Genomic DNA, 72,089 nt, shown 5'->3' with positions numbered 1-72,089 from the left:
AGAGCAAAGCATGCAATAGTCCACAAGATCGCAAAGAACCCAAGGTAACCTCTGAGCAACAAAGCCTTTCTCACATTAGCTAATGTTAACCCCTTTAGAACCCTGCCATTTTTCACCTTAAGGACCAGGCCATTATTTGCAAATCTGACATGTGTCACTTTATGTGGTGATAACTTTAAAACGCTTTTACATATCCAGGCCATTCTGAAATTTTCTCGTCACATACTGTACTTCACGACAGTGGTAAAATTGAGTAAAAAAAATATATTTTTATTTATAAAAAAATGCTAAATTTACCCAAAATTTGGAAAAATTAGCAGATTTCCAAATTTTTATTTCTCTACTTTTATAATAGATAGTAATACACCCAAAAATAGTTATTACTTTACATTCCCCATATGTCTACTTCATGTCTGGATCATTTTGTGAATGCCATTTTATTTTTTGGGGACGTTAGAAGGCTTAGAAGTTTAGAAGCAAATCTTGAACTTTTTCTGAAAATTTACAAAAAACACTTTTTCAGGACTAGTTCAGGTCTGAAGTCACTTTGTGAGGCTTAGAGAATAGAAACCACCCAAAAATTACCCCATTTTACAAACTACACCCCTCAAGGTATTTAAACCTGAAGTTTACAAACTTTGTTAGGCTACTTTCACACTTGCGTTCGGAGCGGATCCGTCTGGTGTCTGCACAGACGGATCCGCTTCTATAATGCAAACGATGGTATCCGTTCAGAACGGATCCGTCTGTATTATATTTCAGAAAAAAATCTAAGTGTGAAAGTTAGTCAGACGGATTCGTCCAGACTTTGCATTGAAAGTCAATGGGGGACGGATTCACTTACATTGTAAGTCTGGACGGATCCGTTTGGCTCCGCACGGCCAGGCGGACACCCTGTCTGTTTATCTCTTCAATCAGCACTGTGGCTGAACAGTGTCATATACAGCTCTGCTACATCTGATTCTATCTTTCACATGCATTGATTCTAAACCGCCACATACACATCTCTGCTAAATCCGTCTATTTCCTTCACCATTAGTACTGTGGCTGAACAGTTCTTATTCAGCTCTGCTACATCTGATTCTATCTTTCACCCGCATTGATTCTAAACCGCCACATACACATCTCTGCTAAATCCGTCTATTTCTGTCACAGCCAGACAGCTGAGAAGCGCTCACAGGAGCTTCTCAGATCCTCCTCCTTGAATTTCTTTGTTTTGGTTTAGTTTCTCATCTCGTTAGTCTATCTCAGCTGTCATGCAGTTAGACTGATCGCTTCCCTTTAAGTTCCATCCATCCGCAGTCGAATGGCCAGACAGAGCGCGTCAATCAGAATCTGGAGACATATCTGCGCTGTTTTGTGGCGGAGAATCAGGAGGATTGGTGTTCTTTTTTGTCCCTTGCTGAGTTTGCTTTAAATAACCGTCGTCAGGAGTCCTCTGATAAGTCACCATTTTTTGGTGCATATGGGTTCCATCCGCAGTTTGGGACTTTCTCGGGAGAGGGCTCTTCTGGTTTGCCTGATGAGGACAGATTCTCCTCGTCTTTGTTATCTATTTGGCAAAAGATTCAGGATAATCTAAAGAGCATGAGTGAGAGATATAAGCGTGTGGCGGATGAGAGACGTGTGCCTGGTCCGGACCTGAATGTTGGTGATCTGGTGTGGTTGTCTACCAAGAATATCAAATTGAAGGTTCCCTCCTGGAAGTTGGGTCCTAGGTTTATTGGGCCTTACAAGATCCTGTCTGTCATCAATCCTGTTGCCTACCGTCTTGATCTTCCTCAGACTTGGAAGATCCATAATGTTTTTCATAAGTCCTTATTGAAACCTTACGTTCAACCTATTGTACCCTCGCCTTTGCCTCCTCCTCCGATTATGGTTGATGGAAATCTTGAATTTCAGGTCTCTAGGATTGTGGATTCTCGTCTTGTCCGCGGTTCCCTCCAGTACCTCGTTCATTGGGAGGGTTATGGTCCTGAGGAGAGGATGTGGGTCCCAGTGACGGACATTAAGGCCTCTCGTCTCATCAGGGCTTTTCATAGGTCCCATCCTGAGAAGGTGGGCCCTGAGTGTCCGGAGTCCACTCCTAGAGGGAGGGGTACTGTCACAGCCAGACAGCTGAGAAGCGCTCACAGGAGCTTCTCAGATCCTGCTCCTTGAATTTCTTTGTTTTGGTTTAGTTTCTCATCTCGTTAGTCTATCTCAGCTGTCATGCAGTTAGACTGATCGCTACCCTTTAAGTTCCTCCCCATAATGCAGTAGTGTGCGGCTGATACAACTTCCTGGAGTGTGTGTGCGCATGCTGTTCCCAGTTCCCTGTTCCCAGTCGTCAGTCGTCATTCGTCTGCAAGATAAGTGCTGTTTATGTATTTATGATTTTGTCTTTTCTGGATCCAGGTGACCCTGACTCCCTCCGTGTCAGTGTAGGGAGCCAGTGGTCGTGTCCCTTCACTATTGTAGGGTCTTCAGGTAATAGATAGCCGAGGAACGTGGATATGCGGCCATCCACCTTTGGGGTGTTCGCATAGGCTGAGCAGTGAGGGAGAGCGGCAGGTCTATTGCAGGGGTCTCCCTTTGTTTCTTAGTTGTGGATCCAGAGAGACATTGTTTATATGGTATTGTCTTGTTTCCTGTACACCATCCGTGACAATTTCCTTCACCATTAGTACTGTGGCTGAACAGTCCTTATTCAGCTCTGCTACATCTGATTCTATCTTTCACCCGCATTGATTCTAAACCACCACATACACATCTCTGCTAAATCCGTCTATTTCCTTCACCATTAGTACTGTGGCTGAACAGCGCTTATTCAGCTCTGCTACATCTGATTCTATCTTTCACATGCATTGATTCTAAACCGCCACATACACATCTCTGCTAAATCCGTCTATTCATTCATACTGTCCTAAATGCAGTGTAGGCCGCAAATGTACTTTCTAGCGCAAAACATGAGCATTTGTCACTAGAGTTGAGCGAACACCTGGATGTTCAGGTTCGAGAAGTTCGGCCGAACTTTCCGGAAATGTTTGGGTTCGGGATCCAAACTCGACACGAACTTCGCCCCGAACCCCATTGAAGTCAATGGGGACCCAAACTTTTCGGCACTAAAAAGGCTGTAAAACAGCCCAGGAAAGGGCAATAGGGCTGCAAAAGGCAGCAAAATGTAGGTAAATCCCCTGCAAACAAATGTGGATAGGGAAATGAATAAAAATAAAAATAAAATAAATAAAAATTAACCAATATCAATTGGAGAGAGGTCCCATAGCAGAGAATCAGGCTTCATGTCATAGCAGAGAATCAGGCTTCATGTCACCCACCACTGGAACAGGCCATTGTCAGATATTTTTAGGCCCCGGCACCCAGACAGAGGAGAGAGGTCCCATAGCAGAGAATCAGGCTTCATGTCATAGCAGAGAATCAGGCTTCATGTGACCCAACACTGGAACAGGCCACTGTCAGATATGTTTAGGCCCAGGCACCCAGACAGAGGAGAGAGGTCCCATAGCAGAGAATCAGGCTTCATGTTATAGCAGAGAATCATGCTTCATGTCACCCAACACTGGAACAGGCCACTGTCAGATATTTTTAGGCCCCGGCACCCAGACAGAGGAGAGAGGTCCCATAGCAGAGAATCAGGCTTCATGTCATAGCAGAGAATCAGGCTTCATGTCACCCACCACTGGAACAGGCCATTGTCAGATATTTTTAGGCCCTGGCACCCAGACAGAGGAGAGAGGTCCCATAGCAGAGAATCAGGCTTCATGTCATAGCAGAGAATCATGCTTCATGTCACCCAACACTGGAACAGGCTACTGTCAGATATTTTTAGGCCCCGGCACCCAGACAGAGGAGAGAGGTCCCATTGCAGAGAATCAGGCTTCATGTCACCCACCACTGTAACAGGCCACTGTCAGATATTTAGGCCCCGGCACCCAGACAGAGGAGAGAGGTCCCATTGCAGAGAATCAGGCTTCCTGTCACCCACCACTGGAACAGGCCACTGTCAGATATTTAGGCCCCGGCACCCAGACGGAGGAGAGGTTCATTCAACTTTGGGTTGCCCTGCAATATAATGGTAAAATTAAAAAAAGAGGATTGAATGAAGTGCCCTGGAGTACAAGAATATATTGTTAAGGGGATGTAGTTATAAATGTCTAATCTGCACAAGGGATGGACAGGTCCTGTGGGATCCATGCCTGGTTCATTTTTATGAACGTCAGCTTGTCCACATTGGCTGTGGACAGGTGGCTGCGTTTGTCTGTAATGACGCCCCCTGCCGTGCTGAATACACGTTCAGACAAAACGCTGGCCGCCGGGCAGGCCAGCACCTCCAAGGCATAAAAGGCTAGCTTTGGCCACATGGATAATTTGGAGACCCAGAAGTTGAATGGGGCCGAACCATCAGTCAGTACGTGGAGGGGTGTGCACACGTACTGTTCCACCATGTTAGTGAAATGCTGCCTCCTGCTAACACGTTCCGTATCAGGTGGTGGTGCAGTTAGCTGTGGCGTGGTGACAAAACTTTTCCACATCTCTGCCATGCTAACCCTGCCCTCAGAGGAGCTGGCCGTGACACAGCTGCGTTGGCGACCTCTTGCTCCTCCTCTGCCTTCGCCTTGGGCTTCCACTTGTTCCCCTGTGACATTTGGGAATGCTCTCAGTAGAGCGTCTACCAACGTGCGCTTGTACTCGCGCATCTTCCTATCACGCTCCAGTGCAGGAAGTAAGGTGGGTACATTGTCTTTGTACCGGGGATCAAGCAGGGTGGCAACCCAGTATTCCGCACACGTTAAAATGTGGGCAACTCTGCTGTCGTTGCGCAGGCACTGCAGCATGTAGTCGCTCATGTGTGCCAGGCTGCCCAGAGGTAAGGACAAGCTGTCCTCTGTGGGAGGCGTATCGTCATTGTCCTGCATTCCCCCCCAGCCACGCACCAGTGATGGGCCCGAGCTGCGTTGGGTGCCACCCCGCTGTGAACATGCTTCATCCTCATCCTCATCCTCCTCCTCCTCATCCTCGTCCTCCTCGTCCTCCAGTAGTGGGCCCTGTCTGGCCACATTTTTACCTGGCCTCTGCTGTTGCAAAAAACCTCCCTCTGAGTCACTTCTAAGAGACTGGCCTGAAAGTGCTAAAAATGACCCCTCTTCCTCCTCCTCCTCCTCCTCCTGGGCCACCTCCTCTTCCATCATCGCCCTAACTATTTTCTCAAGGAGACATAGAAGTGGTATTGTAACGCTGACAACAGCGTCATCGCCACTGGCCATGTTGGTGGAGTACTCGAAACAGCGCAACAGGGCACACAGGTCTCGCATGGAGGCCCAGTCATTGGTGGTGAAGTGGTGCTGTTCCGCAGTGCGACTGACCCGTGCGTGCTGCAGCTGAAACTCCACTATGGCCTGCTGCTGCTCGCACAGTCTGTCCAGCATGTGCAAGGTGGAGTTCCACCTGGTGGGCACGTCGCATATGAGGCGGTGGGCAGGCAAGGGATGTGCGTCAAACCGGCTATTCCCAGAGCTGCGACGAGATTTCGCCCATTATCGCACACCACCAGGCCGGGCTTGAGGCTCACCGGCAGCAACCACTCGTCGGTCTGTTGTTCAATACCCCGCCACAACTCCTGTGCAGTGTGGGACCTGTCCCCCAAACAAATGAGTTTCAGAATGGCCTGCTGACGTTTACCCCGGGCTGTGCTGAAGTTGGTGGTGAAGGTGTGTGGCTGACTGGATGAGCAGGTGGAAGAAGAGGAGGAGGCTACAGGAGGCAAAGAATGTTGCCCTGCGATCCTTGGCGGCGGAAGGACGAGAGCCAAACAGCTCTCCGCCTGGGGCCCAGCCGCCACTACATTTACCCAGTGTGCAGTTAGGGAGATATAGCGTCCCTGGCCGTGCTTACTGGTCCACGTATCTGTGGTTAGGTGGACCTTGCCACAGATGGCGTTGCGCAGTGCACACTTGATTTTATCGGATACTTGGTTGTGCAGGGAAGGCACGGTTCTCTTGGAGAAGTAGTGGCGGCTGGGAACAACATACTGTGGGACAGCAAGCGACATGAGCTGTTTGAAGCTGTCTGTGTCCACCAGCCTGAATGACAGCATTTCATAGGCCAGTAGTTTAGAAATGCTGGCATTCAGGGCCAGGGATCGAGGGTGGCTAGGTGGGAATTTACGCTTTCTCTCAAATGTTTGTGAGATGGAGAGCTGAACGCTGCCATGTGACATGGTTGAGATGCTTGTTGACGGAGGTGGTGGTGTTGGTGGTACATCCTCTGTTTGCTGGGCGGCAGGTGCCAACGTTCCTCCAGAGGCGGAGGAAGAGGCCGAGGCAGCAGCAGAAGAGGTAGCAGGGGGAGCCTGAGTGACTTCCTTGTTTTTAAGGTGTTTACTCCACTGCAGTTCATGCTTTGCATGCAGGTGCCTGGTCATGCAGGTTGTGCTAAGGTTCAGAACGTTAATGCCTCGCTTCAGGCTCTGATGGCACAGCGTGCAAACCACTCGGGTCTTGTCGTCAGCACATTGTTTGAAGAACTGCCACGCCAGGGAACTCCTTGAAGCTATCTTTGGTGTGCTCAGTCCCAGATGGCGATGGCCAGTAGCAGGCGGACTCTCTAGGCGGCGGGTGTTCTGCTTTTGCCCACTGCTCCCTCTTTTGCTACGCTGTTGGCTCGGTCTCACCACTGCCTCTTCATCCGAACTGTGAAAGACAGTGGCACGACCTTCATTCCATGTGGGGTCTAGGACCTCATCGTCCCCTGCATCGTCTTCCACCCAGTCTTGATCCCTGACCTCCTGTTCAGTCTGCACACTGCAGAAAGACGCAGCAGTTGGCACCTCTGTTTCATCATCAGAGACGTGCTGAGGTGGTATTCCCATGTCCTCATCATCAGGAAACATAAGTGGTTGTGCGTCAGTGCATTCTATGTCTTCCACCGCTGGGGAAGGGCTAGGTGGATGCCCTTGGGAAACCATGCCAGCAGAGTCTTCAAACAGCATAAGAGACTGCTGCATAAGTTGAGGCTCAGACAGTTTCCCTGATATGCATGGGGGTGATGTGACAGACTGATGGGCTTGGTTTTCAGGTGCCACCTGTGCGCTTTCTGCAGAAGACTGGGTGGGAGATAATGTGAACGTGCTGGATCCACTGTCGGCCACCCAATTGACTAATGCCTGTACCTGCTCAGGCCTTACCATCCTTAGAACGGCATTGGGTCCCACCAAATATCGCTGTAAATTCTGGCGTCTACTGGGACCTGAGGTAGTTGGTACACTAGGACGTGTAGCTGTGGCAGAACGGCCACGTCCTCTCCCAGTACCAGAGGGTCTGCTAACACCACCACGACCATGTCCGCATCCGCGTCCCTTACTAGATGTTTTCCTCATTGTTACCGTTCACCACAATAAGAAAAAAATTATTTGGCCCAATGTATTGAATTCAAATTCAGGCCTTTTTTTAAAGGCACCTAACACTATCTGGCTATCTACTTAGGTACCGTATTACACTAATACAGGCACAGCAGTAAACACAGATTTAGCTGAATATAAATTGTAGGCCTAGTATTTAGGCGGTGGATGACAGGTATACGTTTACGGACAGAATTAGACTTGGAGATGCATGGTAGCGTTTGAAGTTATTGAGAATGACCCTATCCGCACCTTCAATCTAATATACCCTTTTATGGATAGATTTAAACTTGGCCTGATACAGCAGAAACCACTGATTTAGGGAATTGCTAAGTTGGGAATTGTATTTCAACCGAGAACAAAAACTGTGCTTTGGCGGACACTAAATAAATTGACCAGCCACAGCAGTAACCACATATTTAGCTGAATATAAATTGTAGGCCTAGTATTTAGGCGCTGTATAACAGGTATACGTTTACGGACAGAATTTGACTTGGAGATGCACGGTAGCGTTTGAAGTTATTGAGAATGACCCTATCAGAACCTTCAATGTAATATACCCTTTTTTTTTGATAGATTTAAACTTGGCCTGCTACAGCAGAAACCACTGATTTAGGGAATTGCTAATTTGGGAATTGTATTTCAACCCAGAAAAAAATATATCCTTTGCCAGACAGCAGACAGTATTAAAATTGGCTAGCCACAGCTGAAACACCAGATTTAGGGTACTGCTATTTTGGCAATTGTATTTCACCCCTCAATAAAATAGCAAGCACAGCCAAGCCCCTGATGTAGGATATAGCAAAAAAAAACAGCACACTATTGATGGTTAAATGTACTTGGTGGCAGCTTGTGCTGGAGCACCACAAGACACAAAATGGCCGCCGATCACCCCAGAAAAAAGTGACAGAAAAACGCTCTGGGCAGCCTTAAAACAGTGAGCAATTAAATAGCAGAGGTTGAATGATACACAGCTGTACATCGATCACTTCAGTAATTGTTTTTGAAGACTAAATCACTGCCTAATCTCGCCCTAACAGCAGCAGCTGCATCCTCTCCCTACACTAATCAGAGCAGAGTGACGGGCGGCGCTACGTGACTCCAGCTTAAATAGAGGCTGGGTCACATGCTGCACTGGCCAATCACAGCCATGCCAATAGTAGGCATGGCTGTGATGGCCTCTTGGGGCAAGTAGTATGACACTTGTTGATTGGCTGCTTTGCAGCCTTTCAAAAAGCGCCAAGAAAGCGCCGAACACCGAACCTGAACCCAGACTTTTACGAAAATGTTCGGGTTCGGGTCCGTGTCACGAACACCCCAAAATTCGGTACGAACCCGAACTATACAGTTCGGGTTCGCTCATCCCTATTTGTCACCCAACAATGTAACAGACGAAGTAGTGAAATGTATTTCCCTGTCCACAATGTAGAGCAGGGGTATATCACAGCCAAATATTGGTGAATTTCACCCGACAATGTAACAGACGAAATAGTGAAATGTATTTCCCTGTCCACTATGTAGAGCAGGGGTATATCACAGCCATAAATTGGTGAATGTCACCCAACAATGTATCAGGCAAATTAGTAAAATTACTTAAAATAACATAAAATATGTAAAAATAAAAAATAATAATTTTGATCTACGGGGTGGAGGTCCATATGGAGTAGGAGGTTGAGAAGTCAATGGACGTAGCGGTGTAGGTGGAAGCGGTGGTGGAGGAGAAGGTAGCCAACAATGGTTTTTGGTTTTAATTAAATTTTTATTTTTTTAAATTAGGGTACACCCCAAAACATTGGGAAATATTAAAAATACAACAATGAGAAAGTGAGCTGGTGTATAACAATGACTGGGTAAGGCCGGTATACATGTCTATTCTGCGCAAGGTACGGACAATGCCTGGTTCATTTTAATAAACGTGAGCTTGTCCACATTGGCTGTGGACAGGTGGCTGTGCTTGTCTGTGATAATGCCCCCTGCGTGCTAAACACACATTCAGACAAAACACTGGCGTTTTTGGGTGAAGTAACCCACCCTCGGAGCCACTTGTGAATGACTGGCCTGAAACCCTTGTAAATGATCCCTCTTCCTCCTCCTCCTGTACTACATCCTCTTCCATCATCGCCCGAAATGTTTTTTCAAGGAGGCATAGAAGTGGGATAGTAATGCTGAGAATGGCGTCATCGGCACTGGTCATGTTGGTGGAGTACTTGAAACAGCGCAACAAGGCACACAGGTCTCGCATGGAGGCCCAGTTATTGGTGGTGAAGTGGTGCTGTTCCACAGAGTTACTCACCCGTGTGTGCTGCAGCTGAAACTCCACTATCGCCTGCTGCTGCTCGCACATTCTGGCCAGCATTTGCAAGGTGGAGTTCCACCTTGTGGGCATGTCGCATATGAGGCGGTGAGCGGGAAGGCCGAAGTTTCGCTGCAGCGCTGACAGGCGAGCAGCAGCAGGGTGAGAACACCGATAGCACGCACAGACGGCCCGCACTTTCTGCAGCAGCTCTGACATATTGGGGTAATTTTTAAGGAATTTCTGCACCACCAAATTCAGCACATGCGCCAGGCAAGAGGTGCTACGAGATTTCACCCATTATCGCACACCACCAGGCCAGGCTTGAGGCTCACTGGCACCAACCACTCATCAGTCTGTTGTTCCATGTCCCTCCACAGCTCCTGCGCGGTGGGGGGGTTTGTCCCCCAAACAGATAAGTTTTAAAACTGCCTGCTGTCGTTTACCCCTGGCTGTGCTGAAGTTGGTGGTGAAGGTGTTACGCTGACCGAGTGAGGAGGCAGTAGAGGATGAGGAAGCAGAGTAGGAGGAGGAAGCAACAGGTGGCAAAGAGAAGCGCCCTGCAATCCTTGGTGGTGGAAGGACATGTTCCAAACTGCTATCCGCCTCAGGCCCACTGCATTTACCCAGTGTGCTGTTAGGAAGATATAACGTCCCTGACCGTGCTTACTAGTCCACGTATCGGTAGTTATGTGGACCTTGCCACCTTTGCCCCTCTAATTTAAATGTCCTACTATGTCCTCTTGTAGCAGTTTTTCTTCTTTTAAATATTCTCTCCTCTTTTACCTTGTTGATTCCCTTTATGTATTTTAAAGTTTTTATCATCCCCTCTGTCTCGTCTTTCTTTCAAGGTCCTTTAATCTTAGATGGTAAGTTTTATCCTGCAATCCATGTACTAGTTTAGTAGCTCTTCTCTGAACTGTCTCCAAAGTATCAATATCCTTCTGGAGATATGGTCTTCAGTACTGCGCACAATACTCCAAATAAGGTCTCACTAGTGCTCTGTAGAGCGGCATGAGCACCTCCCTCTTTCTACTAGTAATGCCTCTCCCTATACACCCAAGCATTCTGCTAGCATTTCCTGCTGTTCTATGACATTGTCTGCCTACCTTTACGCTGCGTTCAGACCTGAGCGTACGGGATGAAGCGCTCTGTATGCGCGATTTTATGCGCGTTTACAGACGTGGCTCCGGAACAAGCGAACGCCCATTGTCACGCTTTCCCGTCAGTCTATGTACGGGAACGCGCGACAAGACGCACCTAAGAAGCTCCTGTACTTCTTGGGGCGTCGGGCGTTTTACAGCGCGATCGTTCGCGTTGTGAAACGCTCAGGTGAGAACCATTCCCATAGGGAAACATTGGTTCTTGCCTGTTGAGCGTTTTACAGCGTGTAGGAACGCGCTGTAAAATGCTCAGGTCTGAAACCAGCCTCAAGTCTTCTGAAATAATGACAGCTAAATCCCTTTCCTCAGATACTGAGGTTAGGACTGTATCACTGATTTTATATTCTGCTCTTGGGTTTTTATGCCCCAGGTGCATTATCATGCACTTATCAACATAAAATTTTAGTTGCCAGATTTTTGACCATTCCTCTAGTTTTCCTAAATCCCAGTCTGCACACTGCAGAAAGCCACAGCAGTTGGACCCTTGGCCCCTGTGTTTTTTCATCATCCGAGACGTGCTGCGGTGGTCCTCCCATGCACTCATCCTAAAACATAAGTGATCTTCCACTTCTGGGGCAGGGCTATGTGGATGGCCCACGGAAACTTTGCTAACAGAGTCATCAAAAAGCAGAAGAGTCTGCTGCATGACTTGGGGCTCAGACTGCTTGGCTGATTTGCAAGGGGTGAGGTGAAGGACTGATGGACATGGGCTGCAGGTGCTGACTCTGATCTTTCAGCAGGAGATTTGGTGGGAGACAATGTGAAGGAACTGGAGGCACTGTCAGCCACCCAATCTACTATCGCCGTACTTGTTCTGTCCTCACCACTCGTAGAGCCGCATTCGGCCCTACCAAATAACGCTGAAGGTTCTGTCGCCTACTCGCACCTGAGGAAGGTGTTTCACTTGTGCGTGTAGCTGGCACAGATTGACCACGTCCTCTCCTTGCTACAGGAGCTCCACCAGCAGCACCACGACCGGGGCCACGTCCCTTATTTGACGCTCTCCTCATTCTTTGCGTTCACCAACCAAACTAACAGATGGTTTATGTCAGGCGACAATGTAACCGCCAATAGTCACCAAATAAGTTCACTGACAGTAAGGCAGTGACGGTGTCATAAAGAGGAAAAATTTCTTGAGGTCACACAACAGTGGGACAGGAGAATTTTATGCAATTACTTCACTGTCACAATTTTTTTTAATTTGTCAACCAACAATGTAACAGCAGTATTGACTGGTTGTATTGGACTGTCACAAATGCAGCAAAGGCCCTAAATGTAGTGTCTTGCACAAAATGGGTGTTTTTTTTTTTAAACAGAATATAACAGCAGTATTTAACTCTTGTATTGGACTGTTACAAATGCATTAAAGGCCCCAAATGTAGTGTCTTGCACAAAATGGGTGTTTTTTTTAAAACCAGAATATAACTGCAGTATTTAAAGCTTGTATTGGACTGTCACAAATGTAGTGTCTTGCACAAAATGGGTGATTTTTTTAAACCAGAATATAACATCAGTATTTAATGCTTGTATTGGACTGTCACAAATGCAGCAAATCCCCCAAATGTAGTGTTTTGCACAAAACGGGTGTTTTCTTAAAACCAGAATATAACAGCAGTATTTAACACTTGTATTGGACTGTCACAAATGCAGCAATGGCCCCAAATGAAATGTCTTGCACAAAACTGGTGTTTTTTAAAAACCAGAATATAACTGCAGTATTTAACGCTTGTATTGACTGTCACAAATGCAGCAGAGGCCCCAATTGTAGTGTGTTGCACAAAATAGGTGTTTTTTTTAAAACCAGAATATAACTGCAGTATTTAAAACTTGTATTGGACTGTCACAAATGCAGTAAAGTCTCCAAATGTAGTATCTTGCACAAAGCGAGTGTTTTTCTAAAACCAGAATATAACTGCAGTATTTAAAGCTGATATTGGACTGTCACAAATGCAGCAAAGGCCTCAAATGTAGTGTTGTCACGGCGGGCGTGCACTCAGTATAACAGATAACGAACCAACCAGGCTCTGGGCGAGAGACAGGGGAAGGGTCACCTCCTAGCTAATCCCTGACCTCTTTCTCTGCACTGCTCAGCCCATCTACAGACCTTGAAGGTAGATCTGAGATGTCCCCGTGCCTGGGCTGACAAAACCCTGAATTCCCTGAGATGGTGATGTGGGAAATAGGAGCAGCCTGCTCGCACAGAACCTGGATGGGATAGATGACACAAAACAACCAACTAGAAACAACACTTATCTTCCTGAGCTGGAGCAGACAGCCAACCTTCCTTCCTAGCTTCCAAGATCACAATGATGAGTATAATCCGCTCAGGGCACTGGGCAGAGGAGCTATTTAAACTAATGACTCCACCCAGTGCACCTGATGAGGGGCGGATCCAGCACGACTCCAAAACAAAACACTAAACTCCTGCTGCAATCCTGGCCGACCTCCGCACATCGTCAGAGTGGGGCATGACAAGTGTCTTGCACAAAATGGGTGCTTTCTTAAAACCAGAATATAACTGCAGTATTTATCGCTTGTATTGGACTGTCACAAATGCAGCAAAGGCCCCAAATGTAATGTATTGCACAACATGGGTGTTTTTTTAAAACCAGAATATAATTGCAGTATTTAAAGCTTGTATTGGATTGTTACAAATGCAGCAAAGGCCGCAAATCTAGTATCTTGCACAAAATTTGTGTTTTTTTAATACCAGAATATAACAGCCGTATTTAACACTTGTATTGGACTGTCACAAATGCAGCAAAGGCCGCAATGGTACTTTATGGGAAAAAAAATATGATTTTTTTTCAACCACAATTAAACAGATAGATTTAATTGATTTTCTTTCACTATCACAAATGCAGTGCAGGACACAAATGTACTTTTTAGCAAAAAAATATTATTTGTCCCCACAGAATCTAACAGATAGATTAACTTGGATTGTACGTTACAGAAAAAAAGGGAATATGTCACCCCCTGGGTCCCTGAACTCACAGACGGATTCCCTATATTATTTTCCCTTCCCCTGACACATATGCAGTGCAGGTGCACTTAAAAAAATGGGTATATGTTGCCCACTGAACTAAAAGAACACGGTTAAATTATTGTCCCTGGCACATATGCAGTGCTGGTGCACGAAACTTGCACAAAATGGCCGCCGACGCCCACCTAACTAGCAGATGGATAAAACTTATTTTTCTGTGTCACTGGGCTCAGGGCAGGGTACAAAAATGTTGTACTGCACCCACAAAACAAAATCGCTGTAGATTGCAGAGTTAATAACATGTTGTGATGTGATATCAGATAGATTATTTATTTCCTATTCTCTCCCTCACAGCAGCAGCATCCTATCCCTACACTAGTAAGAGCAGAGTGACGTGTGGCGCTACGTGACTCCAGCTTATATAGAGGCTGGGTCACATGCTGCACTGGCCAATCACAGCCATGCCATTAGTAGGCATGGCTGTGATGGCTTCTAAGGGCACACTAGTTAAACGCTTGTTGATTTTTTTTTTTACGGTATTCACCTGAGGGGTTAGGTCATGTGGTATTTTTATAGAGCCGGTCGTTACGGACATGGCAGTACCTAATATGTTTACTTTTTTTATTTATTTAAGTTTTACACAATAATATCATTATTGAAACAAAAAAAATCATGTTTTAGTGTCTCCATAGTCTGAGAGCCATAGTTTTTTTCAGTTTTTGGGTGATTATCTTAGGTAGGGTATGATTTTTGCGGGATGAGATGACAATTTGATTGGTACTATTTTGGGGTGCGTATGACTTTTTGATCGCTTGCCATTACACTTTTTGTGATGTAAGGTGACAAAAGGCTTTTTTTTACACCGTTTTTATTTAAAAATTTTTACAGTGTTCACCTGAGGGATTAGGTCATGTGATATTTTTATACAGCTTCCTGCCTGTCAGATCCAGGGGGCTAGATCTCACAGGCTCTCCACCAGAACTCGGGCTGCCTTCCATGCCATCAGGTCCTGGTCACAGCAGCACGGGGAACCAATGGTAGCCCTGATACCTGCCCGACATCGTACGTGCCTCGGTTAGCGCTGATTGCTGCACATGAAAAGTTAATGCGCCGGCATCGGTGATTTCACCGATGCTGGCACATGCAGCAGGGGTCCTGCTATCAGTGAATGCCCGACCCCTGCCACTGATCGGCTTCTACACCTGCCCGATCACCATGAAGTACATGTAAGTCACGGGTCTTTAAGTCCCGGACAGAAATGATGTACATGTATGTCATGGGTCCTTAAGGGGTTAATGTTCACAAGTCTAACAACAACAATGGTGTGCATGGCAGAATTACAAGGTGAAATCCACTGCTGTCCAAAAATATTATTTCTGCCTGTCTGCAGTTGTCTAAAGATCATCTGGACAAGCCAGAAGACTATTCGAACAACGTTTTGCAGATGGATGAGAACTTTTTGGTTTAAATGTGAAGTATTGAACTATGTTTGGAAAAAGGAAAACAATGCATTCCATCAGAAAAACATATCTCAATTGTTGGTGCTAATATGTTTTGCTGCATTTGGGTCTGGACAGCTTGCCATTATTGATGGAAAAATTAATTCTAACTTATACTAGCAAACTCCAATGGAGAACGTAATCACAACTTTCTGTGAGCTGAATCTTGAGAGAACGCAGGTCATTCAGTAAGACAATGATCCTAAACACACAAGTCATTCTACCAAAAAATAGTTATAGAAGAATAAAGTTAAAGTTTTGGAATACCAAAGTCAAAGTTCTGTCCTTAATCTAATAGAAATGGAAGGAGCATACCCAACAACATAACAGAGCTGAAGCTGTTTCGTACATTGAAATGGGCTAAAATTCCTTAAAGCCAATCTGCAGGATTTATCAACAATTACTAGAAATGTTTAGTTGCAGTTACTACTGCACACGGGGGTCACACCAGATATTGGATCATTTTCCTTAAAGGGGTTTTCCAAGATTTTGATACTGATGACTAGAGTTGAGCGGACACCTGGATGTTCGGGTTCGGCAGGTTAGGCCGAACTTGTAAAAAAAGTTCGGGTTCGGGACCCGAACTTGACCCGAACTTGACCCCGAACCCCATTGAAGTCAATGGGGACCCGAACTTTTGTGCACTAAAATGGCTCTAAAATTGTCCTGGAAAGGGCTAGAGGGCTGCAAAAGGCATCAAAATGTGCTTAAGAGCATGGCAACTGTTCTGCAAACAAATGTGGATAGGGAAATAACTTAAAATAACATAAAATACAGAAAAATTTTAAATAACAATCTGGATCTAGGAGTAGGAGGCGGTGGATGGGTGGATGTGGCGGTGTAGGTTGACGTGGTGGTGTAGGTGGAAGCGGTGGTGAAGGAGGAATAGGTAGCCAACACTGATTTTGTGTTATTTTTTATTTTTAAATTGGGGTATCCCCCAAAATATTGGGACATATAACAAAATAAAACTAAGAATAAGTGCACTTGAGTACAAGAATGGATGGTTGAGGCTGGTATAAAAGTCCTGTGGGATCCATGCCTGGTTCATTTTAATAAATGTAAGCTTGTCCACATTGGCTGTGGCCTGTGATAATGCTCTCTGCCGTGCTAAACACACGTTCACACTATACACTGGCCGCAGGACAGGTCAGCACCTCCAAGGCTGACAAAGCTTTTCCACATTTGGGCCATGCTAACCCTGCCTTCTCAGGTGCTGGCGGTGCCCCAGCTGCGTTGGTGACCTCTTCCTCCTCCTCAGCCTTCGCTTGTGCTTCCACTGTGCCCCCGCTGTCAGGTGGGAATGCTATCATCAGCGTGCGCTTGTAGTCGCGCATCTTCCGATCAGTAACAGATGTTTTCACAAAATTTAGTTCCCTGTCAGCAATGCAGAACAGGGGTTCATTCATGGCAAAAGGGGGTACATGTCACCCAGCAATACAACAGAGGATTTGGAGAGATTTAGGCCCCTGTCACCCAGGCACAGCAGAGGTTCATTCACGGCAAAAGGGGGTTCATGTCACCCAGCAATACAACAGAGGATTTTGAGAGATTTAGGCCCCTGTCAGCAATGCAGAGCAGGGGTTCATTCATGGCAAAAGGGGGTTCATGTCACCCAGCAATACAACAGAGGATTTTGAGAGATTTAGGCCCCTGTCACCCAGGCACAGCAGGGGTTCATTCACGGCAAAAGGGGGTTCATGTCACCCAGCAATACAACAGAGGATTTTGAGAGATTTAGGCCCCTGTCACCCAGGCACAGCAGGGGTTTGTATACGTCAAAAATGGTAAAATGTCACCCGACAATTGAAAATAAGAATTTTTTCAATTTAGGGCACTAAAATTGCCACTTTTTTAAATTAAAATGGCTCTAAAATTGTCCTTGAAAAGGCTAGAGGGATGTAAAAGGCAGTAAAATGTGCTTAAGAGCATGGCAACTGCTCTGCAAACAAATGTAGATAGGGAAATAACTTAAAATGAAAGAAAATAACTAAAAATTACAAATTATTAACCTGCAACTCAGAGAAGGAGGTGGATATGGAGTCGGAGGTTGAGGATGCGGTGAATGTGGTGTTGTAGGTGGAGGCAGCAATGGAGGAGGAACAGGTAGCCAACAATGTTTTTTTATTTTTTTTATTGGGTAGGTAGCCCCCAAAATATTGGGACAAATAAAAAAAAAGAAAACAAAGAATCATTGCACTTGACTTGAGTGCAAGAATGTATGTTTGATGGTGGTATAAATGTCTATTCTGCACAAGGTACAGACAAGTCTTGTAAGATCCAAGCCTGGTTCATTTTAATGAACGTGAGTTTGTCCACGTTGGCTGTGGACAGGCGGCTGCGTCTGTCTGTAATGACGCCTCCTACTGTGCTAAATACACGTTCAGAGAGTACACTGGCTGCAGGGCAGGCCAGCACCTCCAAGGCATTCAGGGCAAGCTCTGGCCACGTGGACAATTTGGAGACCCAGAAGTTGAATGGGGCAGAACCATCAGTCAGTACGTGTAGTCGTGTGTACAGGTACTGTTCCACCATGTTGTTCAAATGCTGCCTCTTGCTAACACGCTCCATATCAGCAGTTGGGGCCGGTTGTTGCAGCGAGGTGACAAAGCTTTTCCACATGTCGGCCATGCTAACCCTGCATTCTGAGGTGCTGGCGCTGACACAGCTGCATTGGTGACCTCTTCCTCCTCCCCTGCCTTCGCCTTGTGCTTCCACTTGTCTCCTGGCATCAGTCGGGAATTCTCTCAGGGGCGCGTCTACCAGTGTGCCTCTGTAGTCGCGCATCTTCCGATTACGCTCCAGTGAGGGAATTAAGGACGGCACATTGTCTTTGTAACGGGGATCCAGCAGGGTGGCCACTCAGTAGTCAGCACACGTTAAAATGTGGCCAACTCTGCAGTCATTGCGCAGGCACTGCAGCATGTAGTTGCTCATGTGTGCCAGGCTGCCCAGAGGTAAGGACAAGCTGTCCTCTGTGGTAGGCATATCATCTGCGTCCTCCGTATCCCCCCCAGCCACGCACCAGTGATGGGCCCGAGCTGCGTTGGATTCCACCCCGCTGTGAACATGCTTCATCCCCATCCTCCTCCTCCTCCTCATCCTCCTCCTCCTCCTCGTCCTCCAGTAGTGGGCCCTGGCTTGCCAAATTTGTACTTGGCCTCTGCTGTTGCAAAAATCCTCTTTCTGAGCCACTTCTAAAAGACCGGCCTGAAAGTGTTAGAGATGACCCCTCTTCCTTCCTCCTCCTCGTCCTGGAGGAAGAGGAGGCAACAGGAGGCAAAGAATGATGCCCTGCGATCCTTGGCGGCGGAAGGACGTGCGCCAAACAGCTCTCCGCCTGGGGCCCAGCCGCCACTACATTTACCCAGTGTGCAGTTAGGGAGATATAGCGTCCCTGGCCGTGCTTACTGGTCCACGTATCTGTGGTTAGGTGGACCTTGCCACAGATGGCGTTGCGCAGTGCACACTTGATTTTATCGGATACTTGGTTGTGCAGGGAAGGCACGGCTCTCCTGGAGAAGTAGTGGCGGCTGGGAACGACGTACTGTGGGACAGCAAGCGACATGAGCTGTTTGAAGCTGTCGGTCTCCACCAGCCTGAATGACAGCATTTCAAAGGCCAGCAGTTTAGAAATGCTGGGATTCAGGGCAAGGGATCGAGGGTGGCTAGGTGGGAATTTACGCTTTCTCTCAAAGGTTTGTGAGATGGAGAGGTGAATGCTCCCGTGTGACATGGTGGAGATGCTTGGTGACGGAGGTGGTGTTGTTGGTGGCACATCCTCTGTTTGCTGGGCGGCAGGTGCCAACGTTCCTCCAGAGGCGGAGGAAGAGGCCGAGACAGCAGCAGAAGAGGGAGCAGGAGGGGCCTGAGCCCTTTCTTGGTTTTGAAGGTGCTTACTCCACTGCAGCCCGTGTCTCGCATGTAGATGCCTGGTCATGCAGGTTGTGCTAAGGTTCAGAACGTTAATGCCTCGCTTCAGGCTCTGATGGCACAGCATGCAAACCACTCGGGTCTTGTCGTCATTTTGTGAAGAAGTGCCATGCCATGGAACTCCTTGAAGCTGCCTTTGGTGTGCTCGGTCCCTGGTGCCGCTTTTGCTACACTGTTGGCACAATCTCACCACTGCCTCTTCCTCCGAACTCTGAAAGTCAGTGGCACGACCTTCATTCCATGTGGGGTCTAGGACCTCATCGTCCCCTGCATCGACTTCCACCCAGTCTTCCTCCCTGACCTCCTTTTCGGTCTGCACACTGCAGAAAGACACAGCAGTTGGCACCTGTGTTTCGTCATCATCAGAGACGTGCTGAGGTGGTATTCCCATGTCCTCATCAGGAAACATAAGTGGTTGTGCGTCAGTGCATTCAATGTCTTCCACCCCTGGGGAAGGGCTAGGTGGATGCCCTTGGGAAACCCTGCCAGCAGAGTCTTCAAACAGCATAAGAGACTGCTGCATGACTTGAGGCTCAGACAGGTTCCCTGATATGCACGGGGGTGATGTGACAGACTGATGGGCATGGGTTTCAGACGCCACCTGTGCGCTTTCTGCAGAAGACTGGGTGGGAGATAATGTGAACGTGCTGGATCCACTGTCGGCCACCCAATTGACTAGTGCCTGTACTTGCTCAGGCCTTACCATCCTTAGAACGGCATTAGGCCCGACCAAATATCACTGTAGATCCTGGCGGCTACTTGGACCTGAGATAGTAGGTTCAGTAGGACGTGTAGCTGTGGCAGAACGGCCACATCCTCTCCCTGCACCAGAGGCTCCACCAACACCACCACCACGACCATGACCGCGTCCCTTATTAGATGTTTGCCTCATAGTTAGCGTTTACAAAGCAAAGTAAAAAGTGGTTAAGTCTGTTAAAAAATAATTAACCGCCAATAAAAACCCTGATGTAGCATATTGCACTCAATTAAAAAAAAAAAAAACTCTAGATGACAGCGGTATTTGTGGCCTAAATGTGACACTCACTTATGCACGTCTTATCCCAGATGTGCAGTATATCAGAGGCTTTTTTCACCCCAGTAATTAAAAAGGCGTATTTCTGGCCTAAATGTGACACTCACTTATGCACGTGTAATCCCAGATGTGCAATATATTAGAGGCTTTTTTCACCCCAGTAACCAAAAAGGCGTATTTCTGGCCTAATTGTGACAATCACTTATGCACGTGTAATCAGAGATGTGCAGTATATCAGAGGGTTTTTTCACCCCAGCATGACAAAGCAGGATTTCTGGCCTTAATGTGGCAATCACTTATGCATGTGTAATCACAGATGTGCAGTATATCAGAGGGTTTTTTCACCCCAGTAAGAAAAAACCTGTATTTCTGGCCTTAATGTGACAATCGCTTATGCACGTGTAATAACAGATGTGCAGTATATCAGAGGGTTTTTTCACCCTAAACAAAAAGCTGTATTTCTGTCCTAAATGTGACAGTGACTTATGCACGTGTAATCACAGATGTGCAGTATATCAGAGGGTTTTTTCACCCTAACCAAAAAGCTGTATTTCTGTCCTAAATGTGATAGTGACTTATGCACGTGTAATCACAGATGTGCAGTATATCAGAGGGTTTTTTCACCCCAGTAAGAAAAAAGCTGTATTTCTGTCCTAAATGTGACTGTGACTTATGGACATGTAATCACAGATGTGCAGTATATTAGAGGCTTTTTTCACCCTAACCAAAAAGCTGTATTTCTGTCCTAAATGTGACAGTCACTTATGCTTGTCTAATCCCAGATGTGCAGTATATTAGAGGGTTTTTTCACCCCAGTATGCCAAAGCTGTATTTCTGGACTTGCAGATAGCCTATGCTGGTGCACTATCGTTGCATAAAATGGCTGCCGATCAGGTATTGATATTGATGAAATGAAGAAAAAAAAGTTCGTTTTCAGCAGTAGTTGGCTCAGGGCAGGCTTAAAAAAATTGTGCACTGCACCCACAAAACACTTTTTCTGTAGATCGCTGAGTACATAAACCAGTTCTTGAAAGGTCGCTCCCTGATCTCTCCCTCACAGCAGCTGCAGCCTCTCCCTACACTAATCCGAGTGACGGGCGGCGCTAAGTGACTCCAGCTTAAATAGAGGCTGGGTCACATGCTGCAGTTGGCCAATCACAGCCATGCCAATAGTAGGCATGGCTGTGATGGCCTTTTGGGGCAAGTAGTATGACGCTTGTTGATTGGCTGCTTTGCAGCCTTTCAAAAGCGCCATAAAAATCACCGAACACCGAACCCGAACTTTTACGTAAATGTTCGGGTTCGGGTCCGGGTGCCGAAAAACCCAAAGTTCGGTACGAACCCGAACTTTACAGTTCGGGTTCGCTCAACTCTACTGATGACCTATCCTCGCAGCTTACCAAGCACAGCAACGTACATTGAATATTGGATGTGCTTGGTATTGCGTTCAGCGCCATTCACTTCAAAGGGGCTGAGCGCAATTACTCCGATCAGGTACTCATGACCTATCAGAATCTCGGAAAACCCCTTTAATAAATAAATGAACATGTCTAAAATTTTGACTGATTCATTTAATTTTGTTATCTTTACTTACTTCTATGACTTGTGTGAAAATCTAATATAGTTTTAGGTCAAATCTATGCAGGAATATAAATATTCGGAAGAGTTCACAAATTTTCAAGCGCTACTGTATGGCTTCTGCTTTGTATGAAACAGCTTTAACTTACATTTGTGGATTGCACGGTGAACTGTGTTAGCAGATAATGGGGGGAGATATATCAAGACTGGAGGATCCAGTCTTGATCTGCTTGCGCTGGTGTGAGATGAACTTGATTTGTCAAGAGGCAGAAGCCTCTTAACAAATCAGACGCATCTCTGTCCTGCCGTGCGACAGAAACTGAAATCTACACCAGCTACAGACTGCCGTAGACTTCAGCTATAACTTCTGCCGCTTTCTGGTGAAAGTTACAGTAAATGCGGCAGTAGCGTGAAGCCAAGCCCCCTTCAGCTAAGCCATGCCCTTTTTCTCAAGCTCAAAAAGTCGCAAATTATGGTGCACAGATGCCGTGCGCCACAATATGAGACTTTTTTACACCACAGTTGTGGCTTAAAAACATTGATAAATATCCCCAATGATTTCTGGAAGTGCTCCCAGTGATTTCCAGTATAGCTGGCCTTGTCATTTGCACACATGGATTTCTCTAAATGTTCTTAATCTTTTGATGATATGCACTGTAGATGGAGGGATATTCAAAGTCTTTACAAATTTACATTAAGGAACAGTTTTCTGAAATTGTTCCACAATTTGTAGACTAATTCTTTCTTGTGAACCTATGCTTATCTTTGCTTCTGAAATACTCTGCCTCTCTAACTTGCTCTTTTTATACCCAGTCATGTGACTTGCAAATTACTGATGAATCTGTTCAACATACGATAACTCAGTACTGAACCCTGAAGTATCCCAATAGTAGCCCACATTCCCCCAGAGTTCTTACCACTATTAAGCTCCTTCAAGTATTCAGCTCTGTTCTTAATTTCCGCTTTCATTCGGTTTGAGATAAATGATCAGTTGTTTTAGTAATATTATGTAATATCCACTAATATATCTCAATCTGTCACTTGTTTCCCAGTTGTAAATCCATACTGCTTTGACTTTGGAAGTCATTGGCCATTAAACAGAATACAGTAAAGATTCTGTCAATTTACCTTTGTTGAGGTAAGACTCGTGGGTAGAGTTAAGTGGACACCTGAAGTCAATGGGGACCTGAACTTTGGAGCACTAAAATGGCTCTAAAAAAGTCATGGAAAGGGTTAGAGGGCTGCAGAAGGCAGCAAAATGTGGTTAAGAGCATGGCAAGTGCTCTGCAAACAAATATGGATAGGGAAATGACTTAAAATAACATAAAATATGTGAAAATAAAAAATGATAATCTTGATCTAGGAGGAGGAGGTCCATATGGAGGTTAAGGAGGTGGTGGATGTGGCAGTGTAGGTGGAAGCGGCGGTGGAGGAGGAGGTAACCAACACTGGTTTTTGGTTTTGTTTTTATAATTTTTTTTATTTTTTTTGTTTAAATTTTGTTAGACCCCAAAAGATTTCGAAATATAAAAGATAAAACATTTTAATGAACGTGAGCTTGTCCACATTGGCAGTGGACAGGAGGCTGTGCTTGTCTGTGATAACCCCCTCCTGCCGTGCTAAACAAACGTTCAGACAATACACTGGCTGCAGGGCAGGCCAGCACCTCCAAGGCGTAAAGGGCAAGCTCAGGCCATGTGCCCAATTTGGAGACCCAGAAGTTGAAGGGGGCAAACCCATCAGTCAGTACCTGTAGGCGTGTGCACACATACTGCTCCACCATGTTGGTGAGATTCTGCCTTCTGCTAAGACGTTCCATATCATCTGGTGGTGCTGGTTGTTGTGGCGTGCTGACAAAACTTTTCCACATTTCAGCCATGCTAACCCTGCCTTCTGAGGTGCTGACGGTGCCCCAGCTGCATTGGCGACCTCTTCCTCCTCCTCAGCCTTCGCCTTGTGCTTCCACTGAGCTTCCGCTGTCAGGTGGGAATGCCATCAGCAGCACGTCGACCAGCGTGCGCTTGTAGTCGCGCATCTTCCGATCAGTAACAGACGTTTTTACTCAATTTAGTTCCCTCTCAGCAATGCAGAGCAGGGGTTTTTCACCTGCAAAAATGGATTAATGTCAGCCATCAATGTAACAGACGAATTTTAGAAATTTAGGCCCCTGTCACCTATGCAGAACAGGGGTTTATGCACGGCAAAACTGGGTTCATGTGACTCATCAATGGAACAGACAATTTTACTAAAATTAGGTTCCTGTCACCTATGCAGAGCAGGGGTTTGTATATGGCAAAAATGGTAAAATGTCACCAGAGAATCTTACAGATGCTTTTGCACCCTGCTCCCTCTTTTGCTGTGTTGGTGCCTCTGTGCAACCACCGCCTATTCCTCCAAACTGCACACGTCACTCGCATGACCTTGATTCCATGTGGGGTCTAGTACCTCATCATCCTCCACATCATCTTCCACCCACTCTTTACACCTGCCCTCCTTGTCGGTCTGCAGACTGCAGAAAGCCGCAGTAGTTGGCACCTGTGTTTCGTCATCATCAGAGATGTGCTGCGGTGGTCTTCCCATGTCCTCATCCTGAAACATAAGTGGTTGGGCATCAGTGCACTCAATCTCTTCCACTTCTGGGGCAGGGCTATGTGGATGGCCCACGGAAACTCTGCTAACAGTCATCAAAAAGCAGAAGAGACTGCTGCATGACTTGGGGCTCAGACTGCTTGGCTAATTTGCAAGGGGGTGAGTTGAAAGACAGATGGCCATGGGCTGTAGGTGCCAACTCTGAGTTTTTTAGCAGGGGACTGGGTGGGAGAAAATGTGAAGTAACTGGAGGCACTGTTAGCCACACAATCTACTACTTGTTCTGGTCTCACCATTCGCAGAGCCGCATTCGGGCCTACCAAATAATGCTGAAGGTTCTGTCGCCTACTCGCAACTGAGGACGGTGTTTCACTTGGGCGTGTAGCTTGCACAGATCGACCACATCCTCTACCTGCAACAGGATCTCTACCAACACCAGCAGTACCACGACCAGGGCCATGTCCCTTATTTGATGCTCTCCTCATTCTTTACGTTCACCCACCAAACTAACAGATGGTTTATGTCAGGCGACAATGTAACCCCCAATAGTCAACAATTAAGTTCACTGACTGTAAGGCTGTGCCGGTGTCATAAAGAGAAAAAATTTCTTGAGGTCACACAACAGTGTGACAGGTGAATTTAATACAATTACTTCAAGGTCACAAAAAATGTGACAGCAGTATTAACTCGTTTTATTGGACTGTCATTAATGCAGCGCAGGCCGCAAATCTACTATCTAGCACAAAAAGGGTGTTTTTTTTTTAACCAACAATGTAACAGCATTATTTAACGGTTTTAGTGGACTGTCAGAAATGCAGGGCAGGCTGCAAATGTACTATCTAGCACAAAAAGTTATTTTTTTTTTCAACCAACAATGTAACAGCAGTATTTACTGGTTTTATTAGACTGTAGGAAATGCAGCGCAGGCCAAAGAATTTACTTTCTAGCACAAAAAATGGGAATTTGTCAACCGACAATGTAACAGCAGTATTTACTGGTTTTATTTGACTGTCAGATATGCAATGCCAGTGTCAGAAAGAGAAAAAAATCGCTTTAGGTCACACAAATATGTGACAGACTAATATAATTGAATTATTTTCACTGGCAGGTATGCACTGCAGGCCGCAGGGGCACTTGACCACCAAAAAAAGGGAATTTGTCCCCCTGGAATCTAACAGATGGATTTAATGAATAGATTTTTCCATGTCAGATATTCAGCACAGGGGTACTTCACAGCAAAAAATGTGAATATGTCCCATCCCCCTTTTCATGGGGCCCTGAAGTCACAGACGGATTACCTATATTATTTTCCCTTCCCTTGGCACATATGCAGTACAGGTGTCCTTAAAAAATGCCTAGATGTCGCCCACTGAGCTACCAGAACAGGATTAAAGTAATGTCCCTAGCACACAAGCAGTTGCTAGTGCACTGAACTTGCAAAAATGGTCGCCAACGCCCACCTAACAAACAGACTGATTAAAGCTTATTTCTCTGTGGCACTGGGCTCAGGGGTACAAAAATGTAGCATAGCACCCACAGATTGCAGATTTAACAGTTTCCTAATCTCTCCCTCACAGCTGCAGCATCCTCTCCCTATACTATTAAGAGCTGATGTGACGTGCAGCGCTACATGACTCCAGCTTATATAGAGGCTGGGTCACATGCTGCACTGGCCAATCACAGCCATGCCATTAGTAGGCATGGCTGTGATGGCTTCTAAGGGCACACAAGGGCATCAGGAGGAGGCCACAGGGTGGCACAATGACAGAGTGTGGAGGTGGAGGCAGCATCAGGAGGCCACAGAGTGGCACAATCAGAGTGTGGAGGTGGCAGCAGCATCATCAGGAGACCACAGACTGGTACAAAGACAGAGTGTGGAGGTGGCGGCAGCATCAGAAGGTCACAGAGTGTCACAATGACAGAGTGTGGAGGTGGCAGAAGCAGCATCATCAGGAAGCAGCATGAGGAGGCCACAGAGATTGCAGAAGTAGCAGCAGCATCAGGAGGAGGCCACAGGGTGGCACAATGACAGAGTGTGGAAGTGGCAGCAGCATAAGGAGACCACAGGGTGGCACAATCACAGTGTGGAGGTGGCAGCAGCATCATAAAAAGACCACAAACTGGCACAATGACAGAGTCTGGGGGTGGCAGCAGCATCAGGAGGCCACAGAGTGGCACAATGATGAGAGATTGTGGAGGTGGCAGCAGCATGAGGAGGCCACAGAGTGGCACAATGATGAGAGATTTTGAAGGTGGCAGTGGCAGCAGCATAATCAGAAGACCACAAACTGGCACAATGACAGAGTATGGGGGTGGCAGCAGCATCAGGAGGCCACAGAGTAGCACGATGACGAGAGATTGCGGAGGTGGCAGCAGCATGAGGAGGCCACAGAGTGGCACAATGATGAGAGATTGCAGAAGCAGTGGCAGCAGCATCATAAGAAGACCACAAACTGGCACAATGAGTCTGGAGGTGGCGGCAGCATCAGGAGGTCACAGAGTGGCACAATGACAGAATCTGGAAGTGGCGGCAGCATTAGGAGTCCACAGAGTGGCACAATGACAGAGTCTGGAGGTGGCGGCAGCATGAGGAGGCCACAGAGTAGCACAAAGACAGAGTGTGGACATGGCAGCAGCATAAGGAGGAGGCCACAGAGTGGCAAGGTGACATAGTGTCGAGGTGGCAGCAGCATGAGGAGACCACAGAGTGACCGGTGACAGAGTGGGGAGGTAGGTGTCAATAACAGTACCCGCTGACGATGGTGGGTGTAAGAAGGAGCACTTGGCATCAGGCGGGTGGCAGCATCAGAATAGTAGCTAAGGCATGTAGCCGGAAGAAACCGGTCTCTTTTGTCAAGGTTTATGTGAGGCAGCATGGATGATCTAATCTGATGCATCAGGCATTGGTGGGTGGAAATCCTGGCTGATCCACGCTTGATTCATCTTGAAAAAGTTCAGTCTCTCCACATTTTGGGTGGACACGTGAGTTCTTCTTGGGGTAACTATGGCCCCCGCCGCACTAAACACCCACTCTGATGCCACACTACTGGCCGGGCAGGACAGCTTTTCCAGGGCAATCTCTGCCAGTTGCGTCCACTTTGGCTGCCCAGTAGTCCAGCGGATCTTCAATGTGGGGTGGCAGGGTGCTGTCCAAGTATGCTAGTGAGTAGTTTCTTTACTATGCAGGTGAAGAAAGCTGCTCATCAGCGACTCTAAACTCAGGCTGCTGCTGATAGAGCTGGTACTGCTCCTGCCACCCCTCCCCAGCAGCCATGGCAGTGGAATGTGAGCGCAGAGGGCCCCTCGGTCGGACCTGCGAGAGGATGGATGATGGCGCAGTAGCAAACTGACTACATAAGATGTCTCTATTGTAGTTCAGTTTGTCCTCCCTCTCTGCGGGAGTAAAAAAGGCCACCATTTTGGACTGGTAACAAGGGTCCAACAAGGTGGAGAGCCAGAAGTCATCCCTCTGCCGAATGGTGACAATTCGGCTGTCACTACGCGATCAAGTGAGCATCCACTGGGCCATTTGTGCCAGTGACTCGTAGGGACTCTCTGCCTCCATCTCCACTGCATACTGGCACGATGTGTCTGGGTCCTCTGCTCATCTTCCTCATTACCCTGTTCCTCCTCTGGCTGCTCCTGCTCCTCCTCTCCTGTCACGTATGTAGAAAAACCACCCGTTTCACTACACATTGCTTGTGCTCCAATGTCCTCCTCCTCCTCCAGTTCAGCCCCCACAGGGCTCATGTGGCCGTGAGATCTAGGCGCCACGACTCCAGTCCCCTGACCAGCCATATTTACCAGCATCTGTTCCAGGACATGAAGCAGTGGAATGACATTGTTCATCCTGTAGTCCTGGCGACTGACAAATAACGTGGCATCCTCAAAGGGCTTGAGCAAATGGCAGGTGTCACGCATGAACTGCCACTGGCTGACATCGAAGTTACATCGGGGAGTACTCCTGTCCGCTTGGATCATTAAGAAATTGTTTATGGCCTTTCACTGTTCGTATAGTCGGTCTAACATATGGAGGGAGGAATTCCAACGGGTGGAAACGTCACATATCAGCCTATGTTGGGGATGCCATTCTGCCGCTGCAGCTCAAGGAGGGTGTGCTTTGCGGTGTATGAGTGGCTGAAGTGCATGCAAAGTTTTCTGGCTATTTTTAGGATGTCTTGCTGATGGGTGGAAGACTTCAGGAACCGCTTGACAACCAGATTAGACATGTGTGCCATGCAGGGAGCATGTATCATTCCCTCCTTGATGCAACACCAACACAATGTTCTTCCTGTTGTTGGTCACCATGGTTCCGATTTTCAGTTGTCGCAGAGAAAGCCAGAATTCGATTTCTGTCTGAAGGGCACGGAGCAGTTCCTCCCCTGTGTGACTCCGTTCACCCAGGGAAACGAGGTGCAGAACAGCGTGACACTGCCGTGCCCTGCACATGTGGTATGCTGGAGGGCTCCTGTGAATTGTCCCTGCAGTGGAGGCTGAGGACACGGTGAAGGATGAGGAGGCAGAGACGGAAATTGTCACGGGACCAACAGCTGTGCAGAAACCACATTCACTTAGTGGGCTGTAAAGGACATGTATTGTCCCTGCCCGTAGTTACAGCTCCACACGTCGGTGCTGCCGTGCACTTTGGCGGACACCGACAGGCTCAAGAACTGGCCAGCCTTCTGTTCTACATGTGTGTACAGGGCTGGTACTGCCTTTTTGGCAAAGAAATGACGGCTTGGGACTCTCCACTTCGGCTCGGCACAACCCATAAGTTATCTAAAAGGTGCAGAGTCCACCACTTGGAAAGAGAGGGACTGCAGCACCAGCAACTTAGACAGGAGCACATTCAGCTTCTGCGCCACTGGATGCGTGCATGCATACTGTTGTCTCTTGGCAATCGCTTCGGTGATCGATTTCTGGCGGAATAACTGACGAGGAGGAGGAGGAGCAGGAGCATCAGGACCAGAAGATGATGGGAAGGACAGACAGCTACCTTCGCCTGAGGTGGTGGAGCCTTGTTGGCTTGAAACCGGGTGCGTGCCACTTGGTTATGCAGCGGTTACTGTGGCGGGCTAGACCACTTTATGGTGATGCTGCATATGTTGACGCAGGGCCGTGGTGGCACCATGGCCACGCTTCACCTTCTGCCCACATATTCTACATATGGCCATGTTCACCTCCTCCGGCAGCTTAACAAAAAACTGCCACACCGCCAAGTAGGTGATTTTACCCCCAACAATCCGCACTGACTGACTGCTAACGCCGCTGCCTCCATGAACCCATGCACCGCTACATCCCAGGCAGGTAGGCTCCTGCAAAGCGGGTGGTCTACCCTGGGCATGTTTCACTCCCGACCTCTTACTGCTGCCACCCTGCTGACTTCTGACCACGCTAGAGACTTGCTGGCTCACGGGAAAGCTGCCACCCTCTTCTCCCAATAATGATAAAGCCCCTTCGTCACCCGGCTCCCAAGTGTGATCACCTACATTATCATTATTAAGTACTGTCTGCATGTCACTGATGTCCTCCTCAACGTCTGTGGGTCAGGAGCCTGACCGCTCGCAACACCAGCTCCCACGCCACTTTCCTCATCAGTACTTGCCCGCCTAGTAGAGGAAGCGGTGAATGTCTCCTCCAGATCTTGGCTGGGCAGTAGCTGCTGACTGTCCTCTAGTAACTTGTCCTCACTGAAAAGCGGAGCCGAGCCCACAGCATATAATACTTCTCTGGGTGAGAAAACAGAAAAGGACAGAAGCAGGTTGAGGACAGGTGAAGGCACAGGGCCTGCTCCCGGTCCATGCCAACTAAACTTCGTGTCAGAGGAACCCACGACTCTTGGCTGGGGGTTTCTGATGTCACTTGGGATGAAGTGGATGACCGAGTCAAACATTCAAGAACCGCTGGGTTGCTGGTCAAGACATGACCGCCAGATGACAGCGGGAGCTAATGCCTCTCGCTGCGTCCCCTGCTGCCACCCCTCCCTTACTCTGCTGCGATTTATGACTGTGCCAGAAACATTTACGCCTCTGCCATGCCCCTGTGCAGGGCCTGGCACTTCTCTGTCTGACATACTGATAAATCAAATAATCCAATGTTAGATAAAATATTTTTTATTTTGCCACTAATACACTGCAAACAGGGCTTCAGAATATATCACCGCACCGCAGAACTTCATGTAGGCCCACATTTTGTTGTACTTTTACACAACAGGCTTTTCAACAGAGAGGTACAACGCTGGACGGAGAATATATTTTTATTTTGCATATAATACACTGAAAACAGGGCTTCGGATTAGATCACTGCACCGCAGAATGACAATTAGGCCCAAATTATTTTCTACTTTTACACAACAGGCTTTTCAACAGAGAAATACAGCGCTGGACGGAGAATATATTTTTATTTCACCAGTAATACAATGGGAACAGGGCTTCAGAAAAGATCACTGCACCGCAGAACGTCAATTAGACCCAAATTTTGTTCTACTTTTACACAACAGGCTTTTCAACAGAGAAGTACAACGCTGGACGGAGAATATATTTTTATTTCGCCAGTAATACACCGAAGACAGGGCTTCAGATTAGATCACTGCACTGCAGAAAGACAATTAGGCCCAGATTATTTTCTACTTCTATACAATAGGCTTTTCAACAAAGAAGTACAATGCTGGACGGAGAATATATTTTTATTTTGCCAGTAATACACTGAAAACAGGGCTTTAGAATAGATTACTGCACCACAGAAAGACAATTACCGTAGGTCCAAATTATTTTCTACTTTTACACAACAGGCTTTTCAGCAGAGAAGTACAACGCTGGATGGAGAATTTTGCTTTATTTCGCCAGTAATACACTGAAAACAGGGCTTCAGAATAGATCACTGCACTGCAGAACGTCAATTAGGCCCAAATTATTTTCAACTTTTACACAACAGGCTTTTCAACAGAGAAGTACAATGGTGGATGGAGAATATATATATTTTTTTTCAAGTAATACACTGAAAACAGGGCTTTAGAATAGATCACTGCACCGCAGAACATCAAATAGGCCCAAATTTTGTTCTACTTTTACACAACAAGCTTTTCAACAGAGAAGTACAACGCTGAACAAAGAATAAATTTTTATTTCGCCAGTAATACACTGAAGAAAGGGCTTCAGAATAGATCACTGCACCGCAGAACGTCAATTAGGCCCAAATTATTTTCTACTTTTACACAACAGGTTTTTTAACAGAGAAGTACAATGTTGGATGGAGAATATAATTTTATTTCGCCAGTAATACACTAAAAACAGGGCTTCAGAATAGATCACTGCACCGCAGAACGTCAATTAGGCCAAAATTATTTTCTACTTTTACACAACAGGCTTTTCAACAGAGAATAACAATGCTGGACGGAGAATATATTTTTATTTTGTCAGTAATACACTGAAAACAGGGCTTCAGAATAGATCACTGCACCACAGAACGTCAATTAGGCCCAAATTTTGTTCTACTTTTACACAACAGGCTTTTCAACAAAGAAGTACAACGCTGGACGGAGAATATATTTTTATTTTGCCAGTAATACACTGAAAACAGGGCTTCAGAATAGATCACTGCACCGCAGAAGACAATTAGGCCCAAATTATTTTCTACTTTTACACAACAGGCTTTTCAACAGAGAAGTACAACGCTGAACAGAGAATATATTTTTATTTCGCCACTAATACACGGCAATCTGGGTTTTGCAATATATCACTGCACTGCAGAATGTCAATTAGGCCCAAATTTTTCTACATTTACACAACAGGCTTTTCAACAGATATATGCAACGCTGGACGGTGAATATATTTTTATTTCACTAGTAATGCACTGAAAACAGAGCTTCACAATATATCACTGCACCGCAGAACGTCAATTAGGCCCAAATTTTGTTCTACTTTTACTAAACAGGCTTTTCAACAGAGAAGTACAATGCTGTACGGCGACTATATTTTTATTTCGCCACTAATACACTGAAAACAGGGCTTCTGAATATATCACTGCACCGCTGAGCGACAAAGATATTTTTTCTTTTTCCACTAATGCACGGATAAAAGGTATTTAAAACAGATAACTGCACCACTGACTGGCAAATATTTTTTTTCTTTTTCCACTAATGAATGCAAAAAAATGGCTTTAAAACAGATAACTGTTTTATATTTTTTTTTTTTTCACTAATTCATGGAAAAAAGGGCTTAAAAACAGATTACTGCACCGCAGTGCAGCAAATATATATTTTCCTTTTTCCACTAATACATGTAAAAAAGGGCATTAAAACAGATAAATGCACCGCTGATCGGCCAATATTTATTTCCTTTTTCCACTAATACTGCAAAAACGGGCTTTAAAACAGATAACTGCAAGGCTGAGCAGCACCGCACAAGGGCAAATAAATCATATAAATATTTCCTTGTAATAAACCCTGTTAATGCCTGTATCAAACAGCACCCTAATAAGAATGGTTTGCTGGAATTATAGAGCTGTATAATGGCAATTTGCATCCCCAGTCAGTGCAGCAAGGTGTAATAGGATTGTTCCTATTAGCCAGGCTGTAAACTCCCCGACTGAACCCTGTTCAACAGAAATGCTATGGAATGATTCCTCCCTATCCTTTCTCTACACCTTGAGTAATCTTTCCCTGCACTTGTAAATCATTTTTTTCCCACCACAATCAAGTCTTTCATATCACTGTCCCTAGCGCCTGCAGACACTTCTCTCCCTGCACTAAGCACGCTGGTGAATGGCAGAATCTAACCAGTGGTGGGACCCGCACCTATAAGACAATGGGGGCATATCCTAGCGATATGCCCCATTGTCTTAGATGAGAAAACCCTTCTAATGTTAAAGTCCACTTCAACTATAATACGTCATTAAGCTTCTGTTTGTAATATGTTAGTCCCAGTTTTACTGCTCATTCAACTTCTCCAGAGGCCTATTATAGTAATTGAGAAACGATGTGGTCTATTAAGAGAACCATGGGTCACAGTGGTTGCATTCCACTTATAGGACATTGATGGCATACACTAGCCACCGGCTATCAATGACTTTCCCAAGACAACACCTATAAAGAGAAAGTCGACTTTGATATGTAAAGATCAAAAGATTCCTATAGCAACCGTTCTGAACTTGTTCCAAGTAGCATAGCTAGGGAACTATGGATTAAAATCTCCTTGGGTCTGAGTTTAAGGAAACTTTTAACATTTCTGGTGTCAGTCTAATCATCATCAAGTGATAAAATTGAGCTTCCCCTTTAAATCAACATGTCAGAGAAGTCATCTTTAAAAATTACTGTATGATGCACATCCCAAATGTTTAAAGTGAAAGAAAAATATTAAACTTTTGTAAGAATAAAAGTCATTCCTATGCTGTTCAGTTTATATATTTGAAATTTAGGCACAACTTTTGACCTCATCCATAAGGTAAAACATCAGTTGGAGACTGCTTCTGTAACCCAATGCAGAATCTGTATCGGTCCCCATCTTCCATGTGCCATTCATGACACTCCTAGGAGGAATGTATAAAGTGCAGGTCTAAATCAAAACTCCACTGGTGTTTGTTGCCCCAGAATTATCAAGAAGTGGCTGCAAAGATCTTGCCCATGAAAAAGTATTCCGGGTGGTATTAAGAACATTGCATGCAAAATATATGCAACGTAGAAAAGGCCATTATAGGATATACATCACTGTTGTCAACCCTGTTCTTTTACCCCACCTCAAGTCTTTTAGTTTTACCAGGTGTGTTGTAAATCTTGAAGCACATTATATAAATCATTCTGCTAGGTCATTGATATGTATTTTATTGCTTTCCTTATGTATATGTTTTATGCAATTACAGTTTGAAAGACATCCTTCGGTGCAGTGTCTTTCAGGGCACTCTAGAATTGAATGGTTTAATGAAAACTAAAAGCTGTACAAAGTTCTTCTTACCCTCTTGAGGAATCTATATATTCAACACTTTCAATGCTGTTGCTAGATTCCGGAAAAAAAAAGTGTAACCATAGTGATGAAATGGAAATGATTCTCTTTGTTCCGAGGCTTCACTATGAAGCAGATACTATGGTTTTCAAGGTCAAAATTATGAGGCAAAAAACAGTTCTGAATGGGTTTAAAATTCTAAATTACTTTACATATTGCACAAATGCACACTATTCTAGGTTCATTTACTAAATATGTGTGTTTGATTAAAAAATATATAAGAAGATGTAATTGAACAATTCATATTTAACCACAGTGTTCAGTACTCAATTAATGTTTAAACGCTGCATTCAATGATCTTTTATTAGGTCACAAGAGTATAAAGTTAGTAAGCTCAAAGAAGAGTTGCCCTCTCATTATTTCTATCTTTCTCTCATTTATTTAAATTTAAAATGTCTGCAAAGAAATGCAAAAGATAGAAAATTAAGTTTAATGAAAGGACAGAACTGTAGAATCTTCTTTTTTCCCCCCTAGTTTTTCATGAATATTAGAATACATTATGGATATTTATAGTTTTGTGGTTAAGCTATAGAGAGTGGCTGTAAAAAAAAAAGCAGCATAATGCTTAATTTGGCCATTGCCACTTGTTCTTTCATTAATGCTCACATTTAGGGTCCATTCACACATCAGTGTGTGTTTTGCGGATCTGTGGATCCGCAAAACACGGACAGCGGCAATGTGCGCAGACCGCACATTGCCGGCACTAAGAGAATATGCCTATTCTTGTCCGGAATTGCGGAACCGGAAGTGTGGGTCCGCAATTCCGGATCGGGGCCGCACGTCGTGCGGCCCCATAGAAATGGATGGGTCCGCAATTCCGTTCCGCAAAATGCGGAATGGAATTGCGGATGTGTTAATGGAGCCTAAGATTTCAATGGAGATCCATCATCATTTGAGGTACTATGTTTTAAAGGATTGTCCTCTTGTCCTCTTTGGAAAACCTCTGTTTATGAGAAAGATTCCCTGACATTTCAGTTTGATTATAGGGTTTCCTGCTGAGTAGTGTTGGGCGAGCTTGCTCGGCAGAATACTTTTTTACTCGAGCATCGCGATGCTCGGCACATAGCGGCGTTCAGCCGAACACCGTGTGTGCTCGAGCGCAATGCGGGAGTATCCTCCTCGCACATTTGTTGGCTGCTACGCAGCCAATAAACGTGCACGGAGGTACTGGCACTCACTGTAACCCCCGTAACCATGTTGGCTACTGCCATTACAGTGATTGGCTGGCCGGAATGCGTCATCGTGGTTCGGCTCAGTCTTAGTCAGGGAGAGCTGCAGCAGAAGGGACAGATAGTGTAGGGACAGGAATTGGTTTGTTTGTTAGGCAGGTTTTACTGGTGAAAGGTGTTAGAGACCCAAAAGTCCTTTTACGGACTATTGTTTTATCTGGCTGCCATATATCTTATTAGCGCAACCTGCGCTAAATTGCTTGCAATTGTTTGGCCGCTGCTGACAATGACAACCTCTGCTACATCTGTTGCGTTACATTTGCACTGTGAGATTCAGCTGAATTTTTTCGCCGCTGGTGTCAGCGACATTTCCTGGCTACATCTCCTGTATAATGTTTGCCCATCCTAAATATCAGTGACATTCAGTCAAATTTTTTTGCTGCTGGTGGCAGAGACATTACCTGCGCTACATCTCCTGTATAACGTTTACCCATCCTAAATATCATTGACATTCAGTCAAATTTTTTCATTGCTGGTGGCAGCGACATTACCTGTGCTACATCTCCTGTATAACGTTTGTTCATCTTAAAGGGAACCTGTCACCAAAAAAACGCTTACTAAGCTGTTAATAGTACCTTATAGTGCTGCATAGTAGTTTCCTAATGCACTTTTTCATCGTTTAGCCGCATCTAGCCTCCTTGAGAAATCGATGTTTTATTCAGCCGCTGCCCCCTGCTTCAAGTCAGGTTTGAAGTCAAGGGGGCAGCGGCCTAGGCGTCTCCAATACTGCTCTCCCCGCCTCCCGTCGCCTTTATTGACACGCTGGATCTCAGTGCCAGGACCGCGCTCCCAGCCCGCATGCGCAGTAAAGGGCTGCTGTAGCGCGATCCCGGCTCCGGCTCGTACACTCAGCCGACTTCAGTTTCGCTACTGCGCATGTGCCCGCCAGCCTTATATACTAGCGCAGTTACAGAAGATGCCGGGCGCATGCGCAGTAGCGAAACTGAAGCCGGCTGAGTGTACGAGCCGGAGCCGGGATCGCGCTACAGCAGCCCTTTACTGCGCATGCGGGCTGGGAGCGCGGTCCCAGAGACGCCTAGGCCGCTGCCCCCTTGACTTCAAACCTGACTTGAAGCAGGGGGCAGCGGCTGAATAAAACATTGATTTCTCAAGGAGGCTAGATGCGGCTAAACGATGAAAAAGTGCATTAGGAAACTACTATACAGCACTATAAGGTATTAACAGCTTAGTAAGCGTTTTTTTTTGGTGACAGGTTCCTTTTAAATATCAGTAACATTCAGTCTAATTTATTTGCACATACACTTACAAAACCTGTGCTGGGGCGTGAACACTAGCAACCTCACCACCACCAGCATGATCCGCCACATGGCATCAAAGCACCCTAATAGGTGGGCCAAACGCCTGGGTCCACAATCAGTGTCTGCGGGTCACACCACTGCCTCCTCTCCCCCTGTGTTACATGCTGGCCAATCCCCTGTCCAGGACGCAGTCACGGATACCTTTCAACCTGCACCTGGACCTTCGCAAGCACCATCATCTACCACATCCACTTCTGTGTCCCAGCGCAGCGTACAGATGTCCATAACCCAGGCCTTTGAACGAAAGCACAAATACCCAGCCTTCCACCCACAGGCCATAGCACTAAATGCGCACCTCTCCAAATTGCTGGCGTTGGAAATGTTGCCATTTAGGCTTGTGGACACCTAGGCTTTCCGCAGCCTGATAGAGGTGGCCATCCTTTATTACTCGGTCCACAGCCGCCACTATTTTTCCCGGTGTGCCGTCCCTGCCTTACACCAGCATGTGTCCCGTAACATCACCCGTGCCCTGACCAACGCAGTTATTGGGAAGGTCCACTTAACAACTGATACTTGGACAAGTGCTTGTGGCCAGGAACACTACTTTTCCCTGACGGCACACTGGGTGAACCTTGTGGAGGCCCGGAGCGAGTCGTACCCTGGGATGACACAGGTGCTACTGAAGTATTGCAGGCCCTACTTCCATCAGGATTTCCGCCACCACCTACATTAGTGGCTGCAACCCCCCTTCTCATCTAATTCTCATCTTGCAGCACCAGTCAGCCATCAGTCAGTAGCTGAAAGCAGTGTAGCACTGCAGTGGAGAAGCGGCAACAGACCGTGCTGAAACAAACTTAGGTAACAAACAGCACACTGTGGCAGAGCTCTGGCAGGGTATAAGGGACCAGACGGAGCTGTGGCTGTCGCCACTCAACCTACAACCAGACATGGTTGTGTCTGATAATGGCCGTAACTTGGTGGCGGCTTTGGAGCTCGGCAAGCTCACACACATACCATGCCTAGCCCAGGTGTTCCACTTAGTGGTTCAGCGGTTTCTTAAAACCTACCCCAGCCTGAGCTACTGGTGAAGGTGCTCCGCGTGTGTACCCATTTCCGAAAGTCAACTACAGTTGCCGCCGGTCTGACAATGCTGCAACAGCGCTTGCAATTGCCAGCTCACCGACTATTGTGCATTGTGAGCATGCGCTGGAACTCCATGTTCCACATGTTGGCCAGGCTTTGTGAGCAGCAGAGGGCAGTAGTGGAATACCAGCTGCAACATGGTCGTCGCCTTTCCAGTCAGCTTCCGCTCTTCACAAGCGACGAGTGGGCATGGATGTCTGACCTCTGTGAGGTTTTACGCAACTTTGAGGAATTGCAGCCAGCCAGAACTGCAGGGGCAACACGTGAGGTGCACGGTGGGCCGATGAGGGGCCAAATAATAACACAGTTAATTGGTTTACTCACGGTTAGCAGGAAGCCTCCCTGGGCTGGCAGCACAGTGTTGAGGAAGACAGCATGAAATCTTCTGGGGTAGGGAAGCACCAGCCTAGATGGAGGTCGAGGTGCCCTTGATGGCAGTGGTATTTAGGGTGCTTGTGGCGGCTGGGTCCCTTGGTGTTATTTGTCGTGACACCAGTACCGTTAATGGTGGTACAACCAGTTGTAAGAATGAAGTAGACAGTGGTAGGATACAACTCACAACTTTTACTGATGTTGGTTCCAGTTGCGGCATGTACATCCAGACAGAATACAGTCCTTTGCAATTTAGAGGAATTCTGTTGATCCACTGTTAATAGGTTTGGCTGGGTTTAGGCTTAGCTTGTAGTTCTGTATAAGTATTTCTGGTAGATGACTTTGCTTCAGGTTCCTTGTAAACCAGAGTAATTTGGTGAAGTTGCCTGTAATGCTTATTGGTATAATTAGTCCTATTATTTCTGTATCTTCCAAGCCCTTAAAACAGGTAGCTAATCTGTATTCTTCAATATATGGTGAGGCTGCCTGTAGCTAGATTGTCCTCCACCATGCGCAAAGGTGCCCATTAAGCCTTAAGTAATGGCTGTTATCACCGATGTCTCTCTTTTGCTTGGTCTTCTTCCAGGGACAAAAACACTATCCTCTGGTTGTGGGATGTAGGAACTAAGAGGATCACAGAAGGAAAACTCTCTCCTGCGCCTCATACCTTGGCTCTACCTCATTTCTGCAGCTGGCTTTACCCACTATTCCGTGGTGTGTAGCCTCAGCTTAACAAACTGCTCTGCTCCTCTCATCTCCTTACTTTTCTCTACCTCTACTAATCTACCACTAATCTGTCCCACTAGGCCTGACCTAGGTATTTATATGACCTAAGTGTTATCCCCATCTAGTGGTGGGATGTATAAATTACACCAGGCCAGCCTATGAACAGGGATACAACAGGTGTTGTAATACAAAATGACATGCAATGTGATAATGCCGTTTTACAGTAATTTTGCAGTTACCACGTGTCCTGAGTGGGACGCTGCAGAATCAACACAGATGGTGAGCGGCGATGCCGCTATTATCAGCGTAACCATCCCACTTCTGTGTCTACTGAAACGCTCGCTGCACACAACGAAGGCGGGTGCTTTGCATGTGGAATAGGCAGAAATGGGGGAAGACACAGGGTGATAGCCAGACCACCATCCGTTCGTCTTCTCAATGCGAATTGGATGATGTTGAAGAGGAGGAGCAGGAGACAGTTGCCTCCGCTACATAGGGTAGTACTCATAGCAGGTTTATTCCATCTGTTTAACGTGGATGGGCCGAAGAGGAGGAAGAGGATGAGGAGATTGAGAGTCATAATCCTGATGAGGACAGCAAAGTCTTGTCTGTTGGGACTCTGGCACACATGGCTGACTTTATGGTATGCTGCCTTTCCTGTGACCCTCGCTCTATATGCATTTTGGCCAACATTAATTACTGGTTGTTCACCCTTCTCGACCCCCGCTACAAAGAGAACTTCTCATCTCTCATTCCTGTGGTGGAGAGGACTAGCAAAATGATGCAATACAAGAAGGTCCTTGTGGAAAAATTGCTCAAAAAATGAGGGGCAACTGAGGAGGGGAGATGAGGGGAACACACATCAGTTCCAACAGAGGAAAGGCAACACTCTCCAAGGCCTGGCACAGTTTCATGACACCTCGCCAGCACCCTCACCCTGATGCGTGGCCTAGTGTCACAAGGAGAGAAAAGTTTTGGAAGATAGTGAAGTAGTACGTAGCAGACCGTGTCAGCATCCTCAATGATCCCTCTGTGCATTACAACTATTTGGTGTCCAAGCTGGACAAGTGGCACGAACTGGCACTCTATGCCTTGGAGGTGCTGGCCTGCCCTGCCGCCAGCGTTATGTCAGAGCGGGTATTTAGTGCTGCTGGGGGCATAATAACTGATAAGCGCATCCAACTGTCAACTGAAAATGCTGACAGGTTGACTCTTATCAAAATGAACAAGGCCTGGATTCCACCGACTTCTCTACTCCACCAGAGGAGAGCAGCTGAACATAAAGGCACTTTAAATGTGGCTTTTATGGTGTATTGAATACACTTTATTCCCATGCACCCCTTCCACCACAAAAAAGGGTATATGGTTCAATCTTTTCTCCTCCTCCTCCTCCTCCATCATATCAACATGCTTATTAGGCTTCCCTCGCTCCTAATGTTTTTGAGGGTCAGCTGAGCAGCGGACCCTCACCCCTAATGTTTTAGAAGGTCACCAGCAGGCCCTCGCCCATAATGTTTTAGATGGTAAGCTCAGCAGCAGACCCTCACCCCTAATGTTTTAGAAGGTCAGATCAGCAGCAGACCCTCACCCCTAATTTTTTTGATGGTCAGCTTAGCAGCAGACCCTCACCTCTAATTTTTTTAGATGGTCAGATCAGCATCAGGCCCTCACCCCAAATGTTTTAGATGGTCAGCTCAGCAGTAGACCCTCACCCCTAATGTTTTCGAATTTCAGATCAGCAGCAGACCTTCACCCCTAATGTTTTAGAAGGTCAGATCAGCAGCAGACCCCCACCCCTAATGTTTTAGAAGGTCAGATCCGCAGCAGACCCTCACCCCTAATTTTTTTAGATGGTCAGATCAGCATCATGCCCTCACCCCAAATGTTTTAGATAATCAGATCAGCAGCAGGCCCTCGCCCCTAATGTTTTAGATGGTCAGCTCAGCAGCAGACCTCCACCCCTAATGTTTTAGAAGGTCAGATCAGCAGCAGACCCTCACCTCTAATGTTTTACAAGGCCAGATCAGCAGCAGACCCTCACCCCTAATATTTTAGATGGTCAGATCAGCAGCAGACCCTCACTCCTAATGTTTTCGATGGTCATATCAGCAGCAGGCGCTCGCCCCTATTGCTTTAGAGGGTCACCAGCAGGCCCTTGCTCCTAATGTTTTTGAGGGTCACCAGCAGACCATCAATCATAATTTTTTAAGAGTGTGTATGATGGCCTCCTTTATGTGTAATAAAGAGTGTATTAGAGTGCAGGTCCCTTGTAATTTTCTGGCAGCCCTTTCACTTAGTGCATAGGCTTTATGAGTCCCACTACCTGAACAATTGTACCACAATGTGAATGAGGCCCTCCTTTATGTTATATACAGGTTGTATCAGACTGCCTCTTCCTTGTAATTTTTGGCAGCACTTGCACTTTATATACAAGTAAATATACAGGAAATAATGTTTCCTAGCAATTTTTCCTCTAAAATCGATTTTATCTTCGGTTTGGTGCGTATTATTGTCAGTCTGTAAAAGTGGCGTGCTACTCAGACAACATCGTTCCCAGCAGCGACCTAGGAGTCCAAGATGCATCCAGACATCCTCCCCATGCTGTTCCTAAACCATTTTAGTGCTGTTTCCATCAATTTCTGACCTTTTCCTATGAACCAGACACCCTCCCCTCTTCAGAGCAAGGGGTGCCGGGTTTAATGCTCGGGTTCTCCCATTGACTTCTATTGTGCTCGGGTGCTCCCAAAGTGTTCTACTCGAGCACTCAAGCACTTTGGTGCTTGATCAACACTACAACCGAGGGGCCCCCACTGACCAGCTGAAATCTGTGGGAAAACTTAGCGGTAAGTGTTTAATGTCCCTATCCTGTTCATACTTCATGAAGCTGCTGTATGCTTTGGATAAACGTATATTGAATAGATGACCCCATCTATAAACTAAGAATTTCTTCTTAGAGTTATGGGATGTGTCACAGGAGTGGTTTGCCGTTTACTCCAATGTCACCACTCAGTACATCTAGTAGTTCTTTGGCGCAGATTTCTACGACCACTATACTACTCTCCTCCTTGATCAACCTCTGCAGAAATTAGGCCTTTTCCCAGCTCTAACATGACACACTCCTACAAAGCGGGATGGAATCGAGTCATCAACCAGGGCAACAGTATCTTCAGTAGGCACCAAAATCTCTCTTTATCTGTTAACAGTTACTCAAGTGTCACTGCATACATCTTTCCTCTTGAAGCACTAGGCTCTTCCATTTATACCTGCCTCTTAACCCCTTAAGGACTCAGCCCTATTTCACCTTAAGGACTTGGCCATTTTTTGCAAATCTGACCAGTGTCACTTTAAGTGCTGATAACTTTAAAACGCTTTGACTTATCCAGGCCGTTCTGAGATTGTTTTTTCGTCACATATTGTACTTCATGACACTGCTAAAATTGGGTCAAAAAAGTAAATTTTTTTGCATAAAAAAATACCATATTTACCAAAAATTTTGAAAAATTTGCAAAATTTCAAAGTTTCAGTTTCTCTACTTCTGTAATACATAGTAATACCCCCAAAAATTTTGATGACTTTACATTCCCCATATGTCTACTTCATGTTTGTAGCATTTTGGGATTGATATTTTATTTTTTGGGGATGTTATAAGGCTTAGAAGTTTAGAAGCAAATCTTGAAATTTTTCAGAAATTTACAAAAAACAAATTTTTAGGGACCACTACAGGTCTGAAGTCACTTTGCGAGGCATACATAATAGAAACCGCCCAAAAATGACCCCATTCTATAAACTACACCCCTCAAGGTATTCAAAACTGATTTTACAAGCTTCGTTAACCCTTTAGGTATTGCACAAGAGTTATTGGCAAATGGGGATGAAATTTGAGAATTTCATTTTTTTGCCTAATTTTCCATTTTAACCCATTTTTTCCACTAACAAAGCAAGGGTTAACAGCTAAACAAGACTGTATCTTTATTGCCCTGACTCTGCCGTTTACAGAAACACCCCATATGTGGCCGTAAACTACTGTACGGGCACACAGTAGGGCGTAGAGGGAAAGGTGCGCCGTTTGGTTTTTGGAGGGCTGATTTTGCTGGACTGTTTTTTTGACACCATGTCCCATTTGAAGCCCCCTGATGCACCCCTAGAGTAGAAACTCCATAAAAGTGATCCCATCTAAGAAACTACACCCCTCAAGGTATTCAAAACTGATTTTACAAACTTTGTTAACCCTTTAGGTGTTGCACAAGATTTAATGGAAAATAGAGATACAATTTCAAAATTTCACTTTTTTGGCAGATTTTCCATTTTAATATTTTTTTTCCAGTAACAAAGCAAGGGTTAACAGCCAAACAAAACTCATTATTTATGGCCCTGATTCTGTAGTTTACAGAAACACCTAATATGTGTTCGTAAACCGCTGTACGGGCACACGGCAGGGCGCAGAAGGAAAGGAATGCCATACGGTTTTTGGAAGGCAGGTTTTGCTGGACTGGTTTTTTTGACACCATGTCCCATTTGAAGCCCCCCTGATGCACCCCTAGAGTAGAAACTCCAAAAAAGTGACCCCATTTTAGAAAGTACGGAATAAGGTGGCAGCTTTGTTGGTACTAGTTTAGGGTACATATGATTTTTGGTTGCTCTATATTACACTTTTTGTGCGGCAAGGTAACAAGAAATAGCTTTTTTGGCACTTTTTTTTTTTTTTTGTTATTTACAACATTCATCTGACAGGTTAGATCATGTGGTAATTTCATAGAGCAGGTTGTCACGGACGCGGCGATACCTAATATGTATACAATTTTTTTTATTTATATAAGTTTTATACAATAACTTCCTTTTTAAAACCAAAAAAAGTTTTAGTGTCTCCATAGTCTAAGAGCCATAGTTTTTTCAGTTTTTGGGCGATTATCTTGAGTAGGGTCTCATTTTTTGCGGGATGAGATGACGGTTTAATTGGCACTATTTTGGGGTGCATATGACTTTTTGATCGCTTGTTATTACACTTTTTGTGACGTAAGATGACAAAAAATGGCTTTTTTTACACCGTTTTTATTTTTTATTTTTTACGGTGGTCACCTGAGGGGTTAGATCATGTGATATTCTTATAGAGCCGGTTGATACGGACGCGGCGATACCTAATATGTATACTTTATTTTTATTTATGTAAGTTTTACACAATGATTTAATTTTTGAAACAAAAAAAAATCATGTTTTAGTGTTTCTTTAGTCTGAGAGCCATAGTTTTTTCAGTTTTTGGGCGATTATCTTGGGTAGGGTATGATTTTTGCGGGATGAGATGACGGTTTGATTGGTACTATTTTGGCGTACATATGACTTTTTTGATCACTTTTATTACCTTTTTTGGGAAGTAAGGTGGGCAAAATTTTAATTTTCTCATAGTTTTTATTTTTTTATTTTTATGGCGTTCACCGTGCGGGGAAAGTAACATGACCGTTTTATAGAGCAGGTCGTTACGGACGCGGCGATACCTAATATGTGTAGTGTATTTAATTTTTTTAATTTTTATTCAGTGATGAATGTTTTTTTTTTTATCTTAACTTTTTTCACTTTTTTTCACTTTTTTTTTGACCTAGACCCACTTGGTTCTGGAAGATCCAGTGGGTCTGATGTCTGTATAATACAGTACAGAACAATATATATTGTTCTGTACTGTATTTTACTTACACTGAACAGATCTATGCTTTCAGCACAGATCTGTTCAGCACCATGGACAGCAGGACGCCTGAGCAGGCGTCCTGTTGCCATGGGAACCCTCCCCGTCTGCTCAGAACTTCGCAGACGGGGAAGGGTAAGCACAGGGCTGAGGGGGGCTCTCTGGGGGCTCTCTCCCTCTCCATCGGGGGGCTGCAAAGGCACAGCAGCCCCCCGATGGAGAGGGAGGGAGCTCCCTGACCGACGACAGTTAACTTTTTCCATACAGCGGTCCGTACGGACCGCGGTATGGAAAGGGTTAAACGGCTGACATCTGCACAGATGTCAGCCGTTTATACCAGGGTGCCAGCAATGTGCTGGCACCCTGGAATAACCACTAGACACCAACGATCATTCATGGGGAGGCGGGCGGGGGATCGCGATCCCGCCTGCCGCACCGCCCGCCTCCCGCAACGCCCCCACCGCATGCGACACCCCCCCCCGCACCACCCGCCGGCATAAAATCGTGCAGGGGTGCAGGGGGGGGTGAAAAATATAGATTATAGGCACTCAAAAGTTTCTGATCCCCGCGGTCAGGGACCGCGGGCATCAGAAACTGCAAAAAGCGCAGCAAACCGCAGGTCTGAATTGACCTGCGGTTTGCTGCGATCGCCGACACGGGGGGGTCACATGACCCCCCCTGGCGTTGTCACAGGATGCCGGCTGAAGGATTTCAGCCGAAATCCCGTTCCGTTTAACCCCTCGGGCGCCGGAATACTGATTTCAAGTTAGGACGTACCGGTACGCCCTGAGTCCTTAAGGACTCGGGAAATAGGGCGTACCGATACGCCCTGCGTCCTTAAGGGGTTAAAGCTAGCAACCTTGAAGACTTTTTTTTTTTAAGCCAATTACTGCAGCCTGACAGTGCCACAAGGCATCACAACCTACCATCCATGCAAGACACAGAAACAGCACATATACAAATATCCCCTTTAAAGTTGTTACATATACCATTGGTTTGCGTCTTACAGTGTTGTTGACATTTTCTGTTCATAAAATTGCACTGACTGCCACTATGAATTAATGAGTATTAACTGCACTAAGAGCAGTAGTGAGAAATTTACAGTAGTTAATACTAATTTAAATTTGTATTAGAAATTTATTACATATGATACTATATCAAAATATATAAATATTACATCTATCCCACCAATTAACCACCCCACTTGAACTGGAAAGAGAGAGACGAAAGAAAAATCATATAATTTCGTAAAAAAACAAAACCTCCTCAGGCAGAATCAAAATGCAAGGAAACCAGGCAGATGTATGTTTATCCTAATACCCTTTATATGTACAGAAATCTTGTTCATACCAAATCATGTTATTCAACATATTTCTCTACACGACAATTGAATAAATGGTATACTGATGCTGAGTCTGATTATGTAATTTTTATTTTCATACTCACTTGCATTCTGACCACAAACCAGCAGTAAAATGCATTGAAAGGACCCCTTTGAGCCCTCTTCATTATGTGGGCAAGCTCAATGCCTTTTACTGCTGATTTGTCGAAGGAAAGTGTTGGAATTGCATTTGAGTATGAAGATAAAAATCACATAACCGGACTCAACACCACTTACACTATACAATGCTTACTCTAGATTGGGGTGGGGGGATGGAGCTGACAGAATTCCTTTAAGGCACATTGTATCAGTTAAAGAAGAACTCCCACCAAAAATGTTATTCTCTGTCCTGTTAGAAATGTACATGATGTAATCTGTAGTGAATGTTATCTTCTTACCAGTGCCTGTATTTGTGAGTTATACCTCCCTTCTGATCCTCAGCTGTGTCATGTGACCAGTAATCAGACTGACACAGCATCTTATATGTGGACAGGAAGTCAGTTTCTCCATGTATTCCTATGGGAGCCTCACTCTCAGTCTCATAGGAATGAAGAGACGTAACTGACTTCCTGTCCTGTTTCAGTTGGAGATCAGAGAGTTAGTCACATGACATTGATTTCTAGCAGGTCAGAGAATAAACATTTTGCCAAGAGTTCTACTTTAATATAGTAGTAACATGACAGACTGAAACTGTTTTTGAAGTAACTAACTCGTAGTATTGAACTTAACTGATGGATTTTAAATTAAAAAAATGGTTTATAATATTCTGTGAATAACATCTGTGAACAAATTTTTTTATGAGGCATATTTAATATTAATAAAAAAATTTCTCCCATTACAGTTGTAAAATATCACCTAAAACCTTTCCTCATGTTTTTGCAGCTCCCGAATTCAAAGTGTAGACGGTTTCAATGTATCATCTTCTAATAAACCTTGCCTATCAACTTATTTCTAAAGTGCAACTGAGTCATGGGTTCAAGAATGGGGAAATTCGCAACTTGAAAAAAATAAATCTTAATTAATCAGATGAGAACGTGGATTAAAGGGGTTTTCTGAGACTAATAAACTAGGTATCATCAGTATCTGATCAGTGGAGCTGTTTGAGAGGGCAGCAACGCTCACAGTAGTACTTAAGCCTTCACACGGCTTTCCCTAGGCCAGTGACGGCACGTTCATCGGTCATGTGGCCTAGGCGCAGCTCAGCCCCGTAGAATTGAACAGGGCTGAGCCTGATACCAAACACAGCCGTTATACAATGTACGGCACTGTGCTTGGTGAGCACAGAAAAGGCTGCGGCGCTCACAGGAGTGACAGTGTCTTCTTAAACAGCTGATCTGTGGGTGTCGGTTCCCCACCGATCAGATACTGATGACCTTTCCCGAGGATAGGTCATCAGTAAAACCCTTTTAATTGATAGTATATAAATAATGCATAATGTGGAAGCCTATATTGTCCATCACTTGAGCAATTCTGATAATACAAATTGTAATCCATAACTTTGGATTGAATTCAGCAGTAAATTGAGGCAGTGTATTATTACCCCAAATGGGTGGAACTTGTGTATAGCCTGTAATTGCAAAGCTTTCTTTTTAAATCTCTGCATTTAAATAATAGTGCTAAACTTGGTGAACTTATTAAAAACAAACTGAACCCCATCCAGTAACAGTAATAGTGACATTTTTCTACCACATAGATACATAGGGGGAATTTATCATTTGCTGTGTTTTTGGTGTTAGTTGTAAGTATGTATTTGGTTTGTGCTGCTGTGCCAATTGTACCACAATGTGAGTGAGGCCCTCCTTTATGTGATATACAGGTTGCATCAGAGTACCTCTTCCTTGAAATTTTTGGCAGCACTTGCACTTTATATACAAGTAAATATACAGGAAGAATTTTTCCTCTAAAATCGATTTTATCTTCGGTTTGGTGCGTATTATTGTCAGTCTGTAAAATTGGCGTACTACTCGGACAACATCGTTCCCAGCAGCGACCTGGGAGTCCAAGATGCATCCAGACATACTCCCCATGCTGTTCCTGAACCATTGTAGTGGTGTTTCCATCAATTTCTGACTTGTTCCTATGAACCAGACACCCTCCCCTCTTCAGAGCAGGGGGTGCCTAGTTTAATGCTCGTGTTCTCCCATTGACTTCTATTGTGCTCGGGTGCTTATGAGGTGGCTCTTGAAGTTATTATATTTGGTACAAGTGCAATGTAAAAGCAATCCCCAAATATAGTCTCAGATAGTAAGTGCAGCATGTCCTTAAATAAGATGGGTAAGTCTCTCAAATCCAAACAAATAGAGAATAGGACAGCACAATTCCACAAAAGTGTATTTAACACACAGATAAAAACCATAGATAAAAAAAGTCTCAATCATAAAATGAAACAGAAAACAAAAGGCCAGGACTGTACTTTTAGTAATAACACACACTAGCAATTAGTGCCACAATAATATGGTGCTGCTCAATGCAATCAATGCTGGTGCTCAATTAATCCAATAGTCCAAAGTCCAGAACAAAAAGATCAAAAGCATAGCACTCACCATAAAAATATTCCTTTATTTAATCAAGCGTACACATACAGCCAGGATGGGAGGGTAATGCAGGAGGGCAGTCGGTGTCTCACTTGTAGATTGAAGTAAAGTCGTGGCCAAAAGTTTTGAGAATTACATAAATATTGGAAATTGGAAAAGTTGCTGCTTAAGTTTTTATAATAGCAATTTGCATATACTCCAGAATGTTATGAAGAGTGATCAGATGAATTGCATAGTCCTTCTTTGCCATGAAAATTAACTTAATCCCCAAAAAACTTTTCCATTGCATTTCATTGCTGTCATTAAAGGACCTGCTGAGATAATTTCAGTAATCGTCTTGTTAACTCAGGTGAGAATGTTGACGAGCACAAGGCTGGAGATCATTATGTCAGGCTGATTGGGTTAAAATGGCAGACTTGACATGTTAAAAGGAGGGTAATGCTTGAAATCATTGTTCTTCCATTGTTAACCATGGTGACCTGCAAAGAAACGCGTGCAGCCATCATTGCGTTGCATAAAAATGGCTTCACAGGCAAGGATATTGTGGCTACTAAGATTGCACCTGAATCAACAATTTATAGGATCAAGAACTTCAAGGAAAGAGGTTCAATTCTTGTTAAGAAGGCTTCAGGGCGTCCAAGAAAGTCCAGCAAGCGCCAGGATCGTCTCCTAAAGAGGATTCAGCTGCGGGATCGGAGTGCCACCAGTGCAGAGCTTGCTCAGGAATGGCAGCAGGCAGGTGTGAGCGCATCTGCACGCACAGTGAGGCGAAGACTTTTGGAAGATGGCCTGGAGTCAAGAAGGGCAGCAAAGAAGCCACTTCTCTCCAAAAAAAACCATCAGGGACAGATTGATCTTCTGCAGAAAGTATGGTGAATGGACTGCTGATGACTGGGGGAAAGTCATATTCTCCGATGAAGCCTCTTTCCGATTGTTTGGGGCATCTGGAAAAAGGCTTGTCCGGAGAAGAAAAGGTGAGCGCTACCATCAGTCCTGTGTCATGCCAACAGTAAAGCATCCTGAGACCATTCATGTGTGGGGTTGCTTCTCATCCAAAGGAGTGGGCTCACTCACAATTTTGCCCAAAAACACAGCCATGAATAAAGAATGGTACCAAAACACCCTCCAACAGCAACTTCTTCCAACAATCCAACAACAGTTTGGTGAAGAACAATGCATTTTCCAGCACGATGGAGCACCGTGCCATAAGGCAAAAGTGATAACTAAGTGGCTCGGGGACCAAAACGTTCACATTTTGGGTCCATGGCCTGGAAACTCCCCAGATTTTAATCCCATTGAGAACTTGTGGTCAATCCTCAAGAGGCGGGTGGACAAACAAAAACCCACTAATTCTGACAAACTCCAAGAAGTGATTATGAAAGAATGGGTTGCTATCAGTCAGGAATTGGCCCAGAAGTTGATTGAGAGCATGCCCAGTCGAATTGCAGAGGTCCTGAAAAAGAAGGGCCAACACTGCAAATACTGACTCTTTGCATAAATGTCATGTAATTGTCAATAAAAGCCTTTGAAACGTATGAAGTGCGTGTAATTATATTTCACTACATCACAGAAACAACTGAAACAAAGATCTAAAAACAGTTTAGCAGCAAACTTTGTGAAAACTAATATTTGTGTCATTCTCAAAACTTTTGGCCACGACTGTATCCTCCATTGGTATACTCAATGTGAACAAGGCTAAATCCATCCATGGTTGATTTCATCTGCTTCTCCTTCCTTCTGGTACATCTGCTCCACGATCCCTATTTTAGGAAAAATGGTGAAGCACCCAGTGGCAATATGCTTCTCAGATGCTTTTATTATACTCACAGAAGTAATGTTAAAAATGGTATATCATAAAACCACCATGTGGCAAATGGCCTGACTCGAGTTTCATAATACAGCTTCTTCAGTGCCACAATAACCATCTTTCACATACTACTTGTAACATCACTCATTAAATTGACACTTTTCTGTAAAAAATGAAAAAATATATATTTTTTTCGCCTGCTTAGCATTAATTGCTACAAAAAACTAGGGGGTCTAAAAGCTCACTACATCTCTAGATGAATAGCTTAGGGGGTCTAGTTTTCAAAATGGGGTCATTTATGGGGGTTTTCTATTGTTATGACAGCTCAACACCATTATAAGTGTGCAATGGGGCCTAAAACATTTTCAAGCAAATTTTGTGTTCTGAAAGCCACTGGGTGCTCCTTTATGTTTGGGCCCTGCCGTGTGTCAAGACATAAGATTAGGGCCACAATAGGGGTATTTCTGAAGACAGTAGAAATGGGGTGATACATTTTGGGGTGTACTTCTTCATTTTAATGTGCTTTGTAAAAAAAAAAAAGTTTTCAAAATGGGGTCACTTTTGGGGGGGGGGGGGGGGGTTCTATTATTCTGACACTTATAAGCCTCTGCAAACTTGGCTTATTGCAGGAAAAAATATGCACTTCAAAAATTAAAACATTTGTTAAAATGATAAGTCTCCTAAATTAAAAAAAAAAAAAAAGTAAAAGCTTTTTGTAAGTGAAGCCAAAATAAAAGTGAAGATGTGGAAATATATTTATGATAAAAATATTGAATAGTATTTATGTATGTATGTGAAATATTGCAGTTACAAATAGGAAAATATGCAAATTGACAAATTTTCATAGATTTTTACGTTTTTTAATAAAGATACGCATATTTTATCGGTAACATTTTACTAGCTAAGTAAAGTACAATATGTGATGTCAGAATTACTTTGATGTGCAAAACCTTTGCGAAGTTATTCTCTGCTAAAGTGACACGCTTGGTCATTAAGGCCCAAACAGGCTTGGGGTTAAACTAATAAACTGTATGCTAATAGCAAATACATCTGTTACCAGAAATTTGCATATCTGCTGATTGGAAACTAGATTTTTATGGGTACATAAATATATTTTTGTAAACACTGGGGAAGATTTTTCAAACTGGTGTAAAGTAGAACTGGCTTAGTTGCCCATAGCAACCAATCAGATTCCACCTTTCATTTTCCAAAGGAGCTGTACACCAGTATGATACATTTCTCTCACTGTCTTTAAATTTTTGTAGCTGTACTGTACTCAGCATCAGTCACCCTATTTAACACATTCCTATACCAAATTAAACATGATAATATAACAGAATAAGCATACTACAAAGATTACATGAATGCATGAAATCTTGCCAGTGTATGGGGCATAAATATTGCACAGAAATGTTGCTGTTCATGAAATTGAGTTTTTCCAAGTCATTTTGACCCTAAAAGGATATGTAATGGGGGTTTTCCATCTTGGTGACTGATGGCATATCGTTAGGATATGCCATCAATGTCAGATAGGTGTGAGTCCCATCTCTGGGATTTGCTCCCATCTCCAGAACAGGACTCCCAAAGTGAAGGATGAACAGCTGCTCATGTGCGGCCACTCCATTCACAGCTATGGCAAATCCGTAAACAGTCGAACTCATTTACTTGGCTATTTTGAGACGTTCCGTAGTATTGTATGGAGAGCAAGCTGCGCATTTGAAAAATGAAAGCTGCATTGTGATTGGTTGCAACAATGTCATTTTGATAATGGAAGCCTACTGTATTCCTAAGAACCATACAGTATATAATACTTTGCAAAATGTCTAAATGTGTAACAGTAGAATGAAGTTTACACATTTTATTGTCTTATTATATTTTTAGTCCACAAATGGCATATTAAATGTTAGCAAACATCCCACAGAAATAAGTCCAAATGATAGTTGCACCCCTTACTGCTTGATATATATGTTAGGGTCAAGACATAAAGGTAAAAACATTAAAGAAACACTGACATAGCAATAAAACACTACTAACACCTTATCTTTCTTTATCCTATTCTTTTTCGAATAAGAATTCAATGGGTTAAAAATAATGCCTCTTTTGCAGGAGGCATTAATTTCATCATTTTGGTACACAAGAAAAAGCAGGCCAGCTCACTTGCATTAATAGCAATACATTAAGGTGTCCACAGATATAATCAGGTTAAAATACACAGCTGCTTACAAATTTTAGATCCATTGTGCAGAACGTAAGTATAATGAAGATAAGCAAGGCATTTTAAATCTAAGATCAGCCAAACATATTATGGGAGTGAGTGTTTAGTAAGTCACATACAGTCAGGTCCATAAATATTGGGACATCGACACAATTCTAACATTTTTGTCTCTATACACCACCACAATGGATTTGAAATGAAACGAACAAGATGTGCTTTAACTGCAGACTGACAGCTTTAATTTGAGGATATTTACATCCAAATCAGGTGAATGGTGTAGGAATTGAAACAGTTTGCATATGTGCCTTCCACTTGTTAAGGGACCAAAAGTAATGGGACAATTGGCTTCTCAGCTGTTCCATGGCCCGGTGTGCGTTATTCCCTCATTATCCCAATTACAATGAGCAGATAAAAGGTCCAGAGTTCATTTCAAGTGTGCTATTTGCATTTGGAATCTGTTGCTGTCAACTCTCAAGATGAGATCCAAAGAGCTGTCACTATCAGTGAAGCAAGCCATCATTGGGCTGAAAAAACAAAACAGACCCATCAGAGAGATAGCAAAAGCATTTGGCGTGGCCAAAACAACTGTTTGGAACATTCTTAAAAAGAAGGAATGCACCGGTGAGCTCAGCAACACCAAAAGACCAGAGAAAACCACGGAAAACAACTGTGGTGGATGACCGAAGAATTCTTTCCCTGGTGAAGAAAACACCCTTCACAACAGTTGGCCAGATCAAGAACACTCTCCAGGAGGTAGGTGTATGTGTGTCAAAGTCAACAATCAAGAGAAGACTTCACCAAAGTGAATACAGAGGGTTCACCACAAGATGTAAACCATTGGTGAGCCTTAAAAACAGGAAGGCCAGATTAGAGTTTGCTAAACAACATCTAAAAAAGCCTTCACAATTCTGGAACAACATCCTATGGACAGATGAGACCAACATCAACTTGTACCAGAGTGATGGGAAGAGAAGAGTATGGAGAAGGAACGGAACTGCTCATGATCCTAAGCATACCACCTCATCAGTGAAACATGGTGGTGGTAGTGTCATGGCATGAGCATGTATGGCTGCCAATGAAGCTGGTTCTCTTGTATTTATTGATGATGTGACTGCTGAAAAAAGCAGCAGGATGAATTCTGAAGTGTTTTGGGCAATATTATCTGCTCATATTCAGCCAAATGCTTCAGAACTCATTGGACAGCGCTTAACAGTGCAGATGGACAATGACCCAAAGCATACTGCAAAAGCAACCAAAGAGTTTTTTAAGGGAAAGAAGTGGAATGTTATGCAATGGCCAATTCAATCACCTGACCTGAATACGATTGAGCATGCATTTCACTTGCTGAAGACAAAACTGAAGGGAAAATGCCCCAAGAACAAGCAGGAACTGAAGACAGTTGCAGTAGAGGCCTGGCAGAGCACCACCAGGGATGAAACCCAGCATCTGGTGATGTCTATGCATTCCAAACTTCAGGCTGTAATTGACTGCAAAGAATTTTCAACCAAATATTAAAAAGTAAAAGTTTGACTTATGATTATTATTATGTCCCATTACTTTTTCCCAAAACTGTTGTAATTCCTACACCATTCACCTGATTTGGATGTAAATAACCTCAAATTAAAGCTGACAGTCTGCAGTTAAAGCACATCTAGTTTGTTTCATTTCAAATCCATTGTGGTGGTGTATAGAGCCAAAATTTTTAGAATTGTGTCGATGTCCCAATATTTATGGACCTGACTGTATGTTATATATCCCACCTGCTGAACTCCAGAGTAAGCTTATTAATATAGAAGTATAATACTAGGTTAATCCAACACAAACAGAGTTGAGAAAGTCAATTAAAAACAAAGGGGGACATGTATCAAACTAGTGGAAAGTAGAACTGGCTTAGTTGCCCATAGCAGCCAATCAGATTTTACCTTTCATTTTCCAAAGGAGCTGTAAAAAAAATGAAAAGTGGAATCAGATTGGTTGCTATGGGCAACTAAGCCAGTTCTACTTTACACTCTCCCCCATAAAATGTATTTTCTGAACTTTCAAAAAAGTCTTGTCAAAATATAAGAAACATCCAATTATGTGTATCATAGACTAAGAGAAAGTAAAGGGCAAGACAATAGTAGCAATAATAGTTAATCGTATCAGTAGTGACAGTGGTATTTTCAGTCAGTCAGATTTTTGTAATGCAAAGTCAGGATTAATAGTGTAACATTATTTCTCTTTTTATCAAGGTGAAAAATCCAATGTGCTTCAAACTTTAATCGGACACCTTTGTAGTCCCCTCCTCTAAGTGACTTTTTAAATCTGTCAATGCTCATTGCTTTCAAAGAACTTGTAGATCCATTGTGGGTATAAAGTGTCATTACACATTGAGAAAAGGAAATTGTGGATTTACTATACTGCCCAAATGCTCCCGAATATTTCTTTAATTTCCTGGAAGTACAGCCAATGACATTCAGTCTTATGACATTCCATACAGGATACCATGTAGATTATGTATTCATAGCTGCAGTATATGTAATCCTTGATCAGAAATTTACTGGTACCATGTATATCTCTAAAGATTGTTACAGTTAGATACGATTTATATAGTTAGATTAAAAAGCAAAGACATCTACAGGGAATACCCTCTTCTGTGGTCAAATAGAAAATAAACACAAGGAGAAGTACGGTAGATATAAAGAATGCAGTTTTTAATCACAGCAATAAGATTCCTACTAGACCACAACTTATTGGTTTTAGATAAAGGATTGAATTTGCCCCCACAAAGAAGCTAGATAAATTGTTCATAGACATTATTCATTTTGTTTGGTCTGTGAATTAGGTAAAGCCCCTCCAACTGAATTTTTAGAGCCATACGTGAATAAAAGATAGATTGAATTTAACACAAAAAATGAAGAATAATGAATGTGTAGAAACTTTGAAAAGAGTCATTACTAATTAGAATTGAATACAGCCTCACTGAAGATTAAATAACTTAAAGAAGAAAGAGGCGAGCTGCAGGGATAAGAAACAAATAGTCATAAAATAATCATAAAATTTACAGACAAAGGTGGTGGTTTGGTCAATTTAAATGCAGCTGACTATCATATGAGGCCTGTATTACACCAACAGATTATCTGACTGATTTTTTGACCAATCATTGGTGAGATGGCCAATTACACACCAATTATTGGTTTGATTGGACATATATTGGTCACATAAACTGTTGGTGTAATACAGGCCTTACTTTTAGTAGATACTATCACATATCAGAAATTAAAAGGAGATTCTTTAGAGAGATTCTAAAAGGAAATAGAAGAATGTATTGAAGTAAGCAAAAGAAAAGGTAAGAACTACTTATAAAGAAAACAGTACCTTTAGAATACAATTTCCCAAAGCCCAAGCGATTTATAACAGGGGCGTAGCTATAGGGGGTGCAGAGGTAGCAGTCGCTACTGGGCCCAGTAGCCTGACCCTTGTGCTACATAAGTATTATAGAAAGTGCATGCTGGGAGGGCTCTATTATAGATTTTGCACTGGGGCCTAGAATGTTCAGTCCTCTGGCTGGAGGGAAGGGGTTGGGTCAGGAATTTGGCACGGGGGGATTGTTTTAATTTTTACCTCAGGCAGCACGAAGGCTATGTGCTTCCCCATCCCTTGCCACACAGTATTGAGGGAAGGGGGGCCCAAGCTAAACTCTTTAACCAGGACTCATGAGCCTTTAGCTACCGCCTGATTTATAACCTTGCGATTTATAACCTCCCAAAAGTACATACAGTAAAAATAAAGAAAATCCACCAGGATGGCCCAATGCTGCTATAACTGATTTGTGCAAAATGTGTAATCACAATGATGTCCTATCTCAGAGATTCTCAACATTTGATAAAAGAAGTTAACAATGCTGATATAAGTAACACAATGGATTTATGCACCTGCGATGTCTCCTCCCTATACCCCATGCAAATTAGAAAGCAATAATGAAAACATTGGGGAGTGAGAGAGAGAGTAATTTTGGACCTGATAAAGCAGTATTTATTTTAGCACTAATACATTTTGGTTTTGGATTGAAATAATAACAACCTTTACTTCCAGACCATAGGGATAGTGTGCATTGTTATGTGCATCGTTGTGCATCGTTATGCTATTCTGTAAATTTATTTAGTCTTCATAAAATTAACAAGGATATTTTTCCAATTTGTAATTGTATGAGATATCTAGACAATATTGTTGTAGTCTGGGACGGTTCTAGTTTTGATATACGAAAGACAATGTATATAATCTCCAATTTTCCTTTGATTACAATAATTGTAACGTTAATATCTTAGACTTGGACATTTTTAAAGATGGTAAAAGGTTGAGCACAAGGAATTGCCTTAAATCCACTACATAGATTTCTCTAGTTGGCATCACAGACCATATATGCAAAATATTAGCATATGAATTTACAAGAATTTACAAGAATAAAAAGAAATTGTACAAAAGAGGGATATTTATAAGGCAGTCTAAAACTATCCAAGATCGCTTAATTGAACCAAATTGTGAGAAAGAGTTAGCTTGGATGGAGCTTAATAGAGAAGGGGAACATGACTGCAAAAATAAACAGGAAGTTGAAAATATTCCCTTCTCTTCAAGCTCATGCATTCTTCAGATTTCATACATTGACATATTTAAATAAATGGTCCTATCATTAACATGTCTCTTCCAAATAATACACAAATAGTGTATCGAAAAATGTCCAAGATCACCAAGAGTTTTATTTATTATTTTTACATCATTTCAGTGAACTGTCTGCAAAACTATCGGGCAAAAACAAACCATAATAGACAAAAATAGAGTAAGACCATGCAATATAGTTTTAACAGGTTTTAACAGATTTTATCACAAAGGGGATTTTATATGTCATAAGACTGTCTCTTTTTAGAAGTCACAATACTGTCTAGACAGTTTGATCCTGTAAATCTCTCACATTGATACAAATATCAACACTCTAATAACCAATAAAACAATAAAGATAAAAAATAAAGATTAATCACAATGTAATACAGCCAAATGCAATAAAACAATTAAGTAAGTAACCCTGATTAAATGGACACTAAAGTACATATGTGCCTAAAGACATCATCAAAGTCCAAAACTGTATCCAGTGTGGGGGCCCTTATGGATTTGGTCAGTATATGTATATCCTTGTACCTTCTAATTTGTGGGAACAACAGTATATAAGGCTACATTCTCATGCCCGTATGAATGAGTCCGCATCCGTTCCGCAATTTTGCGGAACGGGTGCGGACCCATTCATTTCTATGGGGCCACAAAAGATGCATTACATCCGTGACACAGCCCCGCAAAAAAAATAAAAATAGAACATAAATAAGAATAGCAATTGCGGAGAAGAATAGGCATTTTCTATGACAGCCGTGGCATGTGCGGTCCGCAAATTGCGGACCGCACATGGGTCGGTGTCAGTGTTTTGCGGATCCGCAAAGCACTACGTTCATGTAAATGTAGCCTAAATGTAAAAAAATACTAGCTGAACATTTTAATAACATCCACAAAAGGAAAAATAATTCTCAAATCATGTAATGAAGATCCAACTGGTTTCAAATTTTTTGCCGTGCAGAAAAGGAATAGAAATGGAGATAAAATTACCTTAAAAATATAAGCCTAAGAAAACCTTTTTGGATTTATCATCTTAAAACCTTGGTATCTGCAGGGCTAAACATAGACTTCGAGCTTAGATGTTATCTAAAGAAGGAAATTACAAGGTATTTCAGAATATTCAAGAATTGGCTTGTATATTTTAGGCCAGGAATACTCAACCTGCGGCCTTTCAGATGTTGCAAAACTACAACTCCCAGCAGGCACGGACAGTCTACAGACATCAGCCTACAGCAGGGCATGGTGGGAGTTGTAGTTTTACAACAGCTGGAGAGCCGCAGGTTGAGTAAATCTGTTTTAGTCCATTAGCATTGTTTAATAAATACTAAGTAGTAGTTTCCCAATGAGAGTTGTCAATTGTCCACTGTACCTTCCCATTCAGAATTATCTAGTAAAGTGCACTACCTTCTACTACCAGACAAAAACATACAAAATAAAAACTGTCAATTAGAAGTTTTAGATCATGGAGACTGCACCAGACAAAGGCCGAATGTCTGGTCAAATTGTCAGAAAACCTTCCCAGGCACCCAATGTATCTACGTGCCAAATTTGGAGTCAAATGGTTCAGGTGTTTGGATGCCTATAGAGGACAGAAAAACAGACATGGTGACTGATCACAGAGAACAACAGTGGTTCTGAATCGCTTCACCCTATGCAAAATACACTTTCTATGTGGAGCTAGAGATGTCCCGAATAGTTCGCCGGCGAATAGTTCCCGGCGAACATAGCTTGTTCGCGTTCGCCATGGCAGGCGAACATATGCGATGTTCGGTCCGCCCCCTATTCGTCATCATTCAGTAAACTTTGACCCTGTACCTCACAGTCAGCAGACACATTCCAGCCAATCAGCAGCAGACCCTCCCTCCCAGACCCTCCCACCTCCTGGACAGCATCCATTTTAGATTAATTCGGAAGATGCATTCTTAGTGAGAGGAGGGACAGTGTAGCTGCTGCTGATTTAATAGGGAAATCGATAGCTAGGCTAGTGTATTCAGTGTCCACTACAGTCCTGAAGGATTCATCTGATCTCTGCTGTAACGACAGCACCCCAAAAAGCCCTTTTTAGGGCTAGAACATCAGTCTGCTTTTTTTTTTTTCTGTGTAATCTAATTGCAGTTGCCTGCCTGTCAGCGTGTGTGTCAGGCTCACAGCGTATACTGTGCCCACTTGCCCAGTGCCACCACTCATATCTGGTGTCACAATAGCTTGCATTTAAAAAAAAAACAAAAAAAAACTTTTTTGACTGTGAAATAGTAGTCAGTTTCCTTCACACGTGTGCGTTTCAGGGCCTGCCAGGGCACAGTGTCACACCAGTGCAACTCATATCTGGTGTAACAGTAGTGTACATTTAAAAAAAAACATACAATTTTGACTGTAATAGATTGAATAGCAGTTAGTTGTCTGCAAGCGTGTGTGTCAGGCCTACAGCGTCTACTCTGCCAACTTCTGCCAGTGCACAGTGCCACTCATATCTGGTGTCACAGTAGCTTGCACGCATAGTACAACTTAACTAATCGAAAAAAAAATGACAGGCAGAGGCAGGCCACCCCGCAGGGGCCGTCGTGGTGGTGGTGCTGTGATTCCCTTTGGCCCTAGAATAATGCCCAGTGTTCAGAGGCCACTTACCCTGAACTCGAAAAGTTCTGAGGACATAGTTGACTGGCTAACACAGGACACCCAATCTGCTACAGCTTCCGCTCGGAACCTTGACGCACCATCCTCCTCCAGCTTAGCTTCGGGCACCTCTCAAGTTACCACTCGCCCGCCTGCCGCCACCACCAACACTAGCACCACAGCTGCTTCACTTGATCTGTCAGAGGAGTTATTTACACATTAGTTGGAAGAAATGAGTGATGCGCAACCATTATTGCCAGGGGATGTAAATAACAGGGATATGTCTCAGTCAGGCAGCATTACACACATGGACGTACGGTGTGATGATGATGATGCTGTACCCGCTGCTGCTTCCTTTGCTGAGTTGTCAGATACAAGTGAAGCGGTTGATGATGACGATGTGTCTGTTGATGTCACGTGGGTGCCCGCTCGAAGAGAAGAAGAACAGGGGGAAAGTTCAGATGGGGAGACAGAGAGGAGGAGACGAGTTGGAAGCAGTGGGAGGTCGTCGCAAGGAGCTAGTGGCACAGTCAGACAGCATGCATCGGCACCCGGGATCAGCCAGACAGCACGCCAATCAACGCATGCTGTTGCCACCACCAGAATGCCGTCATTGCAGAGATCAACAGTGTGGCATTTTTTTTGTGTGTCTGCCTCTGACAACAGCGATGCCACGCGTGGGAAGTCCAACACCCACCTAGGTACAACTGCTTTGCGAAGGCACATGATCTCACATCACAAACGCCTATGGGATCAATACATGAGTACAAGCAGCACACAAATTCAAAGCCGCCATCCTCCTCCTGGTGCAGCATCTTCAGCCACGTCAACCACTGCTGTCCTCCTTGCCCACTCTCAACCATCCGCCACTCCGTCTCTCGCTTGAGCAGTTCCTGCTCATCTGCCCACAGTCAGGTGTCTGTCAAGGACATGTTTGAGCGTAAGAAGCCAATGTCACAAAGTCACCCCCTTGCCCGGCGTCTGACAGCTGGCTTGTCTGAACTCTTAGCCCGCCAGCTTTTACCATACAAGCTGGTGGAGTCTGAGGCGTTCCAAAAATTTGTAGCTATTGGGACACCGCAGTGGAAGGTACCCGGCCGAAATTTCTTTGCACAAAAGGCAATCCCCAACCTGTACTCAATTGTGCAACAGGAAGTAATGGCATGTCTGGCACACAGTGTTGGGGCAAGGGTCCATCTGACCACTGATACCTGGTCTGCAAAGCACGGTCAGGGCAGGTATATCACCTACACTGCACATTGGGTAAACCTGCTGACGGCTGCCAAGCATGGAATGCGTGGCTCTGCAGAGGAGTTGGTGACACCGCCACGACTTGCAGGCAGGCCTGCTGCCACCTCCTCTACTCCTCCTACTCCATCCTCTTCCATAACCTCCTCGGCTGAGTCCTCTTCTGCTGCTGCGTCTTGCTCCACATCAACGGCACCCCCCCAGCTCCCCAGGAGCTATTCCACATCCTGGATACGGCAGTGTCACGCCGTCTTGGGGTTGACTTGCCTGAAAGCAGAGAGTCACACCGGACCAGCACTCCTGTCCGCCCTGAACGCACAGGTGGATCAGTGGCTGACTCCGCACCAACTGGAGATCGGCAAAGTGGTGTGTGACAACGGAAGCAATTTGTTGGCGGCATTGAATTTGGGCAAGTTGACACATGTGCCGTGCATGGCACATGTGTGTAATCTGATCGTACAACGCTTTGTGCATAAGTACCCAGGCTTACAGGACGTCCTGAAGCAGGCCAGGAAGGTGTGTGGCCATTTCAGGCGTTCCTACACGGCCATGGCGCAATTTTCAGATACTCTGCGGCGAAACATGCCAGTGAGGCGCTTGATTTGCGACAGCCCGACACGTTGGAATTCAACACTCCTAATGTTCGACCACCTGCTCCAACAAGAAAAAGCCGTTAACGAGTATTTGCCACGTTACTGGACACTCATGCGCAATGCCTGTAGGCTCATGCGTCCTTTTGAGGAGGTGACAAACCTATTCAGTCGCACCAAAGGCACCATCAGCGACATCATACCATTTGTTTTCTTCCTGGAGCGTTCCCGGCGAAGAGTGCTGGATCAGGCCGTAGATGAGCGTGAAGAGGAAGAGTTGTGGTCACCATCACCACCAGAAACAGCCTTAGCATCGCTTGCTGGACCTGCGGCAAGGCTGGAAGAGGATTGTGAGGAAGTGGAGTCAGAGGAGGAATGTGGCTTTGAGGAGGAGGAGGAAGACCAACCACAACAGGCATCCCAGGGTGCTCATTGTCACCTATCTGGTACCCGTGGTGTTGTACGTGGCTGGGGGGGAAGAACATACCTTCAGTGAGATCACTGAGGATGAGGAACGGGACATGAGTAGCTCGGCATCCAACCTTGTGCAAATGGGGTCTTTCATGCTGTCGTGCCTGTTGAGGGACCCTCGTATAAAAAGGCTGAACCAGAACGACCTGTACTGGGTGTCCACGCTACTAGACCCCCGGTATAAGCAGAAAGTGCCTGAAATGTTACCGAATTACCGCAAGTCGGAAAGGATGCAGCAGTTCCAAAATAAATTAAAAAGTATGCTTTACACAGCGTATAAAGGTGATGTCACAGCACAACGGGAATCTAACAGGGGAAGAGGTGAAAGTAATCCTCCTCCTCCCACGACCACGCCGGCAAGGACAGGACGATTTATAGACTTGTTGTTGATGGAGGACATGCTGAGCTTTTTAAGTCCTACGCATCGCCACAGCCCTTCGGGGTCCACCCTCAGAGAACGACTCGACCGACAGGTAGCAGACTACCTCGCCTTAACTGCAGTTATCGACACTCTGAGGAGCGATGAACCCCTTGACTACTAGGTGTGCAGGCTTGACCTGTGGCCTGAGCTATCCCAATTTGCGATAGAACTTCTGGCCTGCCCCGCTTCAAGTGTCCTGTCAGAAAGGACCTTCAGTGCAGCAGGAGGTATTGTCAATGAGAAGAGAAGTCGCCTAGGTCAAAAAAGTCTAGCTTACCTCACCTTTATTAAGATGAATGAGGGATGGATCCTGAAGGGACTGACATTGGGCGATACATTCGACTAAAAAAGGCCTGATGAGATGAGCTGCCTTGGGCTAAAAATGGTCCACACGCTGCTGTATTTTATCTCTGAATGCCGGATGACTTGCGTGACTTATCCGCCACCAACTAGGGTTCAAGCTGCAATGTTTTATGGCACTTTCTGCCTGGGAAACAAACTGTCACGGCTGAGGATGGGGAAAACCCTCAGCCGTGCGATGCCAGAAGTTGGAAAGGTTGCTACTTGGCCAGAACCACAGAATTAGGGAGCAGGTCACCTCCTAGAGCTTCCCTAATCTGACCCTGACTCCTAGCTGCATGAGCCGCCCTTGAAGGTAGGAGGGCTCATGCTCAGGAACCTCGGATCCCTTCTGACCCTCCGCCGATCCCTGAACTAGGAGCTGGGTAGAGCGTCCTCCTGGACGCGGAGAAACCGGAGTCTAAAGTGGCCAAGCTATAAAGAAAGGGGAACAGAAACAGACATATGGCAATGGCAGGTAAGTGCAACTAGTACCACACCTACCTGCCACAGACACAGAGCCTGGAACCCAAGTATGAATGCTGCTGTCCACAAAAACACAAGAGACAGAGCACACACCACACAGGAGTCCAGGAAACCATACGCTGCAATAAATAAGCATAACACAAACACATCTTCATAACATAGTGTATCACATTCTATGACCACAAGGGTGGCCCTCACTGGCAGATGGTATCTGAGACCAGGAGGGTGCCTCTAGCCCACTACAAGGCTGGAGTACCCCTCAGCTTCTGAAACACAACAGAAGCTATATATGCCCAAGTAGCCACACCCACACAGACACACCCAGTGGACACACACTAGGAAGGGAATTAACCCTTCTCACACCAGGTAAGGGAAGACAGCAACTTAAAGGGAAAGTGCACACAACTCAAACCCTGTGCACACCAAACAGGGAATGTGCACACATATAAAGGCAGGTTGCCAGATGCAACCGTATGCACATTGCAGCAAGCTGCCCAGCACCAGCTCCAAACTGCAATACACCAGCTCCAAACTCCAGGCTGCCAAACTGCAATACAACCACATGTTGCCAGCGGCAACCACAAGTGAGGCAACATACTAGCGGCCCTCACCTGTGGCAGAAAATAAAACCAAACCGCGGGCAACTGCATGCGGATCCTGAGTCACGACCATAACCATGGTCGTGACACAAACATCAATTTTTCTGGCCTCTGGTGCTGCACTGTGGCTTCAAAAACCAAACAAAAAAAAAAGGCACATACATGTGTCAATTCCCCTTTGTGATCGTTACCTTGTCGTGGTGAAGGGGCTTGCGTATGACAATGAAGCGACCACCTCTATGTGTTGGCAATGGCAATGTTGGCACACCCCAGATGATAAGGTCGTTGCTTCATTGTGAACAGACCAAAAGCGATCGGCTGGATAATTTTGCATAGGAAAAACATTAATTTTCTTTGTGATCATCTAAGGTGATCATTAAAGCCTACTAGGCCAACAATGGGCCCACACTGCAGAATCATTGTTTTCTGGGTCACTTAACTGTCACTGAACTACCTCAGCACCACCATAGGCTTTGTAAAACCCCCATCGCCTGCAATCTCCCAAACGTGCGCACGAGCACAGTCATAACTACACCAAGATTGACGCATAGAGGTATAAAATTTATGTCATGAGTGTGTCAACTATTGACAACTCTTTGCGGTTGTCTAAAATCTATTCCATACACGTCCCATGATAGGGGACATAACAGGTATTAAACTGATAAGAATAGAACTACTTAACACTCCACTGCTATCTGGTGGCACATTAGATTGCACGCGCAGTGCCCCAAATTTGAAGTAGGAGGACCGATCAAGCATCTTTTTCCATCTCCCGATTCCTAAAATCGATGCCATATACACGTCCCCTGATAAGGGACGTAACAGGGATTAAACTGATAGGAATAGTACTACTTAACACACCTTATAATAACGCAGAGAGCAACGCAGAGAGAGGAGTCTGAAGAAGAGGAGTCAGAGGAGGAAGGTGGAAGACCAACCACAGCAGGCGTCCCAGGGGGCTTGTTGTCACCTTTCGGGGACCCTTGGTGTTGTACGTGGCTGGGTGGAGGAAGAGACCTTCAATGACATCAGTGAGGACAAGGAACGGGACATGGCTAGCTTGGTATCCAACCTTGTGCAAATGGGGAGTTTGCGGTTGTGCAAATGAACTGTTTGCAGTTGTTTGCGGTGCGTTAAACGGGGAGTTTGGTCTGTCACTGAAGCGGGCGTAACCCTTGCACTACCTGATCGATACAACATCATACCTGATGTTTTAAAGCATGTTATTCCAAACAATTTAGGAATGTTAGGTGATTTATGCCTTTTATGGATTAAAACCAGACTCTGCGTCAACTATGTAATTTTCCATGGGAGTTTTGCCATGGATCCCCCTCCGGCATGCCACAGTCCAGGTGTTAGTCCCCTTGAAACAACTTTTCCATCACTATTGTGGCCAGAAAGAGTCCCTGTGGGTTTTAAAATTCGCCTGCCTATTGAAGTCTATGGCGGTTCGCCCGGTTCGAACATTTGTGAAAATTTGCGTTCGCCGTTCGCGAACAAAAAATTTTATGTTCGCAACATCTCTATGTGGAGCATGTTTACTAAATGTATTCAGAAAAAATTTCTGTACTGTCACAACAGACCCCATTATGTGGGGTGATTAGAGAGAAGTTTGTAAAAAGGGAGTATGAGGCAGAGCGTTTAGAAGATGTAAAAAAAAAGAGTAAGAGATGAAGGAAGAAATTATAGGAAGAAAGGAGTGAACTCTAAAAAAAAAGAAAAATGGGACACTGTGAATTGAATTATATTTTGGATGTCTTCTCAAACCTCAAACTTATTGTACACACAATGGGGCCTTAGTCAAGCTTGTCGACCTTTCCAGAGGATCTTGCACCCTAACTACTTTTTTCAATGTGCTGCTGTTATACTTTGGTCCCTATATAATACTTATATATAACTGTTTTAGGCTATATCCCATCTATGACAAGTAGAATTGGTAATACTATTATTGTTTGAGTATATTGCTGATTTTAGGACTAAGGCCCCTTGCAGACGAGCGTGTCCGAATTAGGTCAGGATGCGCTCCGGGTGCATTTCGGAAAACCCGCGAGAGTAGGTAAGCAATTTCAGTCAGCTTTGACTGCGATTGCGTTCCGTTGTTCAGTTTTTATCGCGCGGGTGCAATGCGTTTTGGACACGCGTGATAAAAAACTGACTGTGTACCCAGACCCAAACTTCTTCACTGAAGTTCAGGTTTGGGTTCGATGTTGTGTAGATGTAATTATTTTCCCTTATAACATGGCTATAAGCGAAAATAATAGCATTCTTTAATACAGAAAGATTAGTACAAGGTCAATAGAGGGTTAAAAAAAAAAAATATATATATTAACTCACCTCCTCCAATTGATCACGTAGCTGCCGGTTCTTTCTCCAGGACCTGTCAAAGGATCTGTGGTGACGTCACTGAGCTCATCACATGGTCCAATCACATGGTCCATCAAGGTCCTTTAGCCGGCATCTCATGATTAAAGTAGTAAGAAGAGACCGGCTGCTACGCGATCAAGAGGAGGAGGTGAGTTAATTTTTTTATTTTTTAACCCTCAATTGACCTTCTACTAAGCATTCTGTATTAAAGAATGCTATTATTTTCCCTTATAACCATGTTATAAGGGAAAATAATACAGCGAATAGACTGTCATCTTAGCAACCATGAGTGAAAATCGCACCGCATCCGCACTTGCTTGCGGATGCTTGCGATTTTCACGTAGCCCCATTCACTTCTATGGGGCCTGCGTTGCGTGGAAAACGCACAATATAGAGAAAGCTGCGAATTTCAGGCAACGCTCAAGTGATGCGTGAAAATCAGCGCTTATGTGCACAGCCCCATAGAAATGAATGGGTCCGGATTCAGTGCGGGTGCAATGCGTTCACCTTACGCATTGCACCCGCGCGGAAAACTTGCCCGTGTGAAAGGGGCCTTAAGAACATATGTGGAGGTGAATTTGCACTGGCAGACAGAAAAACGCATATGAGGGGGAAAAAACGCATCAGAAACTCATGGAAATCGCAATGCATTTTTATGCGTTTTTTCGTGTTTGTCTATTGGCAATTCACCTATAAAACAAGCCACAGATACAAAATCGAATTGTGACATATCCATATAGTTTTTATAATGTTTTACATATATGATTTGGATACATGACTATATATGATGGATCCATTTCGGGTCTTGAATGGAACCTGATCATCCAGCACAAGCTTTGTTGCCTTCAGGATGGATGCTTTATAAATGAGCAAGGAAGTCATATCATATATGGCCACTGATAAAGGAGCAGGGAGCTCCGAAACGCACTTGTAAGTGAATATTGCAATGAAATAGATGACCTACATCTAATCCACAGCTAATCTATCATGGCAACAATAATTTTTAAACACTGGACTAAAGAAGTAGATCTGCACTTCCTTACTAGATCCTCAGGCCAGCCGGCAAGCAGATAGTCCGTGTATCACGTGGGATGCCGATTCACGTAGGACACCGAGCAGCAAGGAGAGCGAGCACACAGGAGACCACGTATAGTGAAATAGTTGGAGAGCTGGAAAGCACCGCACACGTGAGACGCTGTTGAGATAAAGTGTTGGTCAGTCAGCTCCAATACATCTATGGTAATTGAAACATACCGGTACTTCAGAAGTGGTAATATAAATGGCTTTTGTTGCAAGCTAATATATTTAGGGGTTGTCCAAGTTATATTTATTGATGACCTATCCTCAGGATAGGTCATTAATATCAGATCCGTGGGGGGGTCTGACAGCTGTTTGAAGAGAAGGCGCAAGCCGTGCCAGCGATGCCTCCTCTTCATTGTTTACCTGCTCGCTGTCGCATCTACAGCGGTGAGCAGGTGTAATTACACCCAAGCCGTCCCATCCATTTCAATGGGACGGATCGCTCCTATACAGCATTTTTTGAGCAATTTTTTTAATTATTTTTTTTTTTAACTAATGGGTGTTCGGTTCAATACAAAGTTGAATTTTCTGCTTGAGGTTTTTGAAGTAGATCTGCGCCCAAAAAACTCACGGAAAATGCACTTTAATGGAGATGTATTTTCTTCTTCCTATTCATTTAAATGGAAGATTCAATGCTGATTTTGCCCCAAGATAGGGCATGATGCTTCTTTTTTTACATGTGTAAAAAAAAAAGTGCCGCTTCCGCTTTAAAAGAATGGGAGGCTGTTTTGATGCGTTTTTGGAGCTGATTTTAAGGCAGAAACACTCCAAAATCAGCGCCAAAAAACTCTGTGAACTGCACCTCAAGGCATAAATATTGATTTTGATATTAATTCTTGTTTGCAGTGAAGGGTTTAATGTAGTGCATTGTTTTAGCCATGAAATATCCCAATTTGGTCACTTTGGATATCAAGTAATCTAAAGCAATAAAAGCTGTGGTGGGATGAATAAAAAATAGAGTTGAGCGGACACCTGGATGTTCTGGTTCGGCAGGTTCGGCCGAACTTGAAAAAAAAAGGTTCGGGTTCGGGACCCGAACTTGACCCCGAACCCGGACCCCATTGAAGTCAAAGGGGACCCGAACCTTTGGGCACTAAAATGGCTCTAAAATAGTCCTGAAAGGGCTAGAGGGCTGCAAAAGGCATCAAAAGAACATGACAATTGTTCTGCAAACAAATATGGATAGGGAGATGACTTTAAATAACAGAAAAAAATTAAAAATTAAAAATAACAATCTGGATCTAGTTGTAGGGGGTTGAGGAGGCGGTGGATGGGTGTATGTGGCGGTGTAGGTTGACGTGGCGGTGTTGGTGGAAGCGGCAGTTTAGGAGGAATAGGTAGCCAACACTGATTTGTGTTATTTTTTATTTTTAAATTGGGGTATCCCCCAAAATATTGGGACATATAACAAAATAAAACTAAGAATAAGTGCACTTGAGTACAAGAATGGACGGTTGAGGCTGGTATAAATGTCTATTCTGCACAAGGTACGGACAAGTCCTGTGGGATCCATGCCTGGTTCATTTTAATAAACGTAAGCTTGTCCACATTGGCTGCGGCCTGTGATAATGCTCTCTGCCGTACTAAACACACGTTCACACTTTACACTGGCTGCAGGGCAGGACAGCACCGCCAAGGCTGACAAAGCTTTTCCACATTTTGGCCATGCTAACCCTGCCTTCTCAGGTGCTGGTGGTGCCCCAGCTGCGTTGGCGACCTCTTCCTCCTCCTCTGACTTCGCCTTGTGCTTCCACTGTGCCCCCGCTGTCAGGTGGGAATGCTATCAGCGTGCGCTTGTAGTCGCGCATCTTCCGATCAGTAACAGATGTTTTCACTAAATTTGGTTCCCTGTCAGCAATGCAGAGCAGGGGTTCATTCACGGCAAAAGGGGGTTCATGTCACCCAGCAATAGAACAGAGGATTTTGAGAGAATTAGGCTCCTGTCACCCAGGCACAGCAGGGGTTCATTCACGGCAAAAGGGGGATCATGTCACCCAGCAATACAACAGAGGATTTTGAGAGATTTAGGCCCCTGTCAGCAATGCAGAGCAAAGGTTCATTCACGGCAAAAGGCGGTTCATGTCACCCAGCAATAGAACAGAGGATTTTGAGAGATTTAGGCCCCTGTCAGCAATGCAGAGCAAAGGTTCATTCACGGCAAAAGGCGGTTCATGTCACCCAGCAATAGAACAGAGGATTTTGAGAGATTTAGGCCCCTGTCAGCAATGCAGAGCAGGGGTTCATTCACGGCAAAAGGGGGTTCATGTCACCCAGCAATACAACAGAGGATTTTGAGAGATTTAGGCCCCTGTCACCCAGGCACAGCAGGGGTTCATTCACGGCAAAAGGGGGATCATGTCACCCAGCAATACAACAGAGGATCTTGAGAGATTTAGGCCCCTGTCACCCAGGCACAGCAGGGGTTCATTCACGGCAAAAAGGGCATCATGTCACCCAGCAATACAACAGAGGATTTTCAGAGATTTAGGCCCCTGTCAGCAATGCAGAGCAGGGGTTCATTCACGGCAAAAAGGGGTTCATGTCACCCAGCAATACAACAGAGGATTTTGAGAGATTTAGGCCCCTGTCACCCAGGCACAGCAGGGGTTTGTATACGCCAAAAATGGTAAATTGTCATGCGACAATTGAATATAAGATTTTTTTTCAAATTTAGGGCACTAAAATTGGCACTTTTTTTTATTAAAATGGCTCTAAAATAGTCCTTGAAAAGGCTAGAGGGATGTAAAAGGCAGTAAAATGTGCTTAAGAGCATGGCAACTGCTCTGCAAACAAATGTGGATAGGGAAATAACTTAAAATGAAATAAAATAACTAAAAATTACAAATTATTAACCTGCAACTCAGAGAAGGAGGTGGATATGGAGTCGGAGGTTGAGGAGGCGTGTGGATGTGGTGTTGTAGGTGGAGGCAGCAATGAAGGAGGAACAGGTAGCCAACAATGTTTTTTTTATTTTTTATTGGGGTAGATAGCCCCCAAAATATTGGGACAAATAAAAAAAATAAGAAAACAAAGAATCATTGCACTTGACTTGAGTACAAGAATATATGTTTGATGGTGGTATAAATGTCTATTCTGCACAAGGTACAGACAAGTCTTGGATCCAAGCCTGCTTCATTTTAATGAACGTGAGCTTGTCCACGTTGGCTGTGGACAGGCGGCTGCGTCTGTCTGTAATGACGCCTCCTACCGTGCTAAATGCACGTTCAGAGAGTACACTGGCTGCAGGGCAGGCCAGCACCTCCAAGGCATACAGGGCAAGCTCTGGCCATGTGGAAAATTTGGAGACCCAGAAGTTGAATGGGGCAGAACCATCAGTCAGTACGTGTAGTCGTGTGCACAGGTACTGTTCCACCATGTTGTTCAAATGCTGCCTCCTGCTAACACGCTCCATATCAGCAGTTGGGGCCGGTTGTTGCAGTGAGGTGACAAAGCTTTTCCACATGTCGGCCATGCTAACCCTGCCTTCTGAGGTGCTGGCACTGACACAGCTGTGTTGGCGACCTCTTCCTCCTCCCCTGCCTTCGCCTTGTGCTTCCACTTGTCCCTGGCGTCAGTCGGGAATGCTCTCAGAAGCGCGTCTACCAGCGTGCGCCTGTAGTCGCGCATCTTCCGATCACGCTCCAGTGAGGGAATTAAGGACGGCACATTGTCTTTGTAACGGGGATCCAGCAGGGTGGCCACCCAGTAGTCAGCACACGTTAAAATGTGGGCAACTCTGCAGTCATTGTGCAGGCGTTGCAGCATGTAGTCACTCATGTGTGCCAGGCTGCCCAGAGGTAAGGACAAGCTGTCCTCTGTGGGAGGCGTATCGTCTGCGTCCTGCGTATCCCCCCAGCCATGCACCAGTGATGGGCCCGAGCTGCGTTGGATACCACCTCACTGAACATGCTTCATCCCCATCCTCCTCCTCATCTTCCTCCACCTCGTCCTCCAGTAGTGGGCCCTGGCTGGCCAAGTTTGTACCTGGCCTCTGCTGTTGCAAAAATCCTCTTTCTGAGCCACTTCTAAAAGACTGGCCTGAAAATGTTAGAGATGACCACTCTTCCTCCTCCTCGTCCTGGGCCACATCGTCTTCCGTTATCGCCCTATGTGTTTTCTCAATGAGACATAGAAGTGGTATTGTAACGCTGATAACGGCGTCATCGCCACTGGCCATGTTGGTGGAGTACTCGAAACAGCGCAACAGGGCACACAGGTCTCGCATGGAGGCCCAGTCATTGGTGGTGAAGTGGTGCTGTTCCGCAGTGCGACTCACCCGTGCATTCTGCAGCTGAAACTCCACTATGGCCTGCTTCTGCTCTCACAGTCTCTCCAGCATGTGCAAGGTGGAGTTCCACCTGGTGGGCACGTCGCATATGAGGCGGTGAGCGGGAAGGCCGAAGTTACGCTGTAGAGCAGACAGGCGAGCAGCGACAGG

This window comes from Bufo bufo, chromosome 2 (genome assembly GCF_905171765.1).
Source record: "Bufo bufo chromosome 2, aBufBuf1.1, whole genome shotgun sequence".
Lineage (NCBI taxonomy): Eukaryota > Metazoa > Chordata > Amphibia > Anura > Bufonidae > Bufo > Bufo bufo.
Note: the sequence above shows the minus strand (reverse complement) of the source record.